Genomic DNA, 56,536 nt, shown 5'->3' with positions numbered 1-56,536 from the left:
GTAACAGCAACCGACTTCGACACCTGAAGTACATAGAAAGTGGGAGAATCACTACCATTTGTCACAGTCTTTGTTTATCTTTACTTAAATTCTGTTGGTCAGGAGAAAAAGCTGAGGGTGGTTGTTCAAACGAAGACAGGGAGGATAGAGTGCAGGGGAGAATTCCTGGACTGTCACAGATGCCAGCCAAGGTCACATAAAGTGAGGAGTAAGTGCTTGGAGAGCTACAGGGGCAGAGGCCAGCTCTGTGGAGGAGGTGTGAAGGAGTGAGTGACCAAGCATGAACATCGCCTCTACCCATCATTAAATGAAGCCACTTAAAGGAAAAATGCTCTGCTCAAAAAGGTCAATACACAACACTTTTGCAAAGCTCTGATGGTTTTATTTAGGCATCCAGAGAAGAGGGGGTTTTTTTTCTTCGATGGAGACGAAAATGTTTTTAATATGTGTCTGAAGACACTACTCAGAACCCTGCCTTTTTACTCAGAAGCTGAGTTGCTTAATCTATCACATTCCCACCAGAAAATGGGTTCCTATAGCTAAACTGAGAAGCAATAAATGATATGCCAACAACGTGTAGTAAGGAGGGATGATTATAGAGCTGCTTTTATCATCAATTTTAACCTCTCTGTGGTTAAATCAGACTTCTTTTACCCCATGCCCTCTTGCATTTCTTTCGTGCCTCGTCTCATTTTCACTGAACATGGACATGTGCGCACACACACAAACACAGTTTATTATGCAGTAACATTACCAGATCCCCTTAGGCAGCTGTGCATCTCTGTATGACTGATGAGGGTAATTTCTCCCAAACAACAGAATGATCACTTTGGTGGTGAGCGCTACAGACCCTCCCTCCTCCCTCTGTCTTCCCTTTCTCCCATCTTTTTTTTTTTTTTAGGTTACAAAAAAGGCAAGAAAGATATTTGCTACCGTGCCTCCTGCATTGTCTGGAATGGTTACAAAGATAAACAGCTCTACCACCTTGTGGGATTTTTTAAAGTCAATAATCTAATTCCATGGATACAATCAAACTATTGATACTTCAGTGACGATTCATATCCATGTAATAGAAGATACTTTGAAGTTGGATTGGGGGGTGTGGTGGTGGTGGTAGTGGAGGTGGTGGTGAGGGGGTGGGGGTTGGTTGTTCCTTATTTTTTCCTTGATTACCATAGGGATCTAATATAATACACATGCCATTGTGAATTAGCCTCACCATAAAGCCTGTGTGAGTCGCAGTGAGTTTATACTGCCTGTGTACTACTGTGCACCATGGAATACACTGAGCTGAAAGTAGTTAGGACTTGTCTGGCTCTCTCTCTGCCTCATAGGTTCAGCCTCAGTGGGCTGTCTTCACCTATTTTTTCATCTGTCAGTCACACACGAAAACAAATCCACCTGTCGACCGGTAGACTGGGCTGAACAGGGCTATACTACAGATGTCTGGGCTTGACTTAGTGGAAGCGAGCAGGCCAGCGCCCTCCACTGGTGATAAAAAGCCCATTAAGATGCTTATTTCCTCACCTGTCGGGTCCATCACCTCACCTCGACATATAGTAGAGAGTAATGAAGACAGTTATCATTAATACAGCACTCTGAAGATAAAAGTCATGCTTCTATGCATTTTGCGATCTTTGTGTCCTTGATCGCAAGGATTATCCAGGGTTGCGACAATATAACAATCCATGCATTAAGAGACAGGCATTCTTACCGCACGACCTGATTGCCTCGGCAATGAAGCCATTAATGGTGCATTATGTAAATAGTAATGGTCACAAACATCTAATAGGATAAAGGCTAAGTACAGTGCAATTTAATGCTGCTGACTTTCAGTAGCTCTTTGAAGGATGTTTTCAATTATAACAGAGCTAATTTAATTCATTGTTTCGAAGCTGAAAATGCATTTTTAAAGGTTGACTGAGTCTCTATTTCAGAACTCAGGTTTAATCAGTCATGTACATTGAACACTGGAACGTCCTCTAAAGAGATTGACAAAGTTGCCGGGGATCTGCATTCTAGGTTTTAAAGGGACACAGTAGCCGTCTCCCTTCTCTTTTTCCTCAGATGGCAGGCTTCAGTTGTGGAGGGGAGGGTGTTCGTCTAAAAGATGAAAAGACCTGTGCCTTTAAGAGGGCTGTCTCCCCTTTCCCTCATGCTCCCCCTCAGCCACACAGACACTCCTCCTGTGAGCATTTGTGAGGCAGCTTCTGTCCCTTATGTCTCTTTGTGGGGAACAGAACACACTTCCCAGAGCATCACTGAAGACAAGACAGAACTCTAGGGACGACACCCCAGTTGCAGACATCTGTGTAACCCTGGCCTCATCTACAGTGGATGTCAAAATGAGAACACGGAGAGGAGACACAGACCTACTCAAGCTGGAGTAAAACATCCAGAGGTCCAAAACAGGACGTGGAACTTAAGAGATGGACATCCCCAGATGTCAATTTTGAGTTGAACGTGACACGACCAGCACATCAAAATTAACAGCGCTGGATTGGATCGCTAAAGAAAAGGTGGAGTCCTAATTTGAGCTTTCAGGTTCTCTTTAGAAAAGTTTTGCTGAAGAATCAACAGAGAACTCTATTTTATTTTTTACTGCTATTCAAGAAGAAAATAACCCACCGTATAAAATACTTACAAATTAAAGAAAGTGTATAACTTAGCTTTATATATTGATTTTTTATTCATCTTCAGAGCACTTTCCAAACAGTCTGTGGTATGAAATTTAGATGCTCTTTAAAGAACATCTTTAAAGGTCCCAGCACTGCTCTTAATTTACCAGCAACACATTTATCTTGTTTCTGCAGCTCTGTCTTGGAGAGCATTAAATAATTTTTTGATAGCGCTCTTGAGGAGGAGGTAATATGAAGTCTTGAAACTTTACAGCTGTTCACTGGAGAGAGAAAGAGAAGTGCCACGTGCATAAGAAAATTATGTTAAGCTGTGGGAAAAGTGTGTGCCTGGACTAACATTACGGTGGATCACTGAGGACTGCACAAATGTTTACGGCGTGTGGAGTGGTCAGTGGCCAGAACCAGTACCTGAGCAGAGATGGCATGAAGCCCCACCCAGGACTGGAGTTGAACAGACCAATCCAAATGGAGAATGGGGTAACTTCAAGCATGTGCCCTGTTTATCAAAGCCAAGCCTATAACAATGCTGGACAGCCAGGTGGGGTTAATAATGTTTCTAGGCCAGTGAAACCAGCACCACTCCCAGTCCCTCCTCCTGCACTCAAATTAGGGCAAGAAGGATTCAAAAAAGTGTGCCGAACTGAGGAGGACAGTCCCTGTCCCTTCCCAGGGCTATCTTCTGGGGTGTTGGAGATGCGCGTTAAGGAAGGAAGCAAGATTCGCAATTTAATGGGATTTGCCATGGCACGGATGCAAGGAGAGAAGGGAGTAAGTGGGGTAAATTCAAGTGGTGGTGGGCTCAGACAAGTGGTTTTTACCGGGTCAGGTCGTGCCGTCACAAAGACCATCACCTGTGCCGAGATCATGAAACGAAAAGTGGGCTGTTTGCACCAGCTGACCAAACTCCGGTATAAGGTTGTAAAAGAAGTGTGGGAGAGTACTGAAGGAGGGACATCCGAGATGACAGTGCACAGGACTGTGCCCTCCATCAGCATCCTTCTTTCCAAAGATCCTCTGGATCCCCAGGAACCAGGCTACCAGCCTCCAGAGACTCTCAGTGCATTGTGGGAAGAAAGAGAGGGTACCGAACCTGCGACAGCATCCAAGAGATCCCTTGGACCTTTGCAATACACCAGTTTCCCTGACTGTAAGAGAGTGTGTTTAGGGGAAGGAGCCTCAGTCCTTCCTCCTCACTGACTGGCCCAACTGGTGTCACAGTGGAGAGGATTGAATCAGAGGCGTTCATTTGGCACTGCACTCCACTCAAGCACAATGCTGAGACAATCAGAACATCCACTCAGACAGAACAGTGCTTTCTCAGAAGAACTGACTACCAATTCCATCCTCCAGAGGTCAGTTTGACTGGGACCTAACAGGCTGCCTCTGGACATACAGCATTTACAGGACGTCTTTTGTGGTACGTCCAACATGGTCTCTCACATCCAGAAAACTTTGATGATGTGTGCTACCATGCTAATATATGACATCTAGAAAAAAATATTACATCCTATTTCACACTAACAAAAGCCATGAATTTCATAGGTTCTAGGTTACTGCTTTCAGTAAACTATTAACAACCTGTGGATAAAATCATTTGTTTGCCTTATGCTACAGTCATCTCGGCAACCATTTTCCCCATGCTTTTAAATTTAACCTTTCGGAATATAAAACGTAGATCCGAGTAGACACACACACGTACGCAAACGCACATGTGCACACACACACACACACACACACACACACACAACCAAAGCCACTGGTGACATGACAAATGCACAGCATACACATTTTATTTGTCTGAGTATTAAATCTCATGAAAACAAAATTAAATAAATGCTTTTTTTCAGTGGGATTTTTCATTTGTATTTCATCTTTCTTACTCAAACATCATTGAATTTGCAAAGCTGCGATTGAACAGAAAATCACAGTGCGCTGTTCTTTTGATAAGAATAACAGCAGTGAAATTTGTCTGTAGAAAAAGCTGATTTAATGACAAAGCTGTTGATAAGGCGCAGTCCTAAACCAACCCAGCCTGACAGAAATGCCTAGGGCAGAAATACAGGCACAGATTATCATTAAGATAGCAATATAACATCACACAACACAGTGGAGAAAAGGATTAAAACTAGGTTTGACAGAGCTTCACACTACACTGTTCCTGCAAAATATTAAATCAAACCAACTAGCTGCTCTCCTTCCTGTTTCAGCCTATAGGCCTAGCCACCCACTATATCAATTGTAGTCTAGCTCTTCGGGTATATTCTTACATTTCATAAGCAAAATAATATGCTATAAAATATGGTATAAAAGGAGCTAAGTTTTCAAAGTAACGCTATGCACTTGGAGTTGACAGACAGCAAATAAAATGGCTGTATACTTTTTCCATTTTCTAAATGCATTGCCTCCCTGCATTTTCACGCCATTTAGATACCATTTTAGTTGCAAAAGCAGTACCTCTAAGTAATTGCGAAAGCTTAACTGGATGCTGCAGACGCTTTTGGTGCTTGGATCAAAATTCTACCCTCTGCAGACTCCACAGCAGTAGGAAAAAACAACAACTGAGGGCATATGTAATGAATTTTATGGATTAAAAATTTCTTTAAAAGTTGTTCTGAGCAACACAAACAAAATAAACCTTCCGGTGAATTAATCAATCCAAATACTTAAGACCTTTTCCATTTAATCACCCATATGTTCCACGCATAATAACTTAGATAAGTGGAACCTTGTCTTAATGCCGATCTTAATGAAAATCTGCAAATGCAAATGTCGACCCCCTAAAGTATATTAATCAAAGTGACTCCTAATTGGAGGGGGGCATTGTTAGCAGATTTTAGGAGGAGAAAAAAAGGTATAGTCAGGTCTACGGCATTTGCTTTCGAACTCACTGGACAAAGAAAGAAAAATGCTAGTATTTCATATAGCACTTTAACAGTCTATGACGGACATAGTGATTAACCTCCCTCTCGATCCCATTAAATGAATCAGAGCACAGCAGAGCACCCAAGGTTGAATACAAAATGCTGTGACTGCAATACAGGACATATGTAGCAAACTGTGTGTCCTCAAGACTGCAGGAAGGTTATCATTCCAGGTCATTGTTATCACAGAGTTAACAGCTTTCATCCAAGAGCCTATGGGACAGTCAGTCTACGATCCAGGTTGAACAGATAATGCCACTATAAGTACATTTCAAATCGACCCGCATCTGTTATTAAGCACTAAGAATTCTGGGCCAAGTGTGAAATGCAGTGGGGGTAATTAGGGATAATGGCAAAGCGTACCTGACTGAGAGAACAGATAAAACATCCTGACAAAAGCATCATCCCAGCGCTAAATCCAATGAGGCTGGCATGAAATAGTATGGTGAAGGAGTCAACAAAGTGCATTACAGGAATGTGGACAAGGTTATTCACAAGCTGAGAGTCTGTTTTGCCAGTAATGTTTAGCTGGTGGTTTTCAAGCATGCAGTCAAGGTGAATTTGGAGGAAATACAGGCCTAGGCTTAAATTCTGTTCGTTTAGTTAATGCGCCACACACACACACATCATACACGGATGCACACGCACCGCATACATATATATTACGTATTACGTATATATGTTACGTATATATATTGCATTCTCGTTTTTTCTGAAGGTCAGAATGTTCTTCTGTGAACAATTCATTAAATACTCACTACATACTTCAATCATAAATGACAAAGGAAAGCATTACTTTAAGGCTGATTACAGTTTTCTGTTATGGTGGACACAACAGTAACCTCCTTCTTGCCAAAGCCAATGACTACATGCACTGAATGTGAATAAATTCATTTTGAAGTTAACATAATGAAAGTGTTGGCACTCCATTTTTTTCCCCTTCTCTGCCGCTGCAGCAGATGAGAGTGAGGTCTCTGGGATGGCGTGGGAGTTCGCTATCTCCCAGCCTCCAGATGGCTCCGTCTTCTCTTATCTAGAAGAATGGGTGCTGCCTCAATTTTTCAACTCGCCTTATCTGGGAATCCTTTAAATTGAATATTTACTGGGCCTATGTTTTCTGCTTGTGTTAGCCCTCTGAAGTCGACATTCCTCTTGCTTGTTGAGACAGGCCAAAAGGTTTTTCTCACTCATACACTCTCTTTGTCTGCCTTGTCAAGTAATGGGCCAGTGATTGATTATGTGATTGCTAGGAAAGAATGGAAGGTTAAGCAGTTAAGCAGAGAGCGCTGGAGACATATTAATGAATGGCCAAAGAGGGAATATGTTGAACAATAGAGAAACATACATTACCCAAAAATGACATCAGGCACCTCAACTATATGTCAGGGCTAAAGCAGATTAAATTAATCATTTTCCAGACAGTCTATTGTTTTCTGCACAGTGTACACTAGAGGTTAAGAGAACACTTAAGCAGTCATTGAAAACATCTTATTGCCAATTGACTGGCTGTGGTCTATCTGCATAAACAAGCTGTGCCACAGCTACTCCCTGGTAAGTGTCTGGAAATGTCTTTTCAAAACCATTTTGTGAAATGCCTCCATGTTGGATTAATCAGTGCAGCTGAGGATGTAATTGCTGTGCTGAAGTCAAAGCTGTAAGAGCAGATAATGAACACTGACTACAGGGCTGCCAGAATCCAGGGCAAAAGAAATGAGAAGTTTGAAGACCAAGACGTCTTCAACATTTTTTCAAAAGCTGCGACTGAAGATGAAGGCTTGGTGTATTTAAATGTATTTAAACTGATTTTTTTTTTTAAATACCCGACAACTAAAACAATCACTCAGAGTTTGCTTTTAGACTTTGTTAGAGGAAAATTTGACAAAGTCAAAGATTTTAAGTTTGAAAATCTGGGAAAATTGAGGATTTTCTGGAGCTCTTTTTGCTGTATTCCATAACTAACATGCAGCTGTAAGTGATATACATTACACTGGTATTCAAATAATTTTCCTATATGAGAGATAGGTTTAGAAATATGAAAAAAAAAATCAACTAATGGCTGCTGCCCTCTAGTGGAGAAGTAAGTTTCAAGTCAACCGCAGAAAAACAACTTGCTCAAGAGCACTATTATTGATGTATCTGACAGACATAACTGGCCCAGTGCACTAGATGATTTCCACAACAAAGCTAAATGGCCACAGAATACAACACCATTATCTGACGAGCTTATTATCTATAATACAGTTTTAAGAATATAACAAAGCATTTACAACAAGCAAATGGGAGCTCTGGGCTATGCTATTTTTTGGATCATTTAATGGCAATCTCAAGGCTGGTATGTTAAAGTCTTGCCTTTTCTCAGAGACAACAACATTTCACCCTTTTATCCTCATTTCTTCCTCTATGCGATAATGAGAGGACTCAATTAGATTAAAGAATTTGAATAAATGAGGTTTCATGGTAACACATTATGCCCCGTATCTTTTCTGAAAGGCCTTGATGAGGAACAAAGAGGCTAGGCTCAGGGACCGATATCTGTGAATTACAGGGGGAAAAAACAAACAACATTAGCTTTGTACTTTTCCAGTAATGCTCAGAAGAAGATAGAAGAAGGAAATAAACCCTAATGGTAAGCTGGAAACAGTAAGACCCTTTAAATTTTTCCAGGCTTCACCTTTTGATCTCAACTGTGCACATGTGCAATCTGTTGAAGATGCAGGACTGCAGTTAATATTGCGAATGAACTGCTCAAAAATACTGCCTATGTGTAGAGATGAAAACATACAATTCATAATTCTTAGCACTGTCTGGCTGCATTTAACTGTGAAACTAAATCATGATTTCCTGTGTGAGAAAAGAAGAAGTTTTCTTAAAAGACCAAAAAGGAAAAAGAAAAGACCAGGATAATGCGGGCACAAAATAAAGTGAAAATGTAGTATAATTAGACTGCTACGGTGTCTTTTTCAACATCTTTTTTTTTTTAAATTCACAGAGGAATAATGAAATTCAACACAAATCCTTAGATGGCTTTTTTCCTCTGTGTTGGGCTGAAAATATTTTGGTTGTTGGAATCTCTGTTTGACACCAATTTAACTTGCACTGCCATTGATTTCTAATATCACAACATGACATGATATTACAGTGACTGCACAGCTTACTGAGTACATACTACGTTGCATTTCACACAATTTTAGTTAGTATTCTTTGTTTTGTATGTTTCTGTTTTATTTCGTTTATTTTTTCTTTGGAATTGATGGAAACTGCTCTTATCACCCCTCAACTCATCATGGCAGATGGCTGTTATTCCAAGAGAATGGTTCAGGGAGGGGCAGCCTAAGGATTCTTCTTTCCTACCTTTGTAAAGTCTTTCTCATAGGAAATAATTTGATTATTGACGTTAATGAATTTTCTCCACATTACAGTAGGGCCTTTACCTTACTGTATAAAACACTATGAAGCAACTGTTGTTGTAATTTGGATCTATATAAATAAACATAAATTGAATTCAAGTGAACCACAACACAGAAAAACATTTAACATGTCTGCTATAAAACTCAAGTCTAACCAGTCAAATGAATAATGCAGGAATAAAACAAATGCCTCAATAATGATTTTCAATACATTGCTACATAAATTAAAAGAGTGATCACCTTGTTACATGACTTTCAGAAGCTTTTTTTTTAAAAGATTGCATTTGACACACAGAATTGCCTTTCAGAAATGTGAGAAATCAATAGCAAAAGAGGGTTCACAACATATATTTGTGGTGATCAGAGATATATAAATATAAAAATGACACATAACTGTCATTTTGTCACTATACATTTTTTCCCTCAAGATCAAAATGTTTTTCCGTGACTCCATCTCCACAGAAGATGAGTATAATTATTCAGAAAATCTATTTTCTGACATGACTAACCTAAATGTAGCCCAACCCTTGCACTCATGCTTTCAATGTCATAAAATAAAACACATGCAGGAATCCGCATGCTAATTAAAAGGATTTGGCTTAAGCTCCGTCATCAAACTGTGAACACACACTATAAGGTTTTAACAGGATTTCATCAGTTATTTTGCCAATCACATTCCACAGCAAGGTTGACAATATGACTAAATGATTTGGTTATTTGAATTCAAACAGTGTCAGCTGGGGGTCCACTCTGCGCAGTGGGAGGATTGGTAGAGTAATATCAACACGGTTGTGATTACTCCATTGCAACAGTGGGGTGCTCCAATCAGAGCCGAATCACTCTACTCATTACAGACTACAAGGCCAAATATCAGTGGGTGGACCACAAAATCAGGCTTTGCATGTTCCCACTGAAATTAATTGAAATTCATTTGTGGTGCCCTGATGCTCCCCATCAACACCAGACTAATTCACATTTGCACAATTCAACTCAGGTTCATTAAGTGCAAGCACATTCCAAGTAAAAAAGCATTACAAAGCAGGGCTTGTAATCTGAACTTCACCTTTTATGGTGAGGTTCAGATTGTATGGTAACTGTACATTATGCAGTGTTTTTTAGCATAAATAGATAAACTTACAAAATATAATAATAATAATTATTATTATTATTATTGTTAATTTTTATTATTATTTTTAAATCATAATTTGTATATAAATTGGTAAACAGCCCATAGTTTTAAAAAGTGATGTCTTGCACACATGCCTAAAGCATCAAGACAAAGACTCCTAAGCACAAATTGAGCTTTCATGTTTACAGATGAAAACATACCATGTAGACAGACCTGGGCACAAATGTTTGATGGTCCCCAGCCAGCTGGTTTTGATGATCAGGCTGTTTTTACTTTTTCTTTCTTCAGTAATCAGACATTTAATACAGAAAAGTGTAAGTACATGTATGTAGAACAGTTTCAAAAGGAGACATTGTACCTTACAGAAAATGAAATGTAGCCAAAACAGCTTCATTATAATTTTCACTAAATGTAGAAAAAGCAGCCAGTGTTTTTTCATGTTTCAGTGATATTATAATGGAAGTTTTCACACACACACACACACACACACACACACACACGCACGCACGCACGCACGCACGCACGCACGCACGCACGCACACACACACACACACACACATTGTGTTATCGCCTTCCTTTTCCTTATTCTGGTGCCTGTTAACAATAATGAAGCAGAGCTCAGAGAGCTTTTCAATTAGATATATGTTTGGATATGTTAAATTAGAGAAGGAATAAAAAAATAACAATAATAATAGTAATAATAATAATGAAAGCAAAACAGAAATTTCCCCTGGATATCTTCTTATTCAAATCTGAAGAAGAGTAGGCCATCCACTGAGTTTAGGTCGTAAGTTCACTGCAACTGCACAAATTTGAGCAACTTTAGTGTTTTCATTTATGGTTGAACTAATTCAGAAATTACAATTTTAATAAAACAACTGCATAGAAACAGATTAAATGTCAAGCATTATCTATTTATCTGTGTGTGACACATACTTGCGCCACATAACTCACAATCTACATAGCTCTGTATCAGTAGCACACAAAGTATGCACACCACTGGTACAAAACAGGAAGAGGTGTCATATCTCCAGAGTAAACCAAGTTAACGCAAAAAAAGTAAACTGAAAATGTATCACAATTTCTCCACTAGACTACTCTAAAATGAGTTTTCCTCTCAAAAGTAAAGAGCCAAATTTCTACAATCGGTTCAGGCCCTGAATATCATCCCAGGACCCTCATTATTGTATAAATAGTAAACATATGATTACTGTTTTATATAAATGGGTTCTTACTTTGAGTTTTTGTGGTGGTGCTTTAATGCAAAACTGCAAATTTGTGTTGCAAATAGTCACTGTCTCTCTGTGAGCGTGAAAAATCATCCAGCTTCCTGAAAGCACAATTTGGTATCAGTTGTCGTAACACTGCAAAGCCTGAAACTTCTTACAAATTTACAAATCACAAGCCACAGTAGAAAATGTGAGCATCTGTAGTCCCAAATAATAAAATGAATTATTTTATTATTTTTATTTAAAACACCAAGACTCATTTCAGTCTTGGTGTTTTAAGTTTTAGTTTTCAGTCTTGATGATGCCTCACTCACCACAGGTAATGTGATTAAAGATGCTGTCATTTTCCTTCTACAATTGTGAGGATGTCTGTTATGAAATAGGCCTGTTACTAATATCCTCTTGTCACCAAATGAAGTACTTTTAGTTTTATTTACCACCAAACCCCCCCCCCCCCCCTTTTTTTTAACAAATCTTTTAAATTCACTTACTAAAATATTTTGTCAGCTGATCAGAAACGATGTAACTTTTAACCACTACTGCCGTAACTTAGCTAAACTCGATGGTGACCATGGGGTCAGGTTTTTGTTCTTTTCCCCTCTCCTAGCAACAGGCTTGTCTCAACAACAGATCTTCTTCTGGCTGCTTCCATTAGGGTTTAGCACATTTGTCTCCATCTCATCCCATCTCTAGCATCCTCCTCTGTCTGCATGTCCTCTTTCACTATATCCACGAATCTTCTCTGCGATCTTCCTCATTTCCTCTTGCCTGACATCTACATATTCCAGTCCAGTATATCTGCTATCCCTCCTCTGCACGTGTTCAAACCATCTTAAACAGCCTGAGTTGTCCATCTGATAAACTAATTTCTAATTCTGTCCGTCCTGGTCACCCCCGGCAAAAACCTAAACTTCAACTTTTCCAAACCTCCAACTCTTTTCTTCAGTTCCACCATCTCCAATCCATACATAACAGCAGGCCTCACTATGTGCTATTCCTTTCACCCCTGATACTCACCTGCTCCAACCTGTGTGCACTCTCTTCTTCATCACTCATGTGTACTGTCCATCGCTTTGGCTATTTAAACTTGTCCACATTCACTATCTCTACACTTTGCATCTTCACTGTTACACCTGTTCCCCTTTCATTTGCACACGTGGTATGTTGCTTTACTTGTACTGACTGTTTTCTTCTTTTCTAAAGAGTATACCTCCACCTCTCCAGGTTCTCTTTCATCTGCTACCTAATGTCACTACAGATCACAATGTTGTGATCAAACATCATAGTCCACAGAGACTCCTGCCTGACAGCATCATCATCTGTCATCCTACTTATCATCATTGCAAAGAACAACGGATTCAGAGCCGATCCCCGTTGTAATCCATCAGTCTCCTATCGCACACCTCACCACTGTCTCGCTGTCCTCATGCATGTCTTGCACCACCCTCACGTTAGTTTCTTGGCACTCTATGATCTGTTTCGTCACATCCTCAAAATACACACTGCAGCTCCTTCTGACCTTCTCAATACTTCTCCATCAACACCCTCAAAGCAATCATCGCAACTGGCAGTCTCTCGGCATGAAACTAAACTGTTCGCTAATTGTCACCTCTCTTCTTAATGCAGCTTAATTCAACTTTATCCCTCTGTGGTTACTACAGCTCTGCACATACACGGTACACTTCTTTTGCCTTCCTTAAGTTTCTTACTGACCTGGATAGTGTTAAACAATCTGGTCAAAAAGTCGACTACCCTCTCCAACCAACGTAAATTCTTTGCTAAATCAAACACATGGGTCATTAACAATGTGATTTACTATCTGGCCAGCAGATGGCAACTTCAAATGTTCAGGTTTTATCATGCTTTCAATTCGCAGTCGTCAATTTGTATTTCCAAATAAGGCGACGCAGTTTAGCAAATAAATGTATACTTAAAACGCCACATACTAGTTATGGAACCTACAGATACAACAGTATAGAATACGTAAAAAATGTGAAATACAGTTTTTGTAGTTTTTCCCTCACATCTTCATTTATTTGTTTGTTTTGCTTACCCGTTGATAGCAGGCTTTACCACTACCAAATTTGGAAGCTGCTATAAGTCAAAAGAGAAGCGACAGAACGAAGAAAAGCATGATTAAGGTCCTTGTAGAACCCGGTCCTGCAAAATGCAGTTCTTCTACAACATCAAGCGATAAATAATTTATATGAATTAGCAATTTTCCGATAGCACATGAATGCACCACACAGGCAGCTCTCCAGTTTTGTAAAGGTTTGCTCTACGTTTGTGTGGGGCGGAGAGCTGGAAAGTTGGTACAGTGTGTGCACAGTTGCTAAACAAAGTGGCCATACGGCTCATTTTTCAGCGACCTGGCTGGTAAGTATATTGTTTAAATTTTGCTGTTCCGCGCTGTCTATAGTTACAAATGGTTCATTATGAGCATGCACTAATTATCCCGAGCAATTACCTTTTTCATTATTCCACTTTCAAGCACGCTTAAATGGTACGTTGTTTTTATATGCTATTTTAATGTGGACTTAAGTTTCAATTTAAAAAAAAAACAGACGATCCCAAAATACTTATTATATTTATCGGAGTTGCAGTTTAATGTATTCCAGAACTCATACATTCGATAAAAAGCAGGAAGTTTATTGCGACGATATTTAAAAGTGCCGCTATAATATTTCTGTAACAATCCAAGCTGCGCTGTGATCCTTTCAAAATAAATTACAGATCCAAAATATTCTTTGTGTGCACGTGTTGATCATTCACATGTTATTCTTCTTTGCCTTATCAGATAACTGTAACGCGTTGATGCGTGTTCTGTGTTCAGATATGCCTTCTTGGAAAAGTGAAAAACATGCTTCACACAGCTTCTGGATGCAGTTTATCGAAGCTCTGGTGGTTTTCTCTCTGTGTGCCAAAATATGTGGATGCTCTGACGTAGATGAATTGATGTCCACATATCCACTGATTGATGGGTAAAGTGTGCTTCATACATACAAGATACATAAATTATCATAAATTAAAATGTCCCTCAATTTTGTATCACCCACTATCCCATCTCTCTGTCAGTCACAATGACCTCGCTCTCCAGTTGAGGATTCGTCACAACAACTACCTAAGCCAAGTTGACCTCCGTAACCTCTCCAAAGTATCCACAGACATATCCCGTTTCAAAGCAGGGCATGTGCAGACACAGGTATTGCAATTTCACAAGTGTTCACAGCGCAATCTGGAAAAAAATCCATCTACATCTGAGATTTATTGGTTAGTAAAATGTGTCTAATGTTCTGTGATATGTTGTATCAGATGTTTGCTGTCTACGTACTGTGTGGTGCTCAGCAGAAGGATGCTGTGAGGCTTACTCTGGAACAAATAGATGTGGTGAGACGTATGTGCACTGAGTACCAGGAGTTTGAACTGGTCACATCTGTCCAGGGTATTGTATACTTTCTTAATAATAATAATTAACTATATTTCTATGGCACATTTCTAAACCAAAGTTATAAGGTGTTTCGCAGTATTTACACAAAACATTGGTTTAAAAACTATTCAAAATGCATGAAAACCCCTTGGTTTTAAGCTTGGACTGTGGAACATGTAGAAGTAATCGATTCTCTGATCTATTAGACGTTAGGACTTCTAAAATAGAAAGTGCAGCTTCACTGTGAAGTGATTTAAAAGTAATCAGTGGAAATCTTAAATTGAACTCTGTAGTGAAGCTAGTGTAAATCTGCAAGGACTGGAATGGCATGTTCATCTCACCAAGTGTTGGTGAGTAGTACTGCTGCTGTGTTTTATAGATGGTTCACTCCTCCAAACTTTTAGGCATGTAAACAGTGAGTTGCAGTAATCTAATCAGGGGGAAATGAGGGTGCAGATATAAGGTATGCCGTTATATTATTCATAAGTACTGGTCTGAGTTATGCAACAAATATTTCACAACACAAGACTAGTCTGGACTTTTGATATGCTGTTTGAAATTAAGTTGTTGATCAGAAATACTCCCCTAAACCTCCAGCAGATGATTTTAGGTCAGTGAGTCATTGTTCAAGGTCAGCAGGGCGACTATAAGAATAATCATCAGGACCAATAAGAAGAACAAGAACTTTAATTTTATCCCATCCTTAATGCCAGTAAAATAGGAATGAATGAAGTCTAGATTTTTGTGTTCTCCAGGATTAAATGACTCATTCTAACTGGCAGCCATTGACATAACAATGGTCAGATGCTTGTGTATAATTACAAATTACATAGCCAAGTGGTAACAAATGTAAACTAAACAAAATAGGCCCTTGGACTGAGTCGTGGGAGAAACTCGATGAGCTAAAATTAACCACAGTGATTCTAAATACTCTGTTTGATTGGATTAGAACTATTTGGGTGCAGTTCCACCTAACCCAAGCTCATTTCTGAGTCTGTTGAAGAGAAGGATGAGGTAATATGAACTGTAAAATTTCCAGGGTCCACACTCATTAAAATGTCATAAAGTGATTTCTGTAATGTGATGTTTTTCTAAAGCCAGATTGGAATAAATCAGATAAGAATTTCCTACTAACTACTTTCTCAAGAAATTTTGAAACTAGAGGTCATTTCCTTAATGTTTTTAGGTTACTAGATTACTGTTTTGAAATGTATCTTGTTTGTTTGTTTGTTTTTCTAAAATATGATGGTTACGTTAGCTTGCATTTCTGTAACCAGATGAAAAGTAGAACTGATAACTGAAGGTAATGATGTCCAATTATGTGTTTATGTGCTTTGTATGTGGGCCTGTCATTGCAGAGCTAAAAGATTCTAAGGACAAGGGTAAGATAGCCTGTTTAATAAGTATCGAAGGAGGCCACTCTATTGACAGCAGCCTTCCTGCCCTGCGGATGTTTTACCAGCTTGGAGTCCGCTCCATGGGTCTCACGCATTCTTGTAATACACCCTGGTAATAGGAAAAGACTTTATACAGCATATATTTTACAGTATATCTAGTACTTTGTATTTAAAAAGTCATATCTCGATCTTTTCTTAAATGATCATTTAAGCAATAAATTGGGTTTTGAATAGAATTTCTATTTTATCAAATACGTAGCATTGGCTCTGTAATGGTCTATTGCTACATAGCAACTTTAAAGCAGGAACTACTGAGCTACATTTAATCTAAGAAGTATTTGTTTATAGAATAGGAAAGATAGAAAGGTGAAACATATTTACATTTTCACCTCGACATCCTTTTCTTTTATGCAAATTAACCTATATATGTCCTCTCTCAGATATCTCACATTGACTATAGCTGTGGGTATCTGAAGCAGTTCCCTTCAGATACCCAAAGTAATTTTAAGTAATTACAAACAGGAGAAGAATAATTTGCAGCACTTGTGACATTAAAATACATATATTGTTTCTATGCAGGGCTGAATCATCCTCAACTTTTTACCCTGTATATAAGAGGGAGAATAACAGCCTGACATCCTTTGGGAAGGTAATTCTGAGTTTCAGTAACATTAGCCACAGCTGTATTTCATTATCTCACATTCCACAGAGTAGTATGTCAGCGTGCATGCCAGTTTTGCCTGACCCTTTTTCAGAAAGCATAAAACATATCAGTCCTTCCATACTGTATTGAAGAAATAAGAGAAATTCAGTTGTTGACATAAAACTGTATTAACTAAGTAACTATTATAACTATTATAAAACTACTATGCATTATTGTTGTTGTTATGTTTGCATTAATAGAGATTGTATAGTTATTGCAACTTGAGAACCTTCTGAATAAAATGAACCTCATTACTATTAGAATTTGGGAATACTGTGCATACTAAATCTTCTCCTGATAGGAAGCTGTGGAAAGAGAATCTCTGTTAACCCAAACTGGACTTTTCTCATTTAATAACTCCTTGTGTATTACTGGAATATGGTAATATATTATAGGCAGCTTATTTAAACATAGAAAACATCTTTATTACTCCTTTCCCATTCAGATCTCCGTCTCAACAGCAAAGTGCAGGGACACTCTTGATTGTTATCTGCATGAGTGTTTTCTAATAGTTTACATGTAACAACATCCTCTCCTCTGAATAAATGACTTCCTTCCTGATGCCACCAAAATGTTCTTAATTGTGTTTTTGAGGTCGTAGTCGAGGAGATGAACAGACTCGGAATGATAGTGGACCTCTCCCACACCTCGTGGAACACATCCTTTGCTGTTCTGAGTCACTCTAAGGCTCCGGTTATTTTTAGCCATTCCTCTTCCTACTCCATATGTAACCACAGCCGCAATGTTCCTGACAATCTGCTACTTGAACTGGTGAGAAATACAACCTTAAAAGTAGTTGCTTGCCTTCTTAACCGCTTGATTAAACAACTGTCTGATCAGTCACATTGATGACTGGCTCATTTTAATTGTGTCTCTTTATGTGTATATCTAAAGAAGAAAAACTGTCAGACAATTTTTGTAATGGTTAGGCTTTTTGTGTATCAACAGCATAAAACATTTATGAACAGATTTCCACCATTAGAAATTATTCAGTTTTCACCCACTAAGAGTTATTGATTTCAATCCTAAGGCTTTATTTGCACAATCAACTTAATGCATTTCTTCTGTCTTTATGTCGTTCTGTGTTCTCCATGATTTCCTCAGCCATCTTTAGCTCTTGCCATTTCCCCTTTACTTGCATACACAGACAGGAACCAGAACGTGATCTCACAGGATGAAATAAAAGTACTATAGTGAGGACCTATTAATGAGAATATCAGATTGTTTACCCTAACAATGATAGTCATTTTCCTCCCTCTACTTTAAAAAAAAAATGCTTATAGTGGTTAATGACAGGCTGATGATCAAGAATTCAAGCTGTGTGTAAGCCTACTGTCAACAGTGTCGGGGTAATTTCAGGCTCTTTATTTTTAAACTGAGAATATTCTTTTCTTCTATTTATTAATCAAGTTGAAAAATAAATAGTATCAATACTTACATTTTATCATAGCCACGAATTTGATATTTCCACGTGTTTTTTTTTTCTGTGTGATTACTCATACACATAAGCTCAGTAAATCATCATTTGAACAGGAAGAACTAGATAAAACAGTTCTAAAACCCTCTTGACTTCTAGTCTTATTGTTTTTCTTTTTGGGATCTGAGTGGCATCTCGATATGCCAGACATAATAATTTACACTATATGCAAATGAAATGATTAAACAATAACTTTTCTGTAGAGTGTACACATGCATAGATTATTTTAGTCTGTTTGGTGGCATTTAACCCTTTTCTCCACGCCTGGTAATGGCCCTGTGTGTTTTTGTTTCAGAAAAAGAACCAAGGGTTGATCATGGTGAATCTCCACAACACATTTGTTTCCTGCATAGATGAGGCTAACATCTCTCATGTGGCTGGTGAGCTGTCCATCTGGAATGGATGTGTTTGTATTTCTTATATCTCAGTTTATACATTATTCCACTATTTTTACAGACCATTTTGATTACATTAAGAAATTGATTGGAGCTGAATCAATAGGAATTGGAGGGGATTATGAAGGTGCTACAAGGTAAGAAATCAATTTGCAATAACCAGATAACACAAATTATTAGCTAAAGAGGTAACTGTTTGTTTGTAATTGTTGTGGTAAATGTTGCAAACAGAAAATCCATGCAAGTTACCTTAAATCTTCTTTATATTCTATAGTCATGATGAATGAAAAGCTTTTGAGACAAAACAAAGCTAATACTAATAGGCAACACGCTTGTCTGAGGCACTCTCCAGACAGATTATTTCAAAGGCCGTTGTTGAGCCAAATCAATTGTGTGGTTTTTGTTTGCTTGTCATATCAGCAATTTAGCTGTCCAGTTGTCAACAGACTGAAGTGGGTTAAAAATCAATAACTTTATACCTCTAATAGGCATAAATGGAGGCTGCTATGCTGCGGTAGATTTTCTGCAAGATGGTGGATATTAGGTTATTGCTATGCATACAGAGGGGTGACAAATTTAAGGAAAATCAGAATCAGAACTTTTAACCCCTACAGTGAGAGGATGCAGTGACTCTGTTGTGCTGCTGGGTGCAAAGTGCGCAAAGTCCTCTTAAACGGAATTGTCTTAAACAATCAGTATCAGGTAGTTTTGTGATGAAACAAAAGAAAAAAGAAAACAAAGCTCATTATTGAATACTGCAATTAATATAAAAATGCCATGAATCATACCCCATGTCTTTAACAGTGACCAAATTTCTTCATTGCCTTTTGGAGCTTTTGTTCCAGCCTGTTACAGCAAACTTTAAATAAAGGAATTTAATAAAGGTTAAAATTCTTCCTGACCCATTGACTTGGAGAGTCGATGCCAAGGCTCTTCTTGCAGAATTCTTCAGCCCAAAATCTTATTAGAACTGAGAATAAAACAAATCATGTTTCTGTGTTTACTTTTGTAATTCCACGTGTCAAAGGTATGAAACTAAATGTATTTAGCAACACCATAATTTTCAGAATGAGGGATCTGTTTCTACAATGGTTCGCCTAAAAACAATAATTTGAGAGTAATTTTGTTTTCATTTTGGTTAAAAGCTTCCCTCATGGGTTAGAGGATGTCTCAAAATACCCAGCCCTAATCCAGGAACTGCTGAGAAGAAACTGGACTGAGAATGAGCTGGCTGGTGTCCTTCGACGTAACTTCTTGCGTGTGTTTGAACAGGTTGAGAGGGTGAGCGAGAGAATACATTTATATAACAAGAATAGATGGTGAAAGATTCATGAGTTTAAGTATTTTATATGTTGGCATACTCTTATTTCCTTCCTTTATTTTCACCAAGGTCCGTGATCAGTTGAGTTCAAATCTACCAAGTGAGGTCCAGATTCCATTTGAAGAGGCACACAACCCATGCAGGCTAGTCCTTAGACGTCCAGACCCAAGAAGCCTGCCCTCAGATCAGTCCTCTGGAGCAGAAGGTGGATTACCTGGTCTGTTAATCCTTGCCACAGTTCTGGTGCTTTCCAGAATATTTTTGATTGAATGAATATTAACAATCTCAGTTCAGCCGTATCATTCTTTTGAAGTTGTATAGAAAGGAGTACACAGAAAGGAGTGTCACAGTGCTGCACATCAGTGGAGATTAGGAGGAATTTAATGACTTTAATGTCTAACCTCATTTTTGCTATAATTAAAATGCAAACTCCTGTACATACGTTAATAAATTAATTAAAAATTCAGAAGATGTCTGAAAGAGACCTCTTGGTTTTATCTTTTTTTTTTTTTTTTTTAATTCACTATTTATTTTGTTATTTAGTTGGCAGAACATTTTTTTCATGATGTCCATAGAAGATTACAAAATATAATAGAATGATAAACTTGATAAATATAACTTTAGAGATTATACTTTGTATCTAGGATTGACTAGGAAACAGCTTAGAAGCTGAGGTTGTCTACTTAAGTTTATAATGCTTCAAGCACTTTAACAAAGTTGTACAGAATATCAGTTTCAAAGCAAATATTTGTTCTATTTACTCTCATAGCATAAGACAATATTATGGTTTTACGTCATTCATGTAGCCTTGTTGCTCACAACCCAATGGCAATAAATTTGATAAATATCTGCTTTGGTGTGCTCACTTGAGGTGGTGATGTTGATCTTCGTGTAATCATAGGATTTGACTTGGTAGTTTTATTGCTTCTTAAAAACCTACAGTTATGAATGAAATAAAATACGACTCTATTAAAGTTCCTATTGAAGTAGTGGACTGTGCCAGAAATACAGTAACCAAAAAAAAGAGAAATAAAAACAAAAAAATACATATTTAGTTTGCTGCAATTAACAATGGTTTAAATAGCGTAAATAAATTTGAACCAGGAATGCTGTTCTGACATTGAGTGTTTAATAGTTGCACACTTGTCATACTTTCCATAAGACACACCCTTGCCTTTAAAAAAAACTATTTAGTCAACACAAAAAAATATAGTCGTTCCAGACACTACACCCTGATCTAAAATACTGATTATCTTCAGTTTCTCAGGTAAAACATACACAAAACAAAGTCTAAAAACATATTCAGATTCTAGATTAGATTAATTTAAAGATGTAATCCTTGTAGAGTTTCAGTCTTAGTTGAATTAGTGATGCCTGTGGTAATATAAACTATTAGAAGCTACAAAATAGTGTGTGTGTGTGTGTGTGTGTGTGTGTGTGTGTGTGTGTGTGTGTGTGTGTGTGTGTGTGTGTGTGTGTGTGTGTGTGTGTGTGTGTGTGTGTGTGTGTATAGTCTGAAAATTACAATTCAGTGCAAAAAAAGAAGACTTCCACACTAATAGGTATAGATTTGATACAGATAGCCATTGTTTTATAGAATGGATTTAGAGTGGCAGTTAAAGAAAAGGTCAACTGTAAATAATGAGTAGATTTTAAAAAAAAAAAAAAAATTAAACCATAAGGATTCCAACTTTAAATTAAAGCATCTTTTTTTATAAACATGTAAGCTTATCAGTATACATGCAACAGTTTAAAGGTCATGTTCATGAACACTTTGACTCATATCTTAAAAAAAAACAAATTCTTACTCTTTCCTCTTGCATTATAATGTCCATCATCCAGATTTACAATCTAGATTGTAAGCCACCTGTACAACACACAAAATATCCATCGCTTTGTTCGATACCCACAGTAACATTTTCTTTATTCTCATCGGGGAAATGTTTAGAAAATAAATAAATAAATATTTGTGTTTCCCTAAAATAATCAGAGAATTGTTTCAGAATAATAATCTGGCATCCTATTAATACTGTTCTAACAAAATGTGTAATACTCGGTACAATCCTGCCTATCAAATTGCCAAATATAGCTATAATATCATGTACAAGAGGTACAGAATCAGTACCTTAAAAAAATAAGAACAAATTCCCAAAAGTTTGTTTCTGACAAGTTTTGAAATAAAAGAGCATAAATGACAGCTTTCATTTATAAAAGAATGAACAAACAGGATGATATGTATTCAAAAGTGTCCCAATATTCTACAAGAATAGAATGAACCTCTTTTTATAATCAAAAGTCCATAAAAAAAAATATCAAATTTATGCATCTACGCATAATTGTCTGCAGGCAAATTGGTTGCCACCTTTTGAACAGAGGTGGAATTTATTCTGATGAGGTCAGTGCCCTCGTATAGCAGCTCTTATTTAGTCATGAGTAGATAGTAATAACTTCCCGCCCTCCACCTCTCACCAGAAGCACCCTTTCCAAACCTTCAGTCAGCACCTCCAGAAACTCCATGTCTGAGGTACCGTTAAAGAAACTATACCAATTAGACAAAAACCTATACATTCTGTATACACACTACAACCCAAAACAGCATTTTTAATTTCAGTGGCAAAGGATACAGTTCTCATCTCCGTCTGTGTTTCGGGGTGGTCCTGGCATGTTGAGCAGTACTAATCGAGCATCATGGGATCTGTTTACTATTACTTCGTTCAGCTTCACAGCTGTATGCATTCTCCGCACATTGGACTGATCCCTGGAATGTAGCAATGGAGATAGTTTGATTTGTGCCTCTAAAAGGTTTTCACTCAGACACACAGAGAAGTAATAGATAAATTTTCAACGTGTGTGCTTTTAGTGGTTAAAAGTAAAATGGTTTAATCATTCCAGAAGAAGCTGAAGCTTAATCTGACTTAGTCGGACTCACGGTTTGAGGCTTATGAGCTCTCTAAAGTTCTCAGGTGCATTGTTTTTGTTCCTCCTCTCAGCCTCACACTTCTCTCGAGTCCATGTCATCTGAAGCTTCTCTGGAGGAGCTTCCACAATCTCCTCTTCTTCATCTGAGTACAGACTCCCCATACGCACCAAGGAGTGTCTGTCTTTAACAAGCTGAGCCTTGGGATTCCATAGGAGTCAAATGAGGTTTTATTTTGTCACTCTATTAAGCTTAAACTCGAAAAATGCATATATTTCACAAATATAACTTTCCGGAGTTTAACAAGGTTCAAAACAACCCTACCTCTCGCTGTCTTTCTGCACTGGAAAGCCTCATTTGCCTCAGCATTTGGGACCTCTGCTCCATCATTAATGTTCGTTCATAGGTGTATGCTGAAATGTCACTATCATGCTGGAATGACATTTGGGGAGCGGGGGAGTAATGTTAATGGTTATAGTAAATGAAACATAGGGATTTTGGAGGTGCAAACGAATTCATTCATGGTGTTCTGTTATCTGAAATATTAAGTTAAGCACTAGTTTGTTCCAGCTTTTCATTTTTCTTCACGTACAGGTTGGTGGAGCCTTATAGTAAGCAACGAACTAGATGTTTTCAGTTTAACCTGACGTCATACACGACTGGTTTGAGATTTTTTGTTAAATGACCAAGTCACTAACATTTTTTTTTTTAATCCAAAGCATAAGAATTCCTTTTCTTTTTTTTCAAAATTAGTTGTATAAGTGGGACTCACCATCTCCACCACTTCCACCTCAGCTTCTATTCTCAGCTGATAAAGAAAAGTGGCCAGATCTTTCTTCATCTGGATGCTATTGTCATCCATCTGGGCTACAGTAAAGATGCGCATCTTGCACTTCCTCCAGACCTAAATTACAAATAAAGTCTTGAGATATCACAACGATAATATACTGTGCAATAAATAAATGATTAAAAAAGAAACCTCAGTTTTAAAGACAATTCCTAGAACAGCATATAAAGTCAAACTTAACAAAGGCGGGTTAAAGAAAAGGAGTTATTTAAGCAGATTATTATTAAATCGTGTTTTTGATGAAAAGTGAAACATTTAAGCTCAGAATTAACATGAATTAAAAAAAAAAAACCCCTCACATATATGTAATACTTTCATCTCACCTTATGCTGTTTAAGCAAGAAAGGCAGCAGCATTAACATCCCCCCATCATGGACAATCCACCACACATCAATGTTGCCATCTGTGAAACGTTCATGGTTGCTTGGATAGAAGGACACATTTTTGGGCACCATCAGGGCCAGCTGTGCAGCTGTCGTGCAGCGAACCGTGTCTGGGTTTGGATGAAAATGTGCAGGCTAAGATATTTACACAAATCACATAGTGTAAAAAGTATACTGGATACAGATAATGCAAACAAATGAGTGGCTGACTAGATATATCAATCCAACTGAAACCCATGGTTAAGCATCCACAAGGTATATTTACAAGTTAGACTAGCTTTATTATAGAGGTTTGTAGATTGTCTAAAACATAATCTGGGTAAGCAGCCATCACTGGGGACCCCGCTGAATTTGTGAGTTTTCATTTTCTTAAGATTCTTACTTATAAAAGTCTTCCAGGCTCGAGGGTCCTCACTCTGTCTCCAGCCATATGGCCATCCCATTACGACAGTGTTGTGCTTCATACCACCCAGACCACATGACTGGATCAAATGGACAATGCCCTCCCGTACCTTAGATGCAACCACAACCTGGCAGAAGCCTTTGACCCGCTCAATTTCCATCATATTCTTGATAGCCTGGGAGGGGAAGAAATATGTGGAAAGACTGAATAGTAGTTCTTTATAAAAAAAATTAAAAAAAAGTTTTACATTGGTAAACTACACATAGTAGACCTACATAATAATCACTGAAGAAAATAGATAATTAGTTATAGAAATGGAATCACAGATGACAGAGGATGATAATGAAGCTATTCATCAGATAAATTAAATGCATGTGTTTGCCTCCCTGCTCAGTATCCACAGTATCCATCCTAATGAAAAATATATGAATAACCTCAGCATTTAGTGAACAGAAGATGAGCGGTTTCAGTATTTTCTTGCAACATAGCCAACAGAAAACCTGGTTCTGTTGTTATATTCTCTGGGGGAGTCATACCAGTCATATCACATTAGGAAAAATCTTACAGCACTGCCCCTTATTTTGTCTGAAATGGCTCATTGGTCGTTAGACCGCTAACAACAAGCACTTTGCTGCCATACCCTTTGAATAACATCACAAAGGCATTAAAAAATAATGATAAAGCAATCACCGCTGAAGAAATGTGACATAAATTTCACAATTCACGCTGAAGCATTTCTATGCTTCATTGTGTTTTTCAAATTACAAAGGGTGTTCATTTGTAACAATCAGCCGCTTTCTCAGCAGCACAGTATAATAGAAAACAATAGAGTGCTCCATGCATCCCTTTCACGCGTCTACCTGCTCAGCTGCCTGCATTTCTCCATAACTGTCCAGGAAGTTACCGTGGATAACAGAGCCCACAATGGTCAAGCCTTTTCCTGCTTTCAGCTGCGAGGCAAAGGTGAGCAGTCGGGGATATTTTACATGGAGGTCCTCATCTAGTTTCAACAGCACCAACAGTTGAGGTCTGCAATGCGGAAAGTCATAGATTATATGAGAATGCATCCTCTCCATTTGCAATGTACAAAGTAGTAAATAGCAAATGGAGAAATTCTAATTCAGTGCTGCAACTCTGACCAAAATAAGGACATCACGAATATGCTCATGACAATGAACTATGACTCACCATAAACAAGGAATGATGAAAGAGTGGGCTGTGACTTTGTGCTTATTAATTACAAACTGTAGGATTGTTGTTTAACTACTGAAACACCAGTGTTCCAGTTATTTAGACCCATATCATATTTGTTTCAGTATGAATTAGGTCCTATTGAAATACTGAAGTCTTAGGACTGATTTCCACATTGACCAGAATTATTCAAAGTATTACGTGAATACCAAAAGTTTGCCCAGTTACCTAGATGTTTTTGATTTTGCTTATTAGGCTATCATCTTTACATTTAATCTAACTATTGCCTTGATTGAATTGTTTTCTGCAGATAGTGACTTTTTTTTTTCTCTTTCATTGTGACAGGAAGTTCAGACTTAGTGTGGCAATATCAGTGTGGCAAGCTAACTTACTGAAACTCCCAAGCAGTCACGCTATCAACTAAAAACAAGGGGGAAAAAAAAAAAAAATCTGACCAAAACTTCTATAACATTGGTTGTGCTACTTTAAACATAATACTCAATGAATATGTTGTGCTGTTACAAGGAACCAGTACCAATGTCAGCTATTTGCTTGTGGTCAGTAGATTGCAGGATGTTGGATGCTGCTTTGTTTATTGTGTGTACATTCTTATCATAAACACACATGTGGAAACTTTTATGTCCCAGCATGCAGCATGTTCCTCGAAAATGGGATCCAAATGTTAGTATCTAAAGAGAAACAGTCAACGCTGGTGTTGAAGTGTAGCTATACCTCCAGTTCTTTGTGTGTGGTGGTCCAGCCTCTAGTCTTAGTAGGGCATAGCGTGCAGCGCTAAGAGAGAGTCCTCTTATGCCATCTCCCCACTCCTTCTCTGCTCTGTTTTTGTTTAAGAGAGGAAAAAAGTCATAGTAATGCAAGACAGATGAAATAATTAGTTGTCAAATGATATTTACTACTTGTATGCAAAGGTCACATGGAAAAACAACCACCACAACAAACCACATGAAAATTTATAGTTGCAGGATAGGAACATCAAAACAGTGTAAAGTGAATTCCAGACGTACCCCTGGTACTCAATGTACTTATAGATCATCCCAGCAATGCCCATGGCCACAATGGCATAGTACCAGGAGGAGATGAACATCAGAGCAAGGCACATACTCATGCCCAGGAATGACAGAGCCCTGTTAGTACGATACATAAAAGCTGAAATTATTTTTTGCATGATAACGTAGGTGCCACTGGTTCTCATGTGTCACCAATAAAACTATAAAGGGTGCAAAACTAGTAAAATTCATCATAAAACATAAATATACAACACATTTACTTACCAGTGGTAATATTTGAACCTTGGCCTCCAGTTTGGTGTGCGTAAAAGAGTTTGCACTGCACAGGCTAAGTTCACAAAGAGATAGCACATCAAGAAGAACCTGTTAAAAGGGCACAAAATAAAACATGTAAAGTAGATAATATAGTAGAGCACCACAGAGAGGAAATTTGATGCCTGAGATAAGTAAAGTGATAAAAGATTTTAACAAAAAGACAAAAGATATATTTGATGGCTCTGATGAAAGAGAAAGGCCTGTTTGTGGAATATATGCTCAATATTTTACAATACATAATATCATATATGTGAGCTTACATGGAAAGGATAGGAGCCACCATGTCCAGAGAGGCAATAAGGATCCCCAGCTCAGCGATAAGCCCAGTCAGCAGCAGTGCCCACGTAGGCTCCCCATTTGTCTTACCATGACCAAACACCTAAAAAAAAATAAATAAAATTCAAATAGTTCGCATAAAGCAATGCAAATGTCTTCGTGCTTCATACTGTTTTATATTCAAACAATCCTGTAAATAAGATATTACCTGATGCAAATAAGTATTGGGAAGTTACCGCAATTATTCAAATATTTCAGGGGGAAAACAAAACAAAAACCCCAAAAGAAGGAAAAAAATGAAAATTGGATTAACCTATTTTCTTATTATACTGTATATGTACAGAGGCTACTTCTGTTTTGCAGAGTTGCTTTAATGTTTTTCCCCTACAGAAATAGCTGTTGAACCACATCAAAGCTGTGCTGTCCTACCCTCAGGAAGGGAATGATGTTGTCCTTTGCAATGGCTTGTAGAAGTCGTGGAGCTCCTGTGAGAGACTGCAGGCCTGCTCCAACAGTAGAGAAGAAGGAGCCAATAACAATGACCCATGGAGATGGCCAGGCAAGAGTTCCCACCACCAAATTTTTTTTAACTGCATCCCCAAACCTGCAAGTACAAGCTGATTGAATAAATATCTAACTACTATATGTATATTTATTTATTTCCAATTGTGAAACCTTACCATTTACAGTAAGTGTTGTAATAGTAAAGTCATTATAATTGCAAAAATAAACTTACTTGTCCCTAAGGACTACTCCTTCAATGCATGAGCCAAACAGGACCACAGAACTAAAATCTGATTACCATAAGTTAAGGATCTCGAAGTAAAACCAATGTGCATTGCATACCTGCTTTTCAGTCAACTTTAAATTGCAAAAATAAACATTGTGAGTTTGTATTCGCCAGAAGTGAGGATACAAACAAGTGAAGTGGTGGTAATGGCTAAGATAGTTCCCACAGGGATAGACTTCTGAGCATCTTTGAGATCACCAGATCTGTTGGAGCCTGCCATGATACCTGCAATAGGAATGGACCACAGATAAAAACAACACAAATTTTAAAACTGTTAAACAATGCCCCCTACTGTCTGTAGGGAGCATTGTGCCATCTCCACACAATTTGACTGTTCATGTGTTACTTTAGAAATGAGAACATGAAAGGTAGCATAAAATTACTAAATGCATATTAATGCTTTAAACTCTAAAGAACATTCATATAATCGCACACTCAAGCTATTGTCACAACCATGTCATGTTTGACGAATGTAATGTTTAAAAATGGGTTTCTACCTTTCCAGTAGGCTGACGTTAGTGTCATAAAAGCTGTATATCTTATTCTTAAAGTTAGATTGTCAGCTTTATCATACTGTCCTACCTGTGGCAGATGGAAAGAAGATCCCCACCAGAAGTGTGAATGATGTAGCAATATCTGCTGAGACATACATGCCAAAGTTCTCCAGAGCCCCATGGGCATTCACAGACTGTAGCCCCGCCTTCTCCAAGAGCTCTCCTTTCTCTAGGTAGTTTCCCCACATGTTGTCTATAGGATGAAAAAAAAGATAGATTTGATGTTTAGACAGAACTTAAAATTGGACTTTCATGAACTTCAACGCCTCACTGCCATTGAAAAGAAAACTTCCTGATATCACATTTATCTCTTTGTAACGTAAGACTACATGAGATTACATTAAGAAAACACTAGGGCAGCTTGTTTTCTACTAACTTGTATGCTTCATGCCACCTCAAGGGCAGCCTACTCTTAAAATGCAGAATACCAAATACTAATACCTTGTCAGTTTTTACCTCTAATAATTCCACTGCCAAGTCCAGGGATGCCCTGTATCTCTGTCACATTGTTCTGGATAAAGTAGTCATCACAATGAGCACTGCTCATGTTCCCTGGTAGGCAAAACTTATCCCACAGCTGACTGGGCGCTGTGATGTTGCCCTTTATTATAGTTTTAGCACAGACGTCGAAGCGATCTCTGACCAAAGTCCTGTTGCCCAACATGCAGATCCTACAACAAGAACATGGACAAAAGATGAAAATATCAACGTTACACATCAGTATAACATAAAACATATCAGCTGCATTAGTATAACCATCTATTAAACTCATACTAATTTCTTTTTTTTAGGAATGATTACCTCAAATTGACTTCAATAAGCCTGTTTAGGCATTTAACTAGTTTTTCTATTTTAGAAAAAAAAAAAACATAAAAAAAAAAAACATATTTCTCACCATGTTTTGTTAAGACATGTTTATTTTACTATGACTTACGGGAATTCGGGTGGATGAGTCACAGATTTGATTGCCCCAGCATAAATCGCGACAATTGAGATAATCACACAGGCCAGAAAAAGAGAGGCCAACTTGTTGACATATTTGACTCCTACAAAAACGACCACAGCCATCAGGCTGAGGCATAAAGAGCCATAAACTCTCATGTTGTTCAGCATGGCACTGTCACTCCTATGGGGCTCCGTGTCATGAAAGATGGCTGCCTGGGGAACCAGATATTTCTAGAAAGGAAAACAAATACAATAAAAATCATAGCAGGATATAAACCCTATACAGTATAAAACCCATAGTATGCAACTAATAAACCATATCTAGAACTATATTTTACTATACAAATGTGAGCTTGAATGCAACAGGAGAATATCATTTTGGCAAACTGACCAAGAAGATTTCGATGGCCCCCAGTATGTACATGGCAGAAGCAAAGGTAGTGCCCAAGTAGAAACACAGCCCCACAGCTCCTCCAAATTCAGGACCAAGTGAGCGTGAGATCATGAAGTAAGCTCCCCCAGCTATACACAAAAGACATCAACACAAAACTTCACTGGAAATTTCTCTCATTTTCTTTTTCGAGCACCCAGCAGATTATATAGCAAATGCCAATGTGCAATTTTAATTAACTGGCAAAATAATCGACACATATTTAAAATGGATAAAAAATAATATAGAATAAAATTAAAGAAACCTTTACACTGAACTGAAGAGAATAAAGACGTTCTAAGTGTTACCTGGAACAACTCCATTAGTAGCAATGGCACTCATAGATATGGCTGTCAGCATAGTCTAAAAAACAAAAGAGAAAAGAAAATAAACATATGCAGACACCACGGCAACTTCTCTTTCTTGGGTATAATGTTAACATCTGCAGATCTAACTGATAGCTAAGGAAAAGTCTTGGTATTCATCTAGTCCTACAAGGATCAGAATATGTAACTTAGAACATGCACAGTATTTGTTGAGACAAGACAGTGGGGGCATGGTGAGCAGAAAAAAACTGTTTAGTTTTGAATAATTGCTGCAGTTTTACGTAATCCAACATTTGAATTTGATTGACTGGTTTAGCAACAAAACATTGGCTAATGTCCCACACTGGTCGGAGAACTAAGCAGGTTTTATTTTGTGTGTATATCTGGGTATAGTGTGCTTGTGCATACTAACACATGAACAGCACATAAGGACAATCAAGAGGGACTGTACGATGCCAGCCATCCCGACAATCCATGTCAGTCGGAGAAAGAGAATAACACCAAAGATGTTCTGGAGACACGGTAAGTAGACTCCCATCAGAGTGCCCATGTTGGGAGACTGAGAGGTGGGGGGGGGGGGGGGAGAGAGAGAGAGAGAGAGAGAGAGAGAGAGAGAGAGAGAGAGTATTGAGCATGACATTTCAGGAAACAAGTGTATTGATCATTAGTATTGATTGATGTACTTTTTAAAGGTCATTCAATCATGTTATCAGCTCGTTGCATGTATCCAGGTCTTACACAGCCACAGTCTAAATGCAGAGTGTAGAAAGGCATTAGCAATCAATCAGCAAGCCTTAATAACATGGACAAAGTGGCAGGGAGAGAACCACCAGAGGAGTATAATGTTTCCAAACCTCAAAAGACAGAGTGTACGGATTTTTAAAACAGTGAAGCACAGTGTTCCCTTGCTCTGCCCCGACTACTGACCTTGGGGGTCTTCCTACGTGACGCCTCAGCACTCTCCTCCTCTTCATGCTCTTTGGCGCCCTGGGTGATGTTGGTGTAGTTGACCAAGCGACTGAGCAGAGAGGAAACCTTCGGCCGGATGTCCAGCTCTTCCTGAAAGAAGACAGGACATGAAGTTAATCTCAGCAGATTGATTTTAATCTATAATCTGATAGAAATTCTGCACAGTAAAAATAATAAACCTCAAACAATGCCAGGTTCCTGTCATAGAAGTCATTCTTCTTGCTAGCAGCATCAGAACTGTTAAGGAACGGACTGTCTTCTTTATGGTTGCCATGTCCTGTTAGAGAAAAGGGATAGAAAAGTAAATAAAAACATAATGAAAACAAAGATGTGGAAAACCAGCAGTTTAGTTTAGGCCTACCAAATGTTTTTCTGGACAGTAAATATGGCAAACATTATTCTCATTTACATAAGCAAAGCTAATGACTGATTCACTAATATGAGGTATGGTTCCCAAAATGTTTGTAAAGGCTGAAACAATATTGTAGTATCATTACAGCATCTTGTGATGGTAAAGTCGAGCACTTCTTTAACAAAAAATAAATGAAAGCTATATGTAAAATGGACAAAAGAGGCTCAGTGAGTCTCAAATCCCATAAAAAGTCATCGATGGATTTACACCAAAACAGACATCAACACTTCAAAGAAAGAACACCTGATGGATTTTTTAAAATTAATAATTATCTGAACTATATAAAATATGTGACATTATTACAGAGGAAAAACATTATCAACACTATTGTTTGTACAGGAGCAAAAAATGAAAACAAAAAGAAACAAATAGTAATTCAATTTTTTTTATTCCATAGCAATTCTTCTTCGCATTTAACTGTCACTGCTAATTTTAATTGAAACATCTTAACAGCGTTCACGAAGCAGTAATCTTTAGAAAGACAATTCATTCAGCAAAATTGCAATGAAAGGCCAAAAGCAGCACAAGACCAGGTGATAAATAGGATTATAATTAGTTTCACTCTCATTAATGTTTGCGTTTGAGGAAGAGAATCAAACAGAGACAAGCACAGCGCCTGGGGCAATTACTGCACGCAAAGCAGCTCTGCTAACTTTATCACACACACACATTCACACTCATAGGCATAAACACATCTCATTACCTAGAAATTACCTAACCTTGGATTATTGGAGCATGTAAACTTTAACAGCGGCATCTTAAAACCCAAATGAATCCTGCAGCAAAAACCCAGCCAATGTACCAAGTGGACATGAAATAGAAAAGTATTCTCAACTGTGCAGAAAATACCAGCAAGTGAGTTGGCTGAACTTCCATGCTGGTCCTTACTCACCTGTGTTCTGCGTCCCACTGCTGCTAACAGCGCTATCAGCGAGCATACTTATGCACTTATGCACTGTTTGTGCAGTGTGCAGCAGCGTATGCTATGTTCTGCTATCCAGGACACTCGGTCACCCAGGGTGAATACTCATTCAGGGGCCTAATCTAACACATGGCGTACAGTGAGGAGGGGTAAGAGGTGGGGAGTGGAGAAAACAGGGATAATTTACTGACTCATACACACCACTTACACACATATGTAAGACACAAGCCTTCTCACAGGAATATAAAGGCTGGGTTGGATTCACGGTATCACCTTAAAGAGCAGTCTTATATTTTCTGCATTTCTAAAATGTGCTCATGATCATTCTGGATATATCTGTATGCAAAATCACATTTCGGTGCTCCCAGGCTGCAGCAAAAAGCAACACAATATAAAAGATAAGCATACATGCAAAAACCTGTTATTGAAAACCATCCATTGCAAATTCTCAGTAACAAGATATAATATGAAACTTGACATTTCTCTTTACAAAAGAAACCTTGATCTTTGAAAGTTTAAGGCCAAATTCACGTGAAACCCCTATCTATAGCTGGAATGCAAGGATGACTAGGGGGCAATAAGAGGAAAAAAAAAAAAAAAAACTATCTCAATACTGCCATCTAGTGTTGTCTTGATGTTTGGTTTGCCATGAGATGTTCAGTTGCTTCCTGGCAAGAACTGTGACTCGGCCATGCTGAATGCTCTGCATAATAACCAAAGAGCTAAAACATCAAATAGTTAAGCGTGCAACTCTTTCCTTTTTGGGCAGGCAACATAAATCTGACTTTAACAATGAGCCAAGGAGACAGAAGGGGTTTCTTGTTAATAACCTCACATTAAATGTCTAATCTAAAAGATTAAAGATTAACTGGCCTGTTATGAAGGCAAACTGTAGTCCTGCTGTGAGCACAGAGCAGCAGAGGCTTTACTGCTGCTAACTTGTCATCTGTGCTCCCTGCAAAACAGCTCACAGCTACAGCTAGAAGATTTAAAACTTCACTGTGGGAATAACACAGTTTATAGAAGTAAAAATATATAAAAGTCAACTATCTATTTATCTATCTATCTACGAAAAAATGTGTAAATAGATAAAAAACAACAACAAATCTATTTACCAGCAGTGATAGCAAAGCTGATACAGTTTTGACGTTCTGAGTTCCACTATAGAAAAGCCATCACGGGGCAGTCGGTACAACACTGTTACAACCACTCCAAAAATTTTAGACATCTGTAGTTCAGACAACAATGAAGGCTGAGTTCCAAGATAGATGTAGTGCATCTCATTGGTACGGTATAATATTAGTATACTACTAGCTAGAGGCTTCACAGCTAATATGATCCCATTGCAAAATTGTTTTAAACAATCTTAAGTACTTTAACTCATTATTTCAGCGATGACAGTTTGTATGAAAATTGTGGCGACTGAAAGTGATGGTGGCTCTAATGTTTGAAAAAGTCAGCATAAGGTGCGTTTTGCATGTTAAGAACATCCAGTTAGAAGCATTTGACTAACGTATAATTGTATTCATTTGAAAATCATACTATGTTATATGACTGACAATGGTGATATCCATGTAGAGATTTCCAAAACAACAGAAACTATCTGGCTACTTCCACTTTAACAATTTAGCTCATGTCAAACACAACATGCAATAAAATCTGTCTGTTGTGTATTAGCATTTCAAAGTTCTAAACAAAACCAAAGTTCAAGTTTATTTATGATGTTATACACTCATCAAATCTCACAAAACATGTTTGAGATATCTCACAAAATATTAAAATCCATCAGTGTTATTATGATATTTTTATTATTATTATTTTTACTAACACTATTACTATGATATAGTGATAGTAATATATAAAATGAACTTATTCCATTCAATAAAAACAAAATAAATAATAATAAACATGAGTATGGCATTACTAATATTCCTCAGGGTTAGTTTTACATTGACAAGTTAAAATACAGGGCGAAAGGCTAAGAATAAGTGAGTGAGTGAGTGAGTGAGTGTGTGTGTGTCTAGCAACGTTTATCTACTTTGTAAAGCTGATTAGACATGGAAAACAATATTTTGGTCTATTAGCTTCTTAGGATTTGAAAAAGCCTCTTTGCTAAACTTCCTCTTTAATAAATATTTAAGACTTAACACTGGGCGAGAGACTTAAGTCCTAGCTTAGTCCATGAAGTAAGTTGGCAATGATATTGTACTAATGACAACTGAATACACCATCTGCAAACAGCTCACTCTTTCCCCCTCTGTGTGTATGTGCGTGTGTGAGTGTGTTTGCTTTTATATAACAACTTTATACAAAGCAAATATTGATGTGTCTATTCTACAGGGTTGTGCAAAGAGGATACAAATGCTGCGTGGCAGCAATACAAATAGTTAAAAGGTAAACTTGTTCTATGTTGTGCACTCAGTATGCTCTCTCACTACACATGATGGCACGTATGGCATGTGTACTGCACAAGTCTTCCACACTGGTGCAAGAAGTCACTTTCGGCTGCTCACTTGCCACAAGAGGTCCCCATAGCGGTTAGATTCACATGTTTGAATTGGCAGAGTTTTACAGATTCCCTGACAACCCCAAAGGGCATTTGTATCTCCAGCTGGAATCAAACTAGCAACCTTTTACTTGTGAATGTGTTAACCATTACTTCATTAGAGGCAATACAAGAGCAAAACAACAGGTCTACATGGTCTACATAAATGCTTAAACTCAAAGTAATATCAACCATAAACTCAAGGACAAGACTTTTCAGCAGAACATTTTTAGTCAGCTTTCTTCTTGTTATAGTGTCTTGCTACCATCATTTTCCAAAATAAGCAATGCAAGCTCCCCTGAGAGTTTGAAAGCTATGGTAACTCAGCCAACCAGTTCTGGTCCAAATGTGCCCATTGTAGGTAGTTATTAACTAGATCTAGACCATTTTTATCTATGCAACAGTAGTTCTTCTATGCAATCAAATGACACAGGCCAGCCTTTTGCACATCACTGAGCCTCTGGTATCAAGGACCCTACTGCACGGTGTCGGAAATTCCACTTTCCTCATTGTCTTAGCCTTTGGCAAGAAATCATGTAAGCAAAGCAATGCTATTACAGCAAGGTTTGTTGTAATGACAGTATTTCATGGCGAGTACAATCTGACCAGAGCAGAGGAATGTTAACCTGCTGAGACTTACAGCCAAACATATTAACTCTGATGTGTGCTAATGATGAGAAAAGGGTGGTTGCTCAGTCTGATTACCTCAGGGGGTCGTAAAAGGTTTATCATACAATGGATTTCCAAAAACACACCAATAAAATAAATGGGCATGCCAGTGTGTCTGAAGTATTTGATAAACAAATTAACTGTAAAATGTAGTGAGCACAGGGAAAACATCTGCTGTGTCTTTACGAAGTGGTTTAAAGTTGTGTTTTCTGTAAGTAGAGTGAATACTTGTGAATGCTTGTTTAGTGTGAAAGGTCGCACAATCTCCCTAGAATGCTAAAAAGTATGCTGCAATGGGGTAAAAGATCAAAATACTAAATATATATTTCTTAGTACCTTCAGTACTTGCACAACAAGTACAGAAGGTTTTGTTTTTGTTTTTAATCTGAACAGTACTGAAGTACAGCTGTACTGAAGTATGAGATCCTCAACATAAGCTAGGAAGGTGGAACATTCGGAGGTGGGGGTTCAAGCTAGCACTGTTGTCACTTTCATGCAAACCAGCAGATAGAACAAAGATGGCTGACGATGGCAAGATAGCTGCATTGCATGAAATTATCCATTAATCAGGGTATGACCGTCTATGTCACCAGTGACAAAATGTATTACAAGTACTTGAACTCAGACATGTTGCTTGGAAAGGTGTGTGTGTGTGTGTGTGTGTGTGTGTGTGTGTGTGTCATTGTGTTTTAACTCTGTCACTAGCTCTATATTTCCACTCCATCCAAGTATGTTTATCTTTTATATCAGAGTGCCACCTATAGTCACCTGAAAAAGAAAACCTTTCAGAGAATTCTTTGCAATTTCTCTATGAAAAATTAACACCCTTCATGATTCCATAGACAGGACAGACATAAATAGAGAGTAAGTAGCAGCCAGGTGCTCTTAATTAAATGATCATTAGCAAGCATGAGCACCTCTTTAAAAGGCAACATTTTGACAGTATGCTGACCTGTAGCATTCAGGTGTGGCTTAACAATGCCACAATCTTCCCAGGAGTGGACATCCTATTAAACTCACTCAAAGTTCAAACCATGGAATGCTCAATTCCCCAACAATCCAGGGACTACATCTCAGAGGCTACAGGCTAAATGCCAATGTTCAAGGCAGTGCAATCAAAAAAAGACTGAACTGAAAGACTTGTTTGGAATAGTTTCCAAAAACAAAAAAAGTACATGTTAGCAGTTTTGGTGCTCTTCTTCAACTGAATAAAACGACTTTCCTTTGGACAGTCTACCTTTCCAGTGACTAATGCTTGGTAAATGGCCTGTATTTGTCTAGCGCTTTGGTCCATATTAGATCATGCAGCAGGACAATTATCTCAAGCACATCAGCATATTGACAACAGAATTGTTGGAAAAAACAAAAGCATTTAGGTGTTGCAATGCCCCAGTCAAAGTCCAGACTTTAGCTTGATTACAATACTGTGACTGGGCCTTAAGAGAGGTGTACGTAAACAAACTTACACAAACTACAATGACCTAAAGCAATATTTTAAAGCTCAGTGGGCAAAGAATCATAGAATGTAAACCCACAGCAGAAGAATTCTGTTATTTCAGGGTCTCAACTACAGCAACATAATGACTGCACAGTTTGTCCTGTAAGCTGAACAGAGCTGAATTCAGAGCCTTAAACAGACTTTGCACTGTGTCACTTCCTCCGTGCTGCATTCGTCATACTGTAGCAGACATATACAGCATGTAACACTGCCAGGCACACCACTCCCAGGATGAAATCATCCAGATCATGCCCCCATTTCTTAAACTGTTTACCACAGACTACTTTCCAGTTTTTTCTTCTGTCTAAATATGGATTAATGGAAAGATAATATGGAGAAGAAATTAATATGTATGTAGCTAGAATTACTTCATATTATACATATTCCAATCTTAATTACTAAAACACATTTCTTTTGATTATCATTTTCATAAATACTTAAGTATGGTATGATGCTTTAAAAACATACATGTTAAAGAAAAGCAATGCTATAAAACCTCAGTCAACTTGAGTAGCTAAAGAGAGTTTAATTTCTACATCTGATTAACTGAAAAACAATAGGACATTTTGCTGTTCTAATCATTTAGTAGTTTCACATCCTTCTCCTCCTTCTCATCATGTTTGGCATAGTCATCCATGCTGCCTTCTGAAATTTTTAATGGTTGTTGCTTTTTTTTCGCACTTCAGGAAGCTTCTTTTGTGGGTTAGAGAGAATTATGACAGCAGGAAGACAAGGTTAAACAGCAAAAGCCTTGTGGGAAATACAAAAAAACTTCAGAGTTATTTCAAGACAACTTGTGCCATTTTTTCAACTCTAATGGGTGGCTTCCATATATTCCAGAAGTATACGAGCCAGGAGCTGCATCAACATGTGCTGAGATTTCTTATTGTTTTGCTTCAAATATCAGTCAACTGGAGACTTTGGCTCACTGAAGCATGTGTAATCTCATCTGCATCATGGAAAATGTTTTACTCACACATGCACTCCCACATTTTTGGACAAACACAGCCGAACATATTTTTAAAAAAAACTAAACAGTGGCTGCACTAGAATAAATAAACTAACACAGTCACATAGTAAGAAATGTACAGTGCTGCTTGTGGTTTGTGCAGCCTTCTGGGCTTTTAGTAAAGGCAGGGTGCCCCTTTGAAGGCCACACCCCATGTGTCTCTTTTATTTAAAACAAATAAGTTCCTGCTCGTAACTGGCAATGCAAACTGGCAATGCAAACTGGCAATGCTCTCACATAATCCTACCCAAAGGCTACAAACTCAGAGCTTCTCCCTGTCTTTTCTTTCAGAGTATGGTTCCACTCTTTCTATCATGATCCAGTGCAGAAAACAGCTTAGACTGAAAAGTGGGGAGGGAGGAATCTGCTTGTGTTTTGTTTAGCAGCTGATCTATGAAAGAAAATACTCCTCTGGTACAAAAAGAGCTCCATCTTTTGTGCGAGGAAGCACTTGAGGCCTTTCTTGTTGCCGGAGTACAGGCCCCACTCACACACCACCATCCCCTTTGTTTCTTCCCACCACAGTCCTCACCCCTTTCATTGTTTCCCTTTGTTACTCATCTGTCCCTGAGTTTATGTTAAAAGACTTGCTGATGGAGGGAAAAAGCAGCTCCAATGTGATAAATGTTTCTCTAATTTGACCCTAATATCAAAAACAGACTGCAGGAATACTGCTTTCTGGCAATGGAGAATTGCCATGGTAACCATTCAACCAGCTGTTCAGAAGGCTCTCTCGGGAGGAAACAAATCTCAACAAATATCGTGTCCAGCTAATGAATTATCACTTTAGGGACACACTTCTTTGAACTATAGAACTTAAAAAGTCCCTTTGTTCAAAAGTTGAGAATTGCGTAAAAGTTATTAGACTTACCATCAGAGCTGACAGTATCTTGATGATCAGGGTAGTCCTGTCCAGTATCCCTGTAATCAACCCAGTTAATCCCCTCTAAGCTGTCGTAGCTAGCCTGAACTTGATCTTTCACTGGTACGACCGTGAAGTGAGGCATGTTTTCATCACTCTTTTCGGTGTCTCTTGCTCAAACACAACTTAGAGGGCTAGCAGTTGGGCAGCTTCAGCTCAACTCCCACTAATGGCAGCTACATTCCACTACACTGCGCTCACTTCCTCTGAAGGGTATTATCATACTCTCCGCCCACAGGCCAGCCTTCGCTGATTTTTCTTCTTCTTCTTTGGTTTTGGTGTGAACTGTAAGGTTCAGCTGTAAGGGGTGTGACACTCACCCATATGCCCAAACTCCAAATAAAAGTAATAATCTGTTGGGCACAGCTATTGTTAAAGAGTTACCGAGTCATACATAGCGTGAGAGAGTGCAGGTCCCCCCCCCTTCTGGTCTCCGTGTATCATAATGACATCTAACAGAGTGGTCCTTGTCTGTTCAAGGTTCAGACAGGCAGTCCTCTGTGTAAGCAAGCTTTTCCTAAAACACACAGAGAGCAACGTGGCAGTTTGGAAAATAATCAATGTTGGTGAAGTGGAACCACAGGCCTAAAAAGACGGAGTGGGAAAAAAAGCATTTATCAGTGTAAGATGGAAGAAAAAAAAAAAACTTACTCTAGGGCCCCATGGTAAACAGGGGGACAGTTAGATGTTATTTTAGGATTTGAAGCTAGAGCTTTTTTAAGATTTAAGGGAGATGTTTTTAAAACTAACATTTGTAAAATAACCAATTAACTGAGTGAAATAATTATTAACTGAGTGAAATTAATTGTATGTTAATGGAATATGATGGTCAGCAGCTGTTGAAGCTGCGTGGGTAGCCTCTGCAATGAACTGCAGTAGCATCAGAACGAGAAGTAAAGTTTACCCTCCTCTTTCCAGGAATAGAAGCTAGTCTGCAACTATAAAACCATAAAAACCGAGAGATCAAAGACACTCTAGAAAGGTTGTTATTAGAGTTCCTTTTTAAGATGACTTTTTTTCCACATCTTGCTGCTACTGCAGCACAGGCTTTGATTGCTGAAGCTTTGTTATTTCTTTTCTCTCATACTTTTTCTTTGTTATAAAAACTATTAAAGATTATAAAACAATTTTATGCAAATGAGCTAACGTTTTGATGAATGACAATCACATACCTCATACAAAAGGGGAAAATATTTATTGCATCTATGGATTTGTGTACTGTACAGTTAGACACAAGTTTTTGTTCAATGGCATTGTTTATATGACGTAAAAGGCATCTGACCCAGTGCAAAAGATGTACATTACTTAACCCTTGTCAAGACTATAGTGTCTATTTTTTGAAACTAAAAATAGAGTATACAGTAAATATAATGCTTTATGATATACTACAAAAAAATTTTTTAAAAAGGTTTATAGTTTAATTGTATCTCAATTAATGTAACTCCAAATCAATTAATATAAAGGTTTAGAATATGAAAGTGTATTAAAAAAAAATCTAATCTGAATCTATACCTCTTAGCTCATATGACGTAACTGTCATGATTATAAGAATACTGAAGATGGCCTCCTTTAAAGATGTTTTCAATATATCTGATTTACATTAAAATCAACCTGGGAACACATAGTGCTTCACCTTGCAAGCAATACTTTGCAATCAATATCATACTCCTATAAGAAGGTTTGTTAGTCATCTTATGCACATCATCAACCCCCAAATTATATATGAGATCAAATTTCTCCTCAGCCCATAGTAGTAATTGTTTATAGCTTCTTCTTCTTCTTCTTCTTCTTCTTCTTCTTCTTCTTCTTCTTCTTCTTCTTCTTCTTCTTCTTCTTCTTCTTCTTCTTCTTCTTCTTCTTCTTCTTCTTCTTCTTCTTCTTCTTCTTCTTCTTCTTCTTCTTCTTCTTCTTCTTCTTCTTCTTCTTCTTCTTCTTCTTCTTCTTCTTCTTCTTCTTCTTCTTCTTCTTCTTCTTCTTCTTCTTCTTCTTCTTCTTCTTCTTCTTCTTCTTCTTCTTCTTCTTCTTCTTCTTCTTCTTCTTCTTCTTCTTCTTCTTCTTCTTCTTCTTCTTCTTCTTCTTCTTCTTCTTCTTCTTCTTCTTCTTCTTCTTCTTCTTCTTCTTCTTCTTCTTCTTCTTCTTCTTCTTCTTCTTCTTCTTCTTCTTCTTCTTCTTCTTCTTCTTCTTCTTCTTCTTCTTCTTCTTCTTCTTCTTCTTCTTCTTCTTCTTCTTCTTCTTCTTCTTCTTCTTGACCAGTTTTCTGGCTTGAAAAAGTAATACACACAAGACTTTGTCCATATAAGGTTATTTCCTAACTCATGCAGTGCTGTGTACAAGTAAAGGTCAGTGAGCAATGGGCACTGACACAAGAATGATTACTCATTCTTGTGGAAAGATGTCTTAGCAGGATTGCTAGGTTCCATGAAACGTGAGAGCCAGCTTGTTTACAGCATAGAAGATAACTTGGGAATTGGTACTGTGAGTTACTGCAACTGAAAGTACAGTGATAAAACTTTCTAAAATATAATTTATTATATTTTTCACTGCCCTAAGGCATACCAGTAGACTCAGTGTACTGAGTATGTCCAGTACAGTATCTCATCCTTGAAGGAACAATGCTTTGCTGAGGTCAGAATTAGGAGAGGTATGTAGATAACTTTGCTTAAATATCCTTAATATCAAGTGTACTTCGACAATCAGTTTGCAAAGTAGAATTAACTTCTGTTTCCTAACACCCTTTCTCCTATAATGCAACAGCTTTGTACATGAGCATGTGTGATACCATATGATGTTAAGTTATATATTACCAGAATGATATGATCATAACTCACACTCCATCTTTTGACCTTTCTTCCTGTTGCAGTACATGTACATGTACATTAACCAAGTTGTGATTATGGTTATCATCCGCTAGATGGCAGCGTTTGAACACTTATTCATTCTGGTCTTTTCAGGCTATAGCACAGATCTAAATGTAAATGGTTAACCTATAGCTGTCATACATTTAATACACATCAATTTATATTTATTTCAAGATTTTCTCTCAGCATTTATCTTTCCAAGAGATGGGATAAAAAAGCAAAACCGACACAATAAGAAACACAGTCTCAACTCAATTCAATAATCCATACAACAGAAAAATGACAGCAAGTACTGATTATTTTGAAATATAGTGTTGGAGTTACCTTTTTGTTTACATTGTGAGAGTAATAAGTTCTAGAAACCTAAGAGTAGTCCAAACATGCAAATTATGTCAGGGATTTTAAATTACAGAACAATTGGTGTAACAGTCTCTACTGGAATATTAGTATTAAATCCTTTTTCTCAGCAATGCAGGAATCAGTCATGCAAAAGGTTCAGGAATGATGTCAAATATTGGAAACCTTTAGGTTTACTTGTCAGGTTTTATCACAGCCAGTTGTTCCCATGATTCTACCTTCCAACATTTCTTGAGAAAAAGAGAGCATTTTAAAGCCAAATGTCTGAACAAAGTGATTTCTCTGCATTTTTAACAAATGACTCTTTACTGGCTAACTGTAATTGATTTTGAAAGCAAAGCACCCCTTGTCTTTCTACCAATGACACTGATTACAATTTTCTAATACTGGGCCTGTTGGGACTTAAGTCAATCCAATTACCTTTGGCTGCCATGATTAGCTTGACGTGGCTGCAGGGTCCTTCCACTTTGTCTCCAGCACTGAAAATCTGGATCTGCGGACAATGAATGTCATGAGGCCTGGCTGGGATTGTGACTAAATACTGGCATAATCTTCAAAGCACATATGCCTGTCTTCTAATTGACAGCAATTTGTGATGATTTCAGTCAGTTTGGCTCTGCAGAAGATCCTGCTCTTATGTGGAAATAAAATTGTAACAAAAAAACAACAACAACAAAATAACAAAAGTAAAGTATTTGGTTCAAAACTCACTGGGTTTAGAGGAGGAGAAGCCACCCATCGAATCACAGCTTGTTTTCTTTTCATATGAAAGGGGAAATGCCTACAACAACAACAACAACAATAATAATAGTGATAATAATAATATAAGTACAAGTAACTTGGTCAGGAACACCATGCATTTAGCTGCCTGCTAAAAATAGACTCAAAACCTTTTGTACTCAAGTCTACACTAGGTGTTTATTATTGTTTTATTTTGTTGTTTTGTAATATTTTGATATAATATGATGCCATTACTTTAATATTATAATTGTTTAAATTGCCATCGCCTTAAGGCATTTTAGTCAAAGGAGCTTGCAAAGAAAAGCGTCTGGACTTCTTTAAGTTGCTTGAAGACGTTTCACCTCTCATCCAAGAAGCTTCTTCAGTTCTAAGGTCAAATGGTGGAGAGTCCCAGATATAAACCTAGTGGGAGTGACCCCCCACAGAGGGACAAAAGGACCCCCTGATGATCCTCTAATCGCCTGAGCCAAGGTGTGAAACTGGGTGTGGGTCCCAATCAGTCAGAGTTTCGGGTGTGTTCATTGTGAAACCTGGCCCCACCTTATCATGCGAATTCCTGAGGTCAGATGGCCCAGGATGTGAGTGGGCGTTAAGGCGTCTGGGAAGGGATCTCAAAACTGGATTATAGATGGCAGAGAGTTGGTGTCGTAAACCCCCGCCTCTGTTCAACGATGGTCGCTCACAGTGGACATAGATGGCTTCTTTCACTCCTCTTTCAAACCTGAGAACCTTCACAGACTTAAGGCATTTTGTACAAACATGTGTTGTTATATTTCTATGTTTTGTGTTAAGCACATTGAGTTTTTATGTAATGAAATATGCACAAAAATTGCCATTGTAATTGTCATATTAGGCTTGCAACATGTATTATTCTTTTAAATTGTCAATATTCATTCTTGTTTAATACAACATTCTATTTTTTATGAATGACGGGGTCATATGGAGTCAAAAAGAGCATAACAATTGGTATGTTTTACAATGTGACTGCTTTTGATTGGTTACTACTGTATGAGCATGATGTGGGCTATTTTTGTTGTTGTTGCTTTTTTGTCTGTTCAATAAAGTGAAGAATTCCCAACAGCACAATTCTGGGGGATTATTACTAAAAGAGCAAGTTTGTCTGTTACAAAAACAAACATGTAAAAACCAATCAACTATTTTTTTTGTTTGTTTTGGCTACAGCCACAATCATATACATATCTGTACAGCACTTTTATTCTGTTTTCCAGCTATCACAAGTTCAGCATTATGCTTAATGACACTTTGACATACAGAGTGGAGGAGCAGGGGCCTGATTCCCAAACCTTGGTAGACAACCCGCTCTGCCTCCTGGTATCAAACACTCATTTCCATTAGTATGACACTGACACTTCTTTGTCTGGTTCAGTTATCATATACAGTTTCTGGTAAATTATGTAGGAATTAAATGTTCATATTAAACAACTCAAATGTTTATTAGATGACAGAGCAAAACTACCTAATGTTACTTCCGTAACACATAATATGGCATTAAATGCAAGTCCACATTAAATGTTTAGAAAGTACAGCCATTTTTAAACACCCTCTGTATTCAAGCTCAAACATAGCTAGACTACTGATAAGCAGTTTCATGCCCTGTCTAAGGACAAGTCAAGCAGAAAATCTCTTAGTTGACTTTGAGCATTAAAATAACATATGGAAGCTCTTCATTGGTGCTCTCAATAAGGGGAGCAAAGAATCCCTGTTGGTGAATGATCATGTAAAGTGTTAAGTGTTGAGGAAAAACAAAAAAAACAAAAAACCCAAAACAAAAAGAAAAAAAAAAAAAAAAAAACCCAAAAAAAACAGCTATGCACTTCATGAACACTCTCAGTCAGGTAGCATTGTTAACATCTACAATCTAGAGGCACCCGTATAAATTTAAATACACAGATTATATAACAAGCTGCAAAATACTGGTTACAAAAATGATCTGGCAGTGCTCCCCAGTGCCGGTGTATAATGATTCAAAGCATATTGCAAAAGCAAACCAGGAGTTTCTCAAGACAAATAAACTGAATGTTCTTCATTTTCACCTGATCTCAACAAAACAGAACATGCTTTCAGTTGTTAAATGCAAAACAGCTTGCAGAAAAACCCTCAAACAAGCATGGGAATCAATGACTGAAAATAATTTTCAAATGGAGTTTCAAAAATTATAATCCTTTTATTTAAATTTGTTCGTTTGTACCTTTTGAGCCTCTGAAATGAGGCAATATAAATGTCTTTCATTCCAGAACAGTTATTGCAATGCTTTTTTTTTTTTTTTTTTTTTTTTTTTTAAATACCACTTGAAGTAAAGTCTACACTTTTTTACAATTTCACTATGGGGTGATACGACACAAAATTAGAATAACTGTCTCAGTGACATGACACTAGTTCTATTTGAATATTGGTTTCAAGATTGCTGGAGTACCTGGAAAAGAGCTCCAGCCACATTCCTGATAGAGTGATGAAGAGGTCAGAGGACACAAAGAAAATAGGGGAAAGAACCAGTGTTCCCTTCCCCCGAGTCATATACACATTTTAAACACCTTTATATGTTCCAGGATATTTGTATTTCCCTTTATGTGCCACCTTGTTTCTTTGTAATTTCTGTGGATTGCATCTTCCACATGCCCTGGATGAGACTACAAATGTGTCTGATGAGAAAACATCTCAGATAATTTAGTCAAATGTCTCATCTCACACATGCACATGCTTAGTCTTATCGCAAGGAAAGGGTGGCAAAGCAGGATACCACACACATATTATAGACAGTGCCCAATCAAATTTGTAAAGGAGATTTTAGTGCCAGATATAAGTTATTGCAAAAGTTTCATATACAGTGGCTCGCAAAAGTATTTGTGAACTTTTCCACATTTTGTCACATTACAGCCACAAATATGAATCAATTTTATTGGAATTCCACGTGTAAGACCAACACAAAGTGGTGCACACGTGAGAAGTGGAACGAAAATCATACATGATTCCAAACATTTATTTTATTTTATTTTTTTTACAAAGAAATAACTGAAAAGTGGGGTGTGCATAATTATTCAGCCCCCTGAGTCAATACTTGGTAGAACCACCTTTTGCTGCAATTACAGCTGCCAGTCTTTTAGGGTATGTCCCTACCAGCTTTGCACATCTAGCGACTGAAATTCTTGCCCATTCTTGGTTGCAAAACATCTCCAGCTCAGTCAGATTAGATGGACAGCGTTTGTAAACAGCAGTTTTCAGATCTTGCCACAGATTCTCGATTGGATTTAGATCTGGACTTTGACTGGGCCATTCTAACACATGGATATGTTTTGTTTTAAACCATTCCATTGTTGCCCTGGCTTTATGTTTAGGGTCGTTGTCCTGCTGGAAGGTGAACCTCCAACCCAGTCTCAAGTCTTTAGCAGACTCCAAGAGGTTTTCTTCCAAGATTGCCCTGTATTTGGCTCCATCCATCTTCCCCTCAACTCTGACCAGCTTCCCTGTCCCCGCTGAAGAGAAGCACCCCCAGAGCATGATGCTGCCACCACCATATTTGACAGTGGGGATGGTGTGTTCAGAGTGATGTGCAGTGTTAGTTTTCCGCCACACATAGCGTTTTGCATTTTGGCCAAAAAGTTCCATTTTGGTCTCATCTGACCAGAGCACCTTCTTCCACATGTTTGCTGTGTCCCCCACATGGCTTGTGGCAAACTGCAAATGGGACTTCTTATGGTTTTCTGTTAACAATGGCTTTCTTCTTGCCACTCTTCCATAAAGGCCAACTTACTCGTGCACCATAGAGAGCATCCTGGCGGGAAACATCTTAACCTGGTTCGGGAACAGCACCATGCAGGACAGACGAGCTCTACAGAGGGTTGTGCGGTCAGCTGAGCGCACCATCCGCTCCGAGCTCCCTGACCTGCACTCAATCTACAGCAGGCGGTGCTGGACCAAGGCCAGGAAGATCGTGAAGGACCTCAGCCATCCCAACAACAGACTGTTCTCTCTGTTGAGGTCAGGAAAGCGATTCCGCTCCCTGAAGACCAACACAGAGAGACTGAGGAGGAGCTTCTTCCCGCAGGTGATACGGTCTCTCAATCACACCACCACACAGTACTGACCCACACATACAGTTCTTACACACACACTGGACTTTCTGGACTTTGGTTTTGCACAACACTGGTCACTATATTCTTCATTTCCGGTTAATACTTGTACAGCTGCTGTTATTGTGTATATATTTATTTATATTTAGATTTCTTCATACATTCTTATATAGTTCTATATTGTGTATTGTGTATTTTGTTGTACAGTTATTTTATTTTCAACTTTAATTTATATATTTTATCTTATTCTTCCCAGTTAAATTTACCCTTCATTCTAATTTGTGTTGTACAGTTATTTCATTTTTAACCTTAATTTATATTTTATTCCTTCCTAGTTAAATTTACCCTTTTTAATTTTTCATATTTATTTCCTTTCTTATTCATAGCCTTTTCCTTTTTTGTTTTCTTTAGGTCACGAGCAGTTGTCCAAGCATTTCACTACATATCGTACTGTGTATGACTGTGTACGTGACAAATAAAAATTTGAATTTGAATTTGAATTTGAACTTTGTGCAGTGCACAGCTAATAGTTGTCCTATGGACAGATTCCCCCACCTGAGCTGTAGATCTATGCAGCTTGTCCAGAGTCACCATGGCCTCTTGGCTGCATTTCTGATCAGCGCTCTCCTTGTTCGGCCTGTGAGTTTAGGTGGACGGCCTTGTCTTGGTAGGTTTACAGTTGTGCCATACTCCTTCCATTTCTGAATGATCGCTTGAACAGTGCTCCTCAGGATGTTCAGGGCTTGGGAAATCTTTTTGTAGCCTAAGCCTGCTTTAAATTTCTCAATAACTTTATCCCTGACCTGTCTGGTGTGTTCTTTGGACTTCATGGTGTTGTTGCTCCCAATAAGCTCCTAGACAACCTCTGAGGCCGTCACAGAGCAGCTGTATTTGTACTGACATTAGATTACACACAGGTGCACTTTATTTAGTCATTGGCACAGATCAGGCAATGTCTATGGGCAACTGACTGCACTCAGACCAAAGGGGGCTGGTAGCTGGTAGAGCTGGTAGAGACATACCCTTAAAAGACTGGCAGCTGTAATTGCAGAAAAAGGTGGTTCTACAAAGTATTGACTCAGGGGGCTGAATAATTACGCACACCCCACTTTTCAGTTATTTATTTGTAAAAAAAAAAATGTTTGGAATCATGTATGATTTTCGTTCCACTTCTCACGTGTACACCACTTTGTATCGGTCTTTCACGTGGAATTCCAATAAAATTGATTCATATTTGTGGCTGTAATGTGACAAAATGTGGGAAAGTTCAAGGGGGCCGAATACTTTTGCAAGCCACTGTAAGTAGAAATAAATGTACTTTTCACCTTTTAAAAAAGTTAACAGTTGTATCCATGCATACGGGGTGTTTTAACAGCTTGTTATTCTTGTTTTACATGATAATTCTGTTTAGTTTATATAGTTTACGTATCTTACGAAAGATTGGGGCTTAACGCTTAAATTTTTGTCCAGGACAGATACACACCCACACATACACCATAACAGACACCATCCTCCCAGGAAATGTATTGCTGATGGGTATGATAACATGAGGACCATATTCCTTCTTTGACAGATTGCAGACTAGGAATCAACTCAAACAGGATTTCAAATGAGAGAATAAAGGAGACACAGTGAGGAGGAGAGATAAAATGGAGAACATAAAGAAGCAGAAAATAGAATGTAGAAGAGAGAAAGAAAGAAAACTGAAAAAGAGCCATGGACTGGAGATCTGGAGTGATAGAGACATTAAGCCAGGGTTAGGTGAAAACAAACATTCTGTTCTCAATCACAACAGGACGTTTTTGTTTGTCCTCTTCTTTTCTGCTTTGTCATAGTACATATCCTTTGCACGTCATCCAGTTTCTGAACTGCTTAACACTGTGTAATGATAAAGAACATTGAGCAGCAAAGGCTGCCAGAGCTTCTCAAGCTGCTTGTAGGTTTGGAATTCTTCTCCTTCTTCTTCTTCTTTCATGCACTTATTTTTACCAAATTACCCTTCCATCTATTTACACAGCATTCCTTTCCACGAATACACATTGTTACACTTTGTTCTGCTTTGAAGAGTTTAACTCTTGGCAAATTACATAACAATTTACCACTCCATTAGATGCAGCCTTCCCTAGGTAACTTACTATGTCTTTGCAACATTTAATTTTCCAGTAAGTATTAAGCCAGATATCAGTTTTTTGATAGCAATTGAGCTATTTTTGACTACTTAAGTACAGTAAGACTTTTGGATAACCAAATCTACACCAGCTGGCTTAACAAGGTCCATGTCAAGTGTAGGGAACCAGGATATACTAATGAGAAATAATCTAATGGAGCAAGCTATACATAGACAAGGACTAACAATTGATGGAATAGTACTGTCCTGACCAACCCAACCCAAGGAGAGAATTATGGAACACATGTGGGAATTATGAATGAGCAGAAAGCCAACATCTACCCTGACCAAGAAGCACCTGGTAGCGTATTACAATAACTTTAATAGAAGACAGCTACTATCGAAGCTGGAGATCCAGAGGCTACAGCATCGTGGGAACAATACTGAAAAGTATGGACATAATGACCCAACCCTGGTAGAAAAGAGCAATGTAACTGAACTAGATCATGCTCAGCCACCTCCAATCACAGATGCATCTACTGAGCTGATGATGGAGATTCTAACCAAACTCCCTCAGCTCACTGACAAAGTCCCATCAGCGAAGATGCTTGCAAATGTGAACACTGCTCTGTGCACAATCCCCACAACCCATATCGCTGAATTCAGTGAGTGCATATACAACACTACCACAGTAATACTAGAATCACTTGGGTATAATTTCAAGGATGCATGCAGAAGAAGGCCACCACAGAGAAGAAGCCTAAACAACAAGATCAGGGAATCCTGGAAGGATCTTAGCTGGTTAACTAAGATACAGAAGAGCATCATGGCATTCATGTGTTACAAAGAACACCAGTCCATCAGTTACTTAGGTATTACTTAAGTTACTTAAATACTTTCTTAAGTACTTTCTCTCTATCTTACAGAGTGTTTTGTGGATTTACTAAGGTTCTGAAATATTAAGTATTGCAGAAATTTGCTGAAAACGTTAAGTTTTCAGTGTAGTGGTCCTAGACCAATTCACATGCAGTTACTTACACAACATACATAATGCTGCAAAGATAAGTAAATGTAACTTTACCAGAAATATGTCTGTTTAAGTTTATAACTTGCGTTCAGTGTTAATTCGGTTCCTTTAAAAAAAACCATCTGGGGCTAGTCGAGTTTAGATTGGCATAAAATGCCAGTCACTGGTGTAAAAGTCCTTAGCAAATGTAAACTATATTGTACAAACATACTTACACACTCACATGCCTGAATGAATCCATTTGTGTACACTCCTGCCACATTTACATCCAACGTAAATATTCACACAAACAAACAGAGCTGCACTGTTACCCCTTGAGGAGAACCTCATACTATATTATAAGTCACATGCAAAGGGTATATTGGAATCACTCCTTTTATTATTATTTACACCAGTTAATCTTTTCAAAGGCAAAATCATGAAAAACTCAAGTGGGAGAAACATTTTATGGGTCTTGCCCCACTTCTATGTTTCTGGCTCATATGTGAAATTAGATACACCCAGTTAAATTTCAAGACAAGACAAAAGAGCCTCTTGAAGCCATGTCCTAAACCCAGTCCAACCTGAGTCGAAGAATTTCATCTTGAGACATCATTTGATTCAGTTTTGGATTTAAATCAATGTCATGTGTGAGGAGTCTTTGCCAAAAATCTTGTTGATGTTAAATTGCAAAGCTTAGGTTTCCTATGTTTCCATGTTTTCTTTATTTAGCCATGATATTTTAGGCTTGAATGTTTTGATATACGTTCATATCTGAACACATCTCAATCCCAATATTATTACCTGATGAGCATGTGCAGGCTGATTGACCATAGCCATCTAAAATGTGTTAAGGACGGTCTTAATTGATTTTGATGCTGCTTTGAAAATCATGAACATCATGAATTTACATCAACTCAGGCTTACAAATCACTGAATTCAGTGAAGCTGAAATATAAGATTTTTGCAACCACATTCCACATATCAGGACACATGAGGTGATGTAACTTGTTTGTGCCAAATAGATGTGCCAGATGTCAAATAAGGTCCAGGCCTTAAAACCACCACATGGTTGCAGGAAATGCCTTGGCCTAATCTTTGCTGTTTGGATCATTAATACATTTTGAGTTACTTCATCAGTCTTGTAAAAGGCCTCCTCTCTGGTCTTTTGTTCCTGGTTTGATTCACTTACATTTCTTTGTAAAGCGAATGCAGATACTTTGTGAAATACTCATAGCATCAGTGTGAATGTAGTAAGAATATAAACTGACATTTGAGCTCAGTATTACTGAGCTCAGACTTCAAACTCACTTTGCTCACTATGTTTTCTGTATGTCTATAACATTAATGTGAATTTAGGAACAGTGATAGGAGTGCACACACCTTTGGTGAAAATTTAAGAACAAACAAAGAACAAATGTTGGCTAAATTGCATGTAAATGTCATAAAATACAGACATAGAAATATACCGAATGGAAAGAATTGTTGTCCTGTCCCATAGGTGCAGACCAGTGTACCTCAGTTTAAGTGATTTTCCAGCTTATGTTCAAAAGTTACTTCATGTGTAGACCAACACTGTGCCTATTTTTAAACATGAACTCCCAGAAGGATTTATATCAGATTTTTATGGTCTGCATGTCTGGAAGTATGTGCACATGCTTGTCTGCTTGTGTACAGTATGTGTATGTTTCTTTGCTCTTGAGATTTTTTTAAAATTAAAACAAGACATATACTTAAGAAAGTAAAGAAATTAAGAAAACTAATTTCTTGTTCTCAAGGTATACAGAAAGTACGGATGACTTTAAGAGCTACTTAACCCAAGGCAAAACAACCCAAAAACCTAATTTTAAGCTGAAAGCTATTTGTCTTCTATTTGATAACTGGTTTATCACACAGCCGGAAGGCCACAGATCAGTTATGAATTAACATTCTATTAGATAGAATATATATTCTATTGAACATTTACTCTTTTGTTGGTTTTAAACCTGGACTATCAGAAATGTTTACTGTACCAGGAATTTTGAAAAGTAACTATATGTAACCATATCTTAAGTGGGAATCAGATTTTGACGTCTATTAGATTTATGTCTCCTTTTTCTTGGAAGACAGGAAACAGGCACTACTCATTTTAATGGAAAATTTTGCTTCTAAGAATAATAAAAATGGATGGGCTTAAACTACAAAAGTGGAGGAGAGGGTCACATAAATTTTAGAGTTATCTCATTCTTTGGAAAGCAATTTCGATATAGTCCAGGGTTTTGGGGTTTTTTTTGGTACAAAGCTGATGGGGGGCCCCAAGAAATAAACAGGAAATACATCATCCAGAGAAGTGTGCCCTTGGGAGGAGAGGAGTTTCCTGAGGTATGCTGTCCATTGTGCTATGCCCATGCTTGCTCTGTGATTTCTGAATCTCCAATTCAGCTGTGTGATTAAAGACTTCCAAGCACTTAAGTGACTATTACTGTCTGTCATTTTTGTTACAGACACAATATTACAAGTGTTGGACAGAACTAAAAAAATAAAAAAGGTTTAAATTAATGTAATAATCAAATTTGGCACCCAATAATGGAAAATACCTAATGGGGCATTCTTTTCATTAAAAAAAAATGCCACATGCTAAAGAACCGGGAAATGTTGTTAAAGCTCAAACAGTAAAAGATTATTTTTCTCACAGCTGGAGGTCATGATGGAAAAGTTCATTGCTTGGTGAGTTTCCTTTATATTTCCAAGAAAAACAAGGCATTTTTGCTGCACTAAGGGGAGGAACTGATGTCTGGCATTCTGTTTAACCTTCAACGTCCACAGTAACTGTTAACCTAAGACTTTATCCATCAACACAAATAAGGTTTTCTTCAAACTGTATGCATCAAACATGTGTGAACAAATAAGAACTCTTAACTTTAAATAGGTTTCTGCATGATTGCCAAGCTAATGTGACACAAAAAAGGGTTGACATTATTAACACTATCTGAAGTCAGACATATTACTGTTTCTGTATTATTATTAATTTAATATTAGCACTTCTTAGCTGTAGAAAACAAAGGTTTTCTAATCTGAACCGATGATCTTATAGTGTTTTTGTAGCAGCACAGTCAATGCTCTACTTGTGTCTCCTTTTTTGAGTTGTCTCCAGGAAACAGAACACTTTCCCTCCAACCAAAAAAGGATTTTACTGCTCAGTCATATGGATTATTTCAAGACAATTGGATTGTGAACATAGAACAAGTCCTCTGTTTGAAGAGCTGGATTAAAAAATGACCCTCCTTTGCTCAAATCCTATTAGTGCTGTACACAGCTGACAATTAAGAAGCAGTCTATGTTGGTCTGGCCTGACTTTTATTAGCTTAACAAATTTGATGAAAGTTTGTGGTTTTGACCTTTTTGCTGCATTAAGGTAGAACTAAAACTATTCAAGCCCATCATCAAAAAATGATCAATTATAAAATGTTAATCATTAAATTATGTCATTCTGAAGCAGAAAACAGTATTTTCTTAGTCAGTGAAATTATGTAATTTCCATTTTGCAAGTATGTTTTCCATTCATCACTACAGTCAAACAAATCCAGAAATTGTATGCACCTTCTAAATGTGTTTGTGAAGTAATTTTTGTTAACATAAACATTGCCATACTGTTGCTGCCATTTATTGAATTATCACTGTTAGCCTAAGTATGCAAAAGTAAGCCTTTTGTTGTTGTTCTTGTTGGGGGAGGGGGTTGTTTTTTTTTACTACACCCCCAAATTCATTCATCTATTAAAAAATGTCCTTTCCATTTTTTTTCATATCATTGAAATAATAATAAGAAAACAAAACAGTGATCTTTTCTCTGTGACCGAGCCAAAGCAGCTTTTGCATAGTTTTGTTACTGAAAAGGCCTTTATAACATATAATCAGACAGCATGTCAAAGAAAAGCATTAAGGACTTTAAAGATCCATCAAATGAAATAAAATATTTTGCAACTCCATTTTAACCTTTTGATGTTCCTTTAATCTTTTTATTCTAGATGTTTAATGTCTCGTCTGGTTATGGAAATATAGAAATGTATCCCAGGGCATGTCAGTACGCTGTGCAGACAACAGATGGGTTGCATTCAGACTTCATGCAAATGGAAGGTAGAACAGACTCTTGCAGTTCTTAGCCAGAGAGATCAGTGAAAGACTGCTTTTCAGCCTGATGTTAATGGTTATGAGTTCCAGCTTACGCACAGTGCTGTGTCGCTTGTTTAAAATAATACTTAAAGAAAAAAAAAAGTTCCAATTTTTATTTTAAAAATCTGCATTCTACTAGAACTTTTCTATGAGCACTTTTTACACAACTCATTCACACAATGAAGCTACGCCTTTTAAAATCTCAATGTAACTGATGATCTCCTGAAGAGCAATATATTCAAGCTAGTGAAAAGATGAATCACTGTTTGATGAATAACAGTCACTTCAAAATGGAGAGTGAGGTTAGTATCATCTTTTCTCTTGATAACACACAAATCAAACCAAACAATATAAACAAACTCACCATGGATATTATGTAATGGATATTAATTTGGGATCATAAATTGCCCTTTGAAGGTTTTGGTTTCTTTGCTTTTATTGAAAATGCACTATTTAGGACGGTACCTACATTTGCCACCTGCCTCCATGACTAGTTGGAACAGTGGCACCCCAGTGCTGTGATCCAGTTCAATTAAACTTAAATTTAATTCAGATCATTTTTATATTTATAGTGCCAAATCACCGCAACAGTTGCTTCAAGGCTATTTATATTGTAAGGTAAAGACCCTGCAATATAGAAAACAGAGAAAATCTAATCCAGATGCCATCACTGTACCTGCTATAAACACATAGTGGTTATTTTGTCATATATTGAACACTTAGCACTGTTTCTATTTGTTCTGCGTTTACTTATCAGTGTTGTTAATAGTTTGTAACAAGTCTTGTGTTTGTAAAATTGGCAATCGTTTGTTTGGTATACTTTGGTTCTTTGTGATTGGACCTGCACATGTAAGTGGTAGCTTCTTTAAGTAATGAACTGCAGTTTCCTTTAGCTTTGCTGCAATATGTGAACCTTGCACCTTGAGACTAGGTCATACTCTAGATTACTGCCTCTTGGCACATTGCATACATTCTTTAAATAAAAGTGTTTTTATTCATTTTGTCTGCTTCATTTACATTTTATATTATGACTGATAGCATTCCTGTCAAGTCAGAGCTGATGTTGGATATTCATAAATGAATAACACAATAACCACTCCATTTATTTAACCATTTATTTTATTTAATATTTGTTTATTGTCTATATAATAATAACATTAGTTTTCCTTTGCATATTTCATGTTAGGAGATGTAAAACATTTTCCTTAAAGGTTCAAGGTTCTATATTTGTCACATGCATAGTTATACAAGTATAACACACAGTGAAATGTAGCCTGACACACTCCTCGACATGTGCAAAAAAAAAAAATATATATATATATATATATATATATATATATAGTATAGTATATACATTGGGTATATATATATATATATATATATATATATATATATATATATATATATATATATATATATATATATATATATAGTATATACATAAGGATTTATAAGCCTGAATGGATTCACATGAAAATATATACAATTCTTCCATCCATCTGGCTATGAATCACTGTGACTGACTAAATTATGTAGACTCTCCTTACATCACCCCAGGCCTATCACCCAGGTCCTTTTGGTTGATTCTAAATTGTTTGGAGACCTCATGTGACATTCAAATAGTACTCCTTAAGACAAAAAAAGGCGACTATTACCGTATCTGCCAATACATGCTGCCCCCCAAGCTCTATACAGCAATTAAGAGCTAAACAATATTAGAACCTTCTGTTTCACCGTGATTCTCATTAACCTATGTGCTACTGAGCCTGTGAATTATCTTAGTGGCCTGCAAGATAATAGGGTAAGGGTGCTGGATGTCCTCCAGCCATGCTTT

At 37.6% G+C, this 56,536-nt stretch overlaps 3 protein-coding genes across 5 annotated transcripts; 2 read left to right on the top strand and 1 right to left on the bottom strand.

Annotated features, from left to right (window-relative positions):
• Nucleotides 1-2,122: 2,122 nt before the first annotated feature.
• Nucleotides 2,123-4,485, top strand: LOC101470544 (ribonuclease P protein subunit p25-like). The gene has a single exon (XM_004539660.3). The coding sequence runs from the start codon at nucleotides 3,006-3,008 to the stop codon at nucleotides 3,834-3,836; it is 831 nt and encodes a 276-aa protein (XP_004539717.1). The 5' UTR covers nucleotides 2,123-3,005; the 3' UTR covers nucleotides 3,837-4,485.
• Nucleotides 4,486-13,563: 9,078 nt separating this feature from the next.
• Nucleotides 13,564-20,894, top strand: dpep2 (dipeptidase 2). 2 transcript variants are annotated; one of them, XM_004539663.6, is made up of 11 exons: nucleotides 13,564-13,701; nucleotides 14,123-14,306; nucleotides 14,401-14,527; nucleotides 14,638-14,767; nucleotides 16,111-16,261; nucleotides 16,729-16,798; nucleotides 17,447-17,623; nucleotides 18,625-18,709; nucleotides 18,786-18,861; nucleotides 19,870-20,005; nucleotides 20,115-20,894. In XM_004539663.6, the coding sequence occupies exons 2-11, from the start codon at nucleotides 14,140-14,142 to the stop codon at nucleotides 20,316-20,318; spliced, it is 1,323 nt and encodes a 440-aa protein (XP_004539720.2). In that variant the 5' UTR covers nucleotides 13,564-13,701; nucleotides 14,123-14,139; the 3' UTR covers nucleotides 20,319-20,894. The 2 variants fall into 2 exon arrangements, with proteins under 2 accessions (XP_004539720.2, XP_004539721.1); XM_004539664.6 differs by having other exon boundaries at nucleotides 13,591-13,701; nucleotides 14,159-14,306.
• A 258-nt stretch (nucleotides 20,895-21,152) lies between these two features.
• On the bottom strand, nucleotides 21,153-39,641 carry slc12a4 (solute carrier family 12 member 4). 2 transcript variants are annotated; one of them, XM_004539661.4, is made up of 24 exons: nucleotides 39,346-39,641; nucleotides 31,599-31,696; nucleotides 31,378-31,509; nucleotides 30,863-31,009; nucleotides 30,433-30,487; nucleotides 30,086-30,216; nucleotides 29,684-29,925; nucleotides 29,206-29,420; nucleotides 28,778-28,942; nucleotides 28,322-28,420; nucleotides 28,142-28,199; nucleotides 27,835-28,009; nucleotides 27,390-27,508; nucleotides 27,079-27,177; nucleotides 26,812-26,931; nucleotides 26,519-26,623; nucleotides 25,456-25,624; nucleotides 24,575-24,770; nucleotides 24,133-24,302; nucleotides 23,735-23,866; nucleotides 23,287-23,394; nucleotides 22,975-23,162; nucleotides 22,670-22,803; nucleotides 21,153-22,564 (listed from the first exon to the last, which is right to left on the bottom strand). In XM_004539661.4, exons 1-24 carry the CDS (start codon nucleotides 39,479-39,481, stop codon nucleotides 22,473-22,475), a joined length of 3,285 nt encoding a protein of 1,094 aa, XP_004539718.1. In that variant the 5' UTR covers nucleotides 39,482-39,641; the 3' UTR covers nucleotides 21,153-22,472. The 2 variants fall into 2 exon arrangements, with proteins under 2 accessions (XP_004539718.1, XP_004539719.1); XM_004539662.4 differs by lacking the exon at nucleotides 39,346-39,641 and adding an exon at nucleotides 32,724-32,784.
• Nucleotides 39,642-56,536: the final 16,895 nt, after the last annotated feature.

The sequence above is a fragment of the Maylandia zebra genome, linkage group LG1 (assembly GCF_041146795.1).
Source record: "Maylandia zebra isolate NMK-2024a linkage group LG1, Mzebra_GT3a, whole genome shotgun sequence".
Classification (NCBI taxonomy): Eukaryota; Metazoa; Chordata; class Actinopteri; order Cichliformes; family Cichlidae; genus Maylandia; species Maylandia zebra.
Note: the sequence above shows the minus strand (reverse complement) of the source record. Positions and strands in the feature narration are given on the sequence as shown.

Coding starts and splice junctions, on each gene's coding strand:
- slc12a4 (XM_004539661.4), bottom strand. CDS start 39,481: ATGCCTCACTTCACGGTCGTACCAGTGAAAGATCAAGTTCAGGCTAGC. Junction 28,421..28,777: donor CTTCTTTCCATCTGCCACAG/GTAGGACAGTAT, acceptor TTCCTATTGCAG/GTATCATGGCAGGCTCCAAC. Junction 23,395..23,734: donor AGGTGGAAGTGGTGGAGATG/GTGAGTCCCACT, acceptor ATGTCATTCCAG/CATGATAGTGACATTTCAGC.
- LOC101470544 (XM_004539660.3), top strand. CDS start 3,006: ATGTTTACGGCGTGTGGAGTGGTCAGTGGCCAGAACCAGTACCTGAGC.
- dpep2 (XM_004539663.6), top strand. CDS start 14,140: ATGCGTGTTCTGTGTTCAGATATGCCTTCTTGGAAAAGTGAAAAACAT. Junction 16,262..16,728: donor CATTCTTGTAATACACCCTG/GTAATAGGAAAA, acceptor GTTTCTATGCAG/GGCTGAATCATCCTCAACTT. Junction 18,710..18,785: donor TAACATCTCTCATGTGGCTG/GTGAGCTGTCCA, acceptor CTATTTTTACAG/ACCATTTTGATTACATTAAG.